Source organism: Triticum aestivum, chromosome 5D (assembly GCF_018294505.1).
Source record: "Triticum aestivum cultivar Chinese Spring chromosome 5D, IWGSC CS RefSeq v2.1, whole genome shotgun sequence".
Lineage (NCBI taxonomy): Eukaryota > Viridiplantae > Streptophyta > Magnoliopsida > Poales > Poaceae > Triticum > Triticum aestivum.
This window is the reverse complement of record NC_057808.1, coordinates 732,813-804,901: the sequence shown is the minus strand read 5'-3', so window position 1 is coordinate 804,901 and position 72,089 is coordinate 732,813. Positions and strand designations below refer to the sequence as shown.

The following is a 72,089-nucleotide window of genomic DNA, read 5'->3' as shown; positions in this document are numbered from 1 at the left end:
TTTCTTGAGTCATAGGAAACACCGTACTATTAAAGGGGGTCGAGGAAATACTAAGGAAAATTTTCCATGTGATGCTCAACTCAGAATCCTACACCTACCAATCCCTTCGAGTGAAGCCATTGGAAATCTCATATAGTTCAGTCATATTCTTCAGTGACAGAGACGAAGTTCTTCGGGTCTCTGAGGAATTTGTTCTGACTGAGGAGTTAGGAATTCGCCAGTGCGGATTGCCTACACAGTGAGGAACATGATAGCCCTAAGGAATTTGATACTCAAATTTCCGACCGTTGCTGTGCTACGCGCCAGCTGTCCCAAAATATCTACCCACCTAACGGTCATATCATTGAAGGGCATTTATGTCTTATCATGTCGGGCTGCTCCCTAGGCTATAAATAGCCGCCCCCTACAAGCACTAGCTGGTTGGCTGCTCCGAGAGAAACTGACACTTGTCATTTGAGAGCATCCCATCCTCCGAGGACTTTGAGCGAAAATCATCAAGTGAGGAAAACCCAAACCCAAACACCTAAAACCCAAAGTGATTGAGCATCACTGAAGAGATTGATCCTGCGTGAATCCGACGCTTGTTACCTTTGAAGACTATGCTTCTTCCAGGCGGTTAGGCGTCATGGTCTAGAGCATCCTAGAGGAATTGTGGATCGCCGAGTGACCGAGTTTGTAAAGGTTCGGAAGTCACCTGAAGACTTACCACGAGTGATTGGGCGAGGTCTGTGTGATCTTAGCTCAAGGAGAATATGGTGAGGACTGTGTGTCCGGGACTATGTGTCCTCAGGTTTAAATACCTAGCCGCTCCAACCAGATGTACAACTGAGACAACAGTTGGAACTGGTCTACCAAATCATTGTCTTCACCAAGCTTACTGGTTATATTTCCTCAACTCTTTCATTTCCTCATAACTGTGTTGTGCACTTGTTCATATCTGTGTTTGAAGACTTTGACTGAAGACTTTATCAATTTCCTCAGTTCAATTTCTTCAGTCTGTTTGTCTTCATCCTGTGTTATCCTGTGCTTACGCTTTCTGTACTTCGTGCTTGTCTTCATTTCATCATGATGACCATGCTTGTGTTCTGTTATGTTTACTTTTGATACTTATTCCGCTGCAAGTAGTTCTTCACTAAGGAATTTCCTCACCCGCAAATTCCTCAGTGAAGAATTCATAAAAATTGCCTATTCACCCCCACTCTAGTCGATATAACGCACTTTCAGACATCTGGGTCGATGTGCAGATGCCTCCAGTTCTACCTCTATGTAAGTTTCTCAACCATATTTATTAAGTAATTTATATTGTTTATTATAGTTGACAACTAGTTAACATCATATATGCATCTACATCTATATATGCATCTTTCACCAAGCATTTGCATTCATAACTGCTGAAAACTGTTAAAACTTGCAATCTTGTCTTGATGGTGCCACCAAATCTAGAGCTCATATACATTTGTTCCAATCGAGTAATTTGGAGCTTGCCATGTCCCATGCCATTTGCATAAATGTTAAAATTGCTCTACTTGTAGTTGTGTGCCACCCAAAGTAGCAACATGTTTCTATTCACAGCTTATTTCTATTGACAACTTATTTCCATTCAAGCAAACATGTACGGGACTTGGTGGACATAACCTAATACTGTCCCGGGGCTGAACTAAACTGCGAGGAGATAAGTCATTATGTTTCATGGCTTGAGGATCTTGATACTATCAAGAAAGGTTGTTTTCCCGGACTTCGAAATATTAGTACTCGATACATGCGACCACTAGTGTGCGTATTGAACTACGGCCACATCTATTTAGGAAAGATGGTAAGATTTTTACTATTTGTCCTCAGTGCATCTTTTGCATACATAATTTTTGAAGCTAAACTTCATTACTAAGTATGTTACTATGATGTTCTTCAATAGGGACTCCCGATGAATGTTGTGCCTCATTGGATCGAGCCTAAAGGTCGCATGACAATGATGAGTTTACGACCAAGACATCCTACATTGCACATGAGTGCAATCATGATTTCTCAAAGAGAGCAAGTCTTAATAGTCAAAGACTGAAGCAAAATTGTGAAGGATCGCAGCTGAGAAGTACTAGGGGCACCAATCAGAAGCGCAACCCACAATTAGGAGACAGGTTCATCTGCATTCTCCAATATGATGAAGCAGGAGTGCTACACATGTTTTATGCTATTTTACCTTAGCTAGTGATGATGATGTGCTACACTATGATTATGATGATTAGATAGTGTTGGTGGTAATGGCTATGATGATTATCAGGTACTATTGGTGGTAATGACTATGACTGATGATTAGATAGTGTTGGTGGTAATGACTATGATGATTATTAGCTAGTGTTGGCGTGGTGATGACTATGATGCAAGAGTTTTTTTATTAATATGATGATGATGTTGATCATGATGATTGTTTGGTGGTGATGACTAGTGGTAATGAATATGGTGTTTAAACAGACTAGTTCATGATGAGTTGTTATTATATAAAAGATATATCTGTTTAAACATGTATAGGGCCAAAATGTGGAAAAAAACATAAATTGTAGCAGTGACGAGGGCTAAAAGATTGCCAGCATCGCTACTAGTATCTGAAGATACCAGTAGTGTTGGGTTAAACAAGCACTACTGCTAACAAATAGTTGTAGCGTCGTAGCAGTAGCGCGGGCACCAACGCTACTGGTAGCTAAAAAGGGAAGGAGGCAGCAGGTTTGATCGGCTTCAGTTAGCAGCAGTAGCGAAGGAATCGCTTGATCAGGTTCAGTTGACAGCCAGATCGATCGATCGCTCGGGTTCAGTAACGTGTAGCCTGCAGTGCAATCGCTCGGGTTCAGTAGGCGAAAGACTCGCTCGGGTTCAGTTAGAGCCCAACGCCTCGCACCCATGCGCGTGCGTGTATGAGAGAAACACGCATCGCTCGGCCCCCGACCACCCACCGTAACCGGGAACTCCCCGATATTTTCCTCGCCCTCGCTTCTACCACGGTTTTTTCCATCATGGACGGCCCAAAGAATGTCATGCAGATGCGTCTCCGGCCCGCCCAGGACGAAAAGCCCATTTTTTGTCATGATTTTTTTGTCATAGAAGTAGGATCCCACCACATGTATGATATACCGGGTTTTGTCACAATTATCATCATAGAAGTGTCATAAGCATGACAGAAACAAATTTCGTTCGGCCCAAAATGTCACGGATGTGTCTTTTTTTTTGTAGTGTTGGTGCCTCCCCGATGATGCGTGAGTAGTTCATTGTAGACCTACGGGTTCGTAGTTAGTAGCTAGATGGCTTCCTCTCTCTCGTTTGATTCTCAATACAATGGTCTCTTGGAGATCATCTGATGTAGCTCTTTTTGCGGTGTGTTTGTTGGGATCCGATGAACTTTGAGTTCGTGATCAGATCTATGTTTTTATCCATGAAAGTTATTTGAGTCTTTTGATCTCTTATATGCATGATTACATATAGCCTCGTATTTCTTCGTTGAATCTTTGGTTTAGTTAGGCTGACTAGATCGATTTTTCTTGCCATGGGAAGAGGTGCTTTGTGATGGGTTTGATCGTACGGTGCTCAATCCTAGTGACAGAAGGGGGTATGACACGTATGTATCGTTGCTATTAAGGATAACAAGATGGGGTCTATTCCTACATGAATAGATCTTGTCTACATCATTTCATCGTTCCTATTGCATTATTCCATTTTTCCATGAACTTAATACACTAGATGCATGCTGGATAGCGGTCGATGTGTGGAGTAATAGTAGTAGATGCAGGTAGGAGTCGGTCTACTAATCTTGGATGTGATGCCTATATAATGATCATTGCTTGGATATCATCATAATTATTTGAAGTTCTATCAATTGCCCAACAGTAATTTGTTTACCCATCATATGCTAATTTTCTCGAGAGAAGCCACTAGTGAAATCTACGGCCCCCGGGTCTCTCCTTTATCATATTTGCCTTCGAGATCTATTTTTATTCGCTTTAATTTTCAGATCTGTTAATCCAAAAACCCAAAAATACCTTGCTGCAATTTATTGTTATTTATTTTATCTCGCGTTCCAGCGAGATCTATTTATCCAATCTACTACAATTTTATCTATCTTTTTACCCGGGAGGGATTGACAACCCCTCTTTTACGTCGGGTTGCAAGTATTTATTTTTTGTGTGCAGGTAACGTTTACGTAGTGTTGCGTGGTTCTCCTACTGGTTCGATAACCTTGGTCTCATCACTTAGGAAAATACCTACCGTAGATGTGCTGCATCATCCCTTCCTCTTTGTGGAAATACCGACGTAGTTCAAGCAGCATCAATGGTCTTCGTCTTATCTTGCCTGAGCTGGTGCGCAGGCCACTCATCTCGGATGTTGTCCAGAAAGGCGGCGATCGCCTCGGCGTCGGGGCAGTCTATGATTTGGTTATTTTTAGTTAAGAACTTGTTCCAGAATTTCCTTGCCAACTCACCAGGTTGCTGAATGATATAACTGAGTCGTCGGCATCTGGAGGTCGGACATAAGTGCCTTGGAAGTTTGCCTAAAGGCATCCTCGAGTGCTTCCCAGCTCCCGATTGAATGAGGAGGCAAGCTGTTTAGCCAATGCCTCGCCGGCCCCTTTAGTTTGAGCGGCAAAATATTTGATAAAATGGAGATCGTCTCCATTGGCCATATGGACATGGAGAAGGAAATCTTCGATCCACACAGTAGGATTTGTCGTGCCATCGTATGACTTGATGATGATGGGTTTAAACCCATTAGCGAACTGATGTTCTATTACCCTGTCTGTAAAACAGATCGGGTGAGCGGGGCCTCGGAACCGAGCAGTGACGTGTCAGGCATTGGGAGATATTCGTGTATAAGCTTGGCCCCAAGCTTGACCATTCCTGTCCATCCAGGCGTCATAGTCATCGAGCCTGGCTGGCCCACACCCTCTTGACCCGTAGATGGACCGAGGGGGCGCCCGGTTCGCCTCTATCTGGTGCCATGCGTCATAAGGCTTGAAGTAATCAACATGATCCTTGCCATAACGACATTGTTTGGGTATGAAAAATTTACCTCGCTGGCCTGTCGCGCCCTCCAAGGAGTCGATCAGGTTGGTCAGCCCGTCCGCGTGTTAAAGGCACGTCGTCGCTTACTTCTTCATTGAACTCGGGCAGCAAATGCCTACGCGGGTAAGATTTAGGTGCGCTGTGGTGCCGTTCTTCGAGGTATTGCTCGGCCGAGAGTATTTCGGTCCACTTGTCATTAAGTGCGTTGCTACCTCTTGAGCATGCGTCGGTTTTCCCTTGAAGAGAAAGGGTGATGCAGCAAAGTAGTGTAAGTATTTCCCTCAGTTTTTGAGAACCAAGGTATCAATCCAGTACGAGACAACGCACAAGTCACCTAGTACTTGCACAAACAATCAAGAACCTTGCAACCAACGCGATAAAGGGGTTGTCAATCGCTTCATGGTCACTCGCAAAAGTGAGATCTAATAAAGATAATAAAGTAAATATTTTTGGTATTTTTGTTGTATAGATTGGAAAGTAAAGATTGCAAAATAAAAAGAAGGGCGACAGAAATTGGCAAGTTGACGGGAAACTAATATGATGTAAAATAGACCCGGGGGCATAGGTTTCACTAGTGGCTTCTCTAAAGATAGCATGTATTATGGTGGGCGAACAAATTACTACCGAGCAATTGATAGAAAAGCGCATAGTTATGAGAATATCTAAGGCAATGATCATGAATACAGGCAACACGTCCGTCTCAAGTAGACCGAAACGATTCTGCATCTACTACTATTACTCCACACATCGACCGCTATCCAGCATGCATCTAGAGTATTAAGTTCATAAGAACAGAGTAACGCATTAAGCAAGATGACATGATGTAGAGGGATAAACTCAACCAATATGATATAAACCCCATCTTTTTATCCTCGATGGCAACAATACAATACGTGCCTTGCTGCCCCTACTATCACTGGGAAAGGACACCGCAAGATTGAACCCAAAGCTAAGCACTTCTCCCATTGCAAGAAAGATCAATCTAGTGGGCCAAACTAAACCGATAATTCGAAGAGACTTGAAAAGCTATCAAATCATGCATATAAGAATTCAGAGAAGAACCAAATAATATTCATAGATAATCTTGTTCATAAATCCAAAATTCATCGGATCTCGGCAAACACACTGCAAAAGAGTATTACATCGAATAGATCTCCAAGAACATCGAGGAGAACTTTGTATTGAGAATCAAAGAGAGAGAAGAAGCCATCTAGCTAATAACTATGGACCCGAAGGTCCGTGGTAAACTACTCATGCTTCATCGGAGAGGCAATGGTGTTGATGTAGATGCCCTCTGTGATCGATTCCCCCCTCCGGCAGATGGCCGGAAAAGGCCCCAAGATGGGATCTCACGGGTACAGAAGGTTGCGGCGGTGGAGAAGTAGTTTCGTGGCTCTCTTTGATTGATCTAGGATATAAGAGTGTATATAGGCGAAAGAAGTATTTTGGTGGAGCTACGAGGGGCCCACGAGGGTGGGGGCGCACCCTCCTGCCTCGTGGCCGCCTCGCGGAGTTCTAGACTTCCACTCCAAGTTTTCTGGATTGCTTTCGTTCCAAGAAAGATCATCGCGAAGGTTTCATTCCGTTTGGACTCCGTTTGGTATTTCTTTTCTGTGAAACTCTAAAACAAGCAAAAAAACAGAAACTGGCACTGGGCCTCCGGTTAATAGGTTAGTCCCAAAAATAATATAAAAGAGCATATTAAAGCCCATTAAACATCCAAAACAGATAATATAATAGCATGGAACAATCAAAAATTATAGATACGTTGGAGACGTATCAAGCATCCCCAAGCTTAATTCCTGCTCGTCCTCGAGTAGGTAAATGATAAAAAAAGAATTTTTGATGTGGAATGCTACCTAACATCATTATCAATGTAATTTTCTTTATTGTGGCATGAATGTTCAGATCCGAAAGATTTAAGACAAAAGTTTAATATTGACATAAAAATTATAATACTTCAAGCATACTAACAAAGTAATCACGTCTTCTCAAAATAACATGGCCAAAGAAAGTTCATCCCTACAAAATCATATAGTTCGGCTATGCTCCATCTTCGTTACACAAAATGTTCAAATCATGCACAACCCCGATGACAAGCCAAGCAATTGTTTCATACTTTAGTATTCTCCAAGTTTTGCAACTTTCAGGCAATACATGAGCGTGAGCCATGGACATAGCACTATAGGTGGAATAGAATGGTGGTTGTGGAGAAGACAAACAAGAGGAAGATGGTCTCACATCAACCAGGCGTATTAATGGGCTATGTAGATGCCCATCAATAGATATCAATGTGAGTGAGTAGGGATTGCCATGCAACGGATGCACTAGAGCTATAAATGTATGAAAGCTCAACAAAAGAAACTAAGTGGGTGTGCATCCAACTTGCTTGCTCATGAAGACCTAGGGCATTTTGAGGAAGCCCATTGTTGGAATATACAAGCCAAGTTCTATAACGAAAATTCCCACTAGTATATGAAAGTGACAAAATAAGAGTCTCTCTATCATGAAGATCATGGTGCTACTTTGAAGCACAAGTGTGGAAAAAGGATAGTAGCATTGTCCCTTCTCTCTTTTTCTCTCATTTTTTTTGTTTGGCTTCTTTGGCCTCTTTTTTTATTGGCTTCTTTGGCTTTATTTCCTCACACGGGACAATGCTCTAATAATGATGATCATCACACTTCTATTTATTTACAACTCAAGGATTACAACTCGATACTTAGAACAAAATATGACTCTATATGGGTGCCTCCGGCGGTGTACCAGGATGTGCAATGAATCAAGAGTGACATGTATGAAAAATTATGAATGGTGGCTTTGCCACAAATACGATGTCAATTACATAATCATTGTGACACCCAAGTTTTTATTTGGATTTTTCAAAAGATTTTTATTTGACTTGAGGGGAGTGATTTAAATTTTTCTTCAAGAGAACTCTCCCCCTCAAATAATTTTCTCTATGGCAAAAGTTTTATTTGGATTCACCCAAGGTCTGTCTTTAGTCTTGGAAGTTCTTGCTTTTCATTTGGACTCAAGACAAAATGTTTTTCATTTGGGAAAATAACCTTTGAAAATCTTTCTGAAAATGCACTATGGCTTTTGGAAAATCCTTTGCCACTTTCAACAATTCCTTCTTGCCATGGCCTTAGTGCAAATCCTCTCTCCTAACCTTTCCCTCACCTTTGGATCATGATTTGCATCAAATCCAGCAAGTTGAACCTCCCCATGTGATTTTTTTCCATTTAAATCCTATTCAAACAAATTCTGCCTTCTTTTCTAGCACTTGGAGATTTACAAAGGAACTCCACTTTCTGTCTTGATTTTTGCCACCAAACCTTTTTCCCCTCCTAGTCCTTTGAAACCTCAACCTAGAACCATGAAGATCCACTGGTCTTCAGTTCAAAATTTTCAAACTACACTTGCTGCAAGTTTGGAACAGATTTGTCAAATTTGGTGAAATTCATTCAAAACCTTCTCCAAAAATTCCAAGTAAAATCTGGCAGCCTCTTGGTGCATTGAGTGGTCACCTCACCAAGTTACAGCCCCAGAAAAATTTATCTCATAGCCAAAACCTTCTGTCGAACACCTGCAGTGCACTGTCTATGTCAAGTTCAGAAAGTTCAGAGATTCAGTCAGTGGCCTGCTGTCGTTTTCTTCAGAGAAGGACGTCGATCTCGCCAGTACCACTGCGTCGCCTTGCTCCTCGTCCCCTCACCCTTGTTCCTGCACCGCACGGACGCCTGGCGCCTTGCAGGCGTCGGCGACGAGCAGCAGAAGGTGCGCCGCCCCGTGACCGACGCCGGCGGCGGCTTTGCGAACGCCAGCGGGAGACACGGCGCCGACGACGCCACCCAGCGCCGCACAAACCACCGGAGCTCGCCGCGTGGTATTTCAATCCCCCGAACGCGCTGCCGCTCTCGTCGTGAACCGCAGGGCGCAGAGCGCGCTCTCTGCCGCCGTTGAGTCTGTGCAGTCACCTCACCGTGGACCGACGCCATTACGCCAAGACCGACCCCGTTTAGCTGTGAAACGACTCCAGTAACCTCCACTGATGCTGCCTGGCCGCTCAAACCACCTGCCAATCCACTGCTCCGCCGTAATCGCTCGCCGGAGATTCTCCGTTCACGGCCACCCCGTCGATCTGCCTATAAAAAGAGGCCCCGAGCTTCAACTCGAGCACCCACCATCCCTGCACTCCCCCAAGAGCACGCCTAGCCACTGGAAGAGCCCCGAGGAGGTCTCCTTCCTCGACTCCGGCCGCCGCGACCCGCCACGGGATCCAGTCAGATTCGCCTCCGTGTGTGCTCCTCCGCCTCCATTCTCTTGCCAGTAGCTTCACCTTGCATCCCTCGTTCTGACCCGCGCCTCAACTTGTAGCTTGCAGCCCTCCACCGGAGTTCCCCATCCTCACCCGAGCCGCCGTCCGCCGAAGATAGTGTCGCCGTCGACGTGGTGCTCCCCGTTGGATGAGCCCACCACCCACCGACGTGGAAGAAGATGCTGAAGCTCTTGGTACCCTCCGTTTCTCCTAGCTCGCCGTGGTTCGACGCCGGCGTCCACCGCAGTCTTCGGGCATCGGCGAGCTTTTTAAACCTGACAGGTGGACCCCGCCTGTCAGCCTCTATTCTATTCTCCTTCGAACCGTTTTCTGTTGGCGCCTTCGGGCAAATACGTTTTCTCCTTTGCGCTTGCGCATTCCCAACCGAAGCGTTTCCTATTTTCTCAGTTAAAACCCTGGAACTTTTCTGTTTCATTACAGAAAGGTCCCTGGACAGAAGCCTTTATAACTTTTTAATAAAAAGGTATTTTTGGGTGATTCTTTTTCTGACAATCTTCAAATTTTGTCTAGTTTTTTATGGGATTTATATGAAAAATATTTGGCAAAGTTTCCGTGCATGTGTTGGTTTTCACGTTAGTATCCGTTTCGTGATTGCCGTAGGTTCCGGAAGAGGTGACGGAGCCGCGAACTTCGCCGAGCTAGACTCCGACTTCTCCGAACCAGGCAAGCATGTTTTGAACATTTGATATGACAGGTGTTTTGCATGTTTGCGTGAAAGTTCGTGCGTGGCACATGAGTGTCGGTAAATACCTCGTTGCTTGTAAGGCAACTACCCGGTTGTTCCAAAGTCGTGATGATCTCTGATGAGAGATGGCCTAATCATGTGGTGACATGAAGGGCAGCAAGGTGGTACTGTTGTAGCATACCAGCCTTGCATCATCCGGCTTTCTCCGACGTTAACGTGGTTGGAGCCACGTTATCGTTCTTTTTTTCCGCATGTTCCAAAGTTGCGATGATCTCTGATGAGAGATGGCCTAATCATGTGGTGACATGAAGGGCAGCAAGGTGGTACTGTTGTAGCATGCCAGCCTTGCGTCATCCGACTTTCTCCGACGTTAACGTGGTTGGAGCCGCGTTACCGTTCCTTCCCCCTTCCGTGCTACCACATGTCTCATTGCCAGGATGCGGTTTAGTAAGTTGGTAACCTCTCTCCGTGTACACACCAAACAGAGAGGCCAGGATGATGGTACCTTGGCCCAGGATTAAAGCCAGTCATCCAGTCAGGGGGCATGGGTTTTTCCGGTTGGGACCGAGAGGGGGGCCACCCCCTTAAAGCGCGCGTATAGAAATTTGATCCCATGCTACGCGAGGTTGTAGCCTCCCCGTCTCAAGGTTTTTCTTGAACGATGCCGAGGGTGATCCCTGGCTTCGGATGGTTGAATTGGGTGTGTACTGGTTAGACGTGTTTCTTCCAAAACACCATAGATGGAACTAGTCCCCGTGACTACTGAAATCCGTTGGCTGTGGTTAAGTACAAACTCTGCAGAGTCAATTCCTTCCAAATCATCGTATCCATGATCAAGTAATGAAAACATTATTATCCATATCTATCCGCGTGGAAAACTCGTTCCCGGTGAACAAGCTCAAGTGGTAATCCAGATTTATTGTTATTCCTGTGGATGGACTAACTTTATATTTGTTTCATACTCGTGGTAAATTATGTTCCCAAACTGTTGTATTATTGAGCTGTGATATAAGCCCTTTATGTGACGTCGCGCAGACGTCCGACTGTGGCATGTTTTTGTTTCTTACATTAAATATAAGCCCTTTATGCGATGTCGCTCAGACGTCCGACTGTGGCATGCACCGTCCTTATTTTCTGTTATAAGCCCTTTATGTGGTGTCGCCTCGACGCCCGACTGTGGCATTATTATTCCGCATTTTCCGCTCGAGGAGTCTTTCAGACACTCGTTTGGCACCAGTATTATTATCCCGCATTTTCCGCTCGAGGAGTCTTTCAGACACTCGTTTGGCACCAGTATTATTATCCCGCATTTTCCGCTCGAGGAGTCTTTCAGACACTCGTTTGGCACCAGTATTATTATCCCGCATTTTCCGCTCGAGGAGTCTTTCAGACACTCGCTTGGCACCAGTATTACTATTCTGCAGTTTCCGCTCGAGGCGTCATTCAGACCCTCGCTTGGCACCCAGCATTTACTACCTCTATGTCTGATCGTACTGGTTAACTTATTCATGTACTTCATGTTCGCATTTGTTATATCTTATGTCCGAACTGTCTTGCGAGTACTTTCATAGTACTCACCTGGCTTGTTGATTTGGCCAGATGTTGACGAAGGCGATCTCTTGGATGAAGAGTTTGATAGCGCGTCCGATGCCTAGAGGAGTCCCAGTCAGTCCTGCGCGATCCCGGATTTTGGTCACTTGTTTTGTTTACGCTTCCGCCACCCGCAATAAGTCTTCTCGAGCCTCACTCCGACGCTCGAAGAGCTGTAGTCTTCTGGAATCATATCACTCGCTTCGCGGTGATATTTCCACCACCGTTATTATCGTGAGTTAGTAGTTTGCCACCCTATCCGTCGTATTGTTTTATCGGCGTGCATGTAATAAATTGTTGGGCAGTCTCTGCTCAACCTTGTATTATATTCAGTACTCCTGGCATTTTTCTTCTGTGACCAAGATATTGTCTACCAGTGAGAAGGAATTCTTCCTCGCTGGTCCGTAAAAGGGATTGGTCTCTCAATAATTATTTTATTGAAAAACCGGTCATGACAAGCTTGGTATCAGAGCCAGGCTGACTGTAGGAAGCCGCTAGGTGCGATCGCTAATCGGTTATTAGCGTCTTTTGTGCTTTTTCAGCATTTTGCAATTGTAGCAAATTTCTGTTGGTCATCATAAAATTTATGACATGACTACTCAGAGTTTTTGCCTACTTTTGTAGATGGCTGGCAGCAGCTGTGAGAATCGAGTGTTCACCAACGTGCCCGAGGGGTTTGTCAAGCTCCTCGTCTCCATCACCAAGCTCGCGATCGGGCCAGCAGCTCGCCCGGAGTTCACACTCTATCAGCACAAGCTCAGTGACGACGTGTCTATGCACCAAGCCGTGGTGCAATTCAAGGGAGGACGTTCTGCTGCTCGCCACTTCCGTTTTGTGGGAAGGGCCATGCCTACGGAGAGGCATGCCATGCATATGGCTGCCCGCGAGGCGATAGCTCGCCTTCGAGACATCCTTCCTACGATGAAGACTCGTCGCTACCGCTACCTCCCATGCCATGTGCCCTACACCAGCCACTATGTGTTCGCCTGCCATCGGGGAGAACGAGATGAAGCCATCGAGATGGTTGTGGAGTATCTCAAGGCTCTAGAGGAGTCTTTCGACAACCTCGTAGATGATCTTGTGGCTGCCCGCATGGACTTAGTCCGGGGCGGTCCTGCCAGCAGGAAGGAGCTTCTCCACACGGCGCCGCCTCTGACATTCGTCTCGTCTTCAGCCTCGTATGCACCGGCCGTTTTGCCCACTGCTCGCCGTCTGCCCACCACTGAGGAGTTCGACCGAGTCATCACTCCTACTCCAGTCAGAGCCGCACCGCCTGCCTCACGCGCTCTACCACCAGTCGCCCCCGCACCATCACCGTAGCGCAGCGTTACGCGCCAGGAGCCAGCTAGAGAGGAGGTGGAGGTTGACTCTCCTGGACCGCTGAGCCTTGCCATCGGCAAGGGGAAGGAGATCTTCACCATCTCCGACTGAGAGCACCGAGTAGCCGCGTGTTATGTCTGCCTGTATGATGTGCTGTTTTATCTGTACGCTAGTTTGTATTGGTGTGTTTGCTGCCTTCCGGAGTAGTACGCTAGTTTTAAATAACATGTCAGGATTGTGTACGCGCATCCTTAGTGCTGTATCATGTGTTTGCTTTTCGCATGTAAGTTTTATGTTAAGCACTTCTTCTCCATGAAAAATCATTTGTGTTTCTTTGAAAACCTTGAACCGTTTTAATTGTTGCCTTTGCAAGATTTTTCTTGGGCTACATAGTTTCTCATGGGTTTTGCAAATAATACCCCAGACTGGAAAAATGTCTCGCCCATGGACTCGCTCCATGCCCAATAAGCCAGAAGAGGTTTACGGGACACAGACCAGCAACAATTTCACTCAGGGTCAGTCCAGCCAACAAGACAGCGAAGCAGCACTGTCTCAAGTATGCCGTCTCTTCGAGCAAAGTCAGCAACAACACCAAGAGATGATGAACCATGTCATCAACATGGGAAACCACCGTGAACACTATCAACCACATTCCAAGTTATCTGATTTACAGAAGACTCGCCCCTCAACTTTTGCTCACACCGATAGGCCACTGGAAGCCGATGATTGGCTTCGTGAGATTGAAAGGAAACTGATTATTGCTCAGTGCTCAGATCATGAGAAGGTGCTTTATGCACCACACTACCTTACTGGAGCAGCCGCAGCATGGTGGGAAAACTTCCTACACATGCATCCCAGGGAACACAACATCACCCGGGAAGAGTTCAAGGAAGGCTTCCGTGGGGCACACATCCCCAGGAGCATCCTAAAGATCAAGAAGAGAGAGTTTGATGACCTGAAGCAAAGAGGCATGTCAGTGACAGAGTACAATGGTCAGTTCACCCAGCTGTCTCGTTATGCCTACGACGAGCACATGACAGAAAGCAAGAAGATGGAAAAATTCCTGGACGGCCTGGCACCAGCGCTAAGATGCCAACTGATTGTACACACCTTTCCGGATTTTAAGACGCTGGTGGACAAGGCCATCACCTTGGAAAATGAGCGTCGTAGTCTGGAAGATATCCGTAAGCGGAAAAGGGACAAGACGACCCTTGCCCGCAGCAACCGAGGCAAGACTGAGGTCCCAAGGACAAACGCAAGGAGATCCACGACTACCGAGCCAAGGCCCGTCGGACAGTTTCATGCCAGGGACAAGGAGTTCACATACCGTCCAGGGGTCACCTGCTATGCTTGTGGTCAGCAAGGGCATTATGCTAAACAGTGTCCGAAGCCAAGAGACTCGGCACCCAAGCCGAACAATGGTGGAAACAATCCCGCCCCCAAGCGCAACAACTTCAACCCCAGCAACAACCACAGGAAGGGTCACCTGAACCATGTGACCAGGGAAGAAGCGCAGAATGCCCCAGACATCGTGCTCGGTACGTTCCCTGTCAATACAGTACCTGCCATGGTTTTGTTTGATTCTGGAACTTCCCACTCGTTCGTTTCGAAGAGTTTTGTTTCGCAACATGGTTTTCCGATACTTCCCTTGGAAAAATCTATGATCATCAAGTCCCCCGGAAATAAGCAAATCGCTCAGGGTTACTGCCAAGGAGTGGTCATTGAGTTCGAAGGACTACAATTCCACGCGAATCTCATCGTGTTGGAAAGTAAAGGACTGGATGTCATTTTAGGGATGGACTGGTTGACCACCAACAAAGGATTCATCGACTGTTTCAATCGGACAGTGATTCTCACACACCATCACGTCAAGACAATAAGAGTCTCCGCTCAAGAAAGGCCACGATCACAGAAACCAAAACTGAACAAAATGGACATTGTAGAACTGAGAAAAGTTCCAGTGGTATGCGAGTTCCCTGATGTGTTCCCGGAAGAACTACCAGGTATGCCACCAGACCGAGAGATAGAATTCAGCATTGAACTAGCACCTGGCACTGCTCCCATCTATAAGAAGCCATATAGAATGGCACCCTCGAAATTGGTGGAGTTGAAGAAGCAGATAAAGGAATTATTGGACAAAGGGTTTATACGAGCCAGCTCCTCACCATGGGGTTCGCCTGTGTTGTTCGCCAAGAAGAAGGATGGGACACTGAGATTGTGTATAGACTATCGAGCCCTCAATATGCTCACCATCAAAAACAAATATCCGATGCCACGGATAAATGATTTGTTTGACCAGCTCGCACAAGCTAAGGTATTTTTAAAGATTGATTTGAGATCGGGGTACCATCAACTGAAGGTACGGACAGAGGATATCCCCAAGACAGCATTCACTTCCAGATATGGGTTATACGAGTTCACAGTGATGCCTTTTGGACTAACGAACGCCCCCGCATATTTCGTCCACCTCATGAACAAAGTGTTCATGAAACTCATGGACAAATTTGTGGTGATATTCATTGACGATATTCTGGTTTACTCAAGGACACCAGAAGAGCATGCTGAGCACCTCAGAATTGTTTTGGGCGAATTGAGGAAGCATCAGTTGTACGCCAAGTTTAGCAAATGCGAATTTTGGCTAAGACAAGTTGGTTTCTTAGGCCATATACTGAACCAAGAAGGCGTGGCCGTAGATCCAGAAAAGGTCAAGGCCATACTGGACTGGAAGCTGCCCGCCAACGTCACAGATGTGCGGAGTTTCCTAGGAATGGCCGGATATTACAGGAGATTTATTGAAGGATTCTCCACTGTGGCGAAACCTATGACCCAACTACTCAAGAAGGACAAGAAATTCGTATGGACGGAAGCATGTGAGCAGAGCTTCCAAGAACTCAAGAAGAGGCTGACAACCGCACCAGTCTTAACTGTGCCAGACATACACAAGAGTTTTGAAGTGTATTGTGACGCGTCCCGAAAAGGTCTCGGATGTGTACTAATGCAGGATGGCAAAGTTGTCGCATATGCCTCCAGGCAACTGTGAAAACATGAGGAAAATTACCCAACACATGACTTGGAGCTAGCAGCAGTCATACATGCACTCAAGGAGTGGAGGCACTTTCTGTTGGGAAATCGCTGTGAAATATATACGGACCATAAGAGCCTCAAATATATCTTCACACAGCCAGAGCTGAATTTATGCCAACAACGCTGGTTGGAACTGGTCAAAGACTATGACATTGGCATTCACTACCACCCAGGGAAAGCAAATGTAGTGGCCGATGCCCTTAGTCGAAACCCCAGCCCGGACAATGACGGTCCGCAAAACTTAAGGCCTGAGTTTCAGCGAGAGTTCGCTAGGCTCAACATGATGTTAGTCTCCGAGGGCACCGTATCAAATCTGGAGATACAACCCACCCTGGTGGAACGAATTAAGAAGGCTCAACAGGGACATCCCAGCATCGAAGGCATAAAGAAGAAAATGAATCTTAGTAAGACTTCAGAGTTCGTCACCGACAGTGAAGGAATCTTGTGGTACCGAAACAGACTTTGCGTACCTAACATTGAGGAACTCAAGCAACAGATCTTGACGGAAAGCCACACCGCTCCATACTCGATCCATCCTGGAGGAACCAAAATGTACAAGGACATCCAGGAAAGATTTTGGTGGCACGGTATGAAAAGAGATATAGCCACATTTATTGCTTGTTGTGATTCATGTCAGCGCATCAAGGCCGAGCATCAAAAGCCAGCAGGGCTACTCCAACCAAACAGAATACCAGAGTGGAAATGGGATGAAATAGGAATGGATTTCATCGTTGGACTACCCCGATCACAACGCGGAAATGACGCCATATGGGTCATCACAGACCGACTAACCAAGGTTGCTCATTTCATTCCCGTGAAGACTACCTACTCCACACAAAGACTGGCAAAACTTTATCTCTCCCGTATAGTTTGCTTGCACGGAGTCCCAAAAACTATAATATCATACCGAGGCACCCAATTCGTCTCCAAATTTTGGGATCACCTACAACAAGCTCTGGGCACACAACTAGCTTTCAGTATAGCATACCACCCTCAGACAGATGGACAAACGGAACGTGTAAACCAAATCCTAGAGGATATGCTAAGAGCCTGTGTGCTCACCTATGGATCCAGTTGGGAAGAGAGTTTGCCGTATGCCGAATTTGCGTACAACAACAGTTACCAAGCCAGCTTGCAAATGGCACCCTTTGAAGCATTGTACGGACGGAGGTGTCGTACCCCACTGAATTGGTCAGAAACAGGGGACAGCTGTATCTTCGGCCCAGACATGCTTGAAGAGGCCGAGGAAAAAGTTAAACAAATCAGGGACAGACTCAACACGGCGCAGAGCCGACAAAAGAGCTACTATGATCAGAAGCATCGTGAGGTCAGCTTTGAACCCAGTGATTCCGTATACCTCCGAGTATCTCCTATGAGGGGTCTGCAACGGTTCAAAAGGGGAAGCTAGCCCCAAGATTTATTGGACCATTTTGTGTGAAGGCACGAAGAGGCACGGTAGCCTACCAACTAGACCTACCCAAGGAGCTGTCAGACGTCCATGACGTATTCCATGTCTCGCAGTTGAGGAAATGCGTGAGTAACCCGGAGAAACATGTACCTCATGAGACCATTGATATGCAACCAGATCTCACCTACAGAGAAAGGCCAGTAAAGATCTTAGAAGAGTCTGAACGGAGGACCCGTCAGAAAGCGACGAAATTTTTCAGGGTTCAGTGGAGCAACCACACTGAGGATGAAGCCACATGGGAAAGGGAAGATTTCCTCCGGGCAGAGTATCCATATCTATTTGAGGATCAGCAGAAATCTCGAGGACGAGATTTTTCCTAAGGGGGTAGGTGTTGTGGCACCCAAGTTTTTATTTGGATTTTTCAAAAGATTTTTATTTGACTTGAGGGGAGTGATTTAAATTTTTCTTCAAGAGAACTCTCCCCCTCAAATAATTTTCTCTATGGCAAAAGTTTTATTTGGATTCACCCAAGGTCTGTCTTTAGTCTTGGAAGTTCTTGCTTTTCATTTGGACTCAAGACAAAATGTCTTTCAATTGGGAAAATAACCTTTGAAAATCTTTCTGAAAATGCACTATGGCTTTTGGAAAATCCTTTGCCACTTTCAACAATTCCTTCTTGCCATGGCCTTAGTGCAAATCCTCTCTCCTAACCTTTCCCTCACCTTTGGATCATGATTTGCATCAAATCCAGCAAGTTGAACCTCCCCATGTGATTTTTTCCATTTAAATCCTATTCAAACAAATTCTGCCTTCTTTTCTAGCACTTGGAGATTTACAAAGGAACTCCACTTTCTGTCTTGATTTTTGCCACCAAACCTTTTTCCCCTCCTAGTCCTTTGAACCCTCAACCTAGAACCATGAAGATCCACTGGTCTTCAGTTCAAAATTTTCAAACTACACTTGCTGCAAGTTTGGACCAGATTTGTCAAATTTGGTGAAATTCATTCAAAACCTTCTCCAAAAATTCCAAGTAAAATCTGGCAGCCTCTTGGTGCATTGAGTGGTCACCTCACCAAGTTACAGCCCCAGAAAAATTTATCTCATAGCCAAAACCTTCTGTCGAACACCTGCAGTGCACTGTCTATGTCAAGTTTAGAAAGTTCAGAGATTCAGTCAGTGGCCTGCTGTCGTTTTCTTCAGAGAAGGATGTCGATCTCGCCAGTACCACTGCGTCGCCTTGCTCCTCGTCCCCTCCCCCTTGTTCCTGCACCGCACGGACGCCTGGCGCCTTGCGGGCGTCGGCGACGAGCAGCAGAAGGTGCGCCGCCCCGTGACCGACGCCAGCAGGAGACACGGCGCCGATGACGCCACCCAGCGCCGCCCAAACCACCGGGGAGCTCGCCGCGTGGTCTTCCACTCCCCCGAACGCGCTGCCGCTCTCGTCGTGAACCGCAGGGCGCGGAGCGCGCTCTCTGCCGCCGTTGAGCCCGTGCGGTCACCACACCGTGGACCGACGCCATTACGCCAAGACCGACCCCGTTTAGCTGTGAAACGACTCCAGTAACCTCCACTGATGCTGCCTGGCCGCTCAAACCACCTGCCAATCCACAGCTCCGCCGTAATCGCTCGCCGGAGATTCTCCGTTCACGGCCACCCCGTCGATCTGCCTATAAATAGAGGCCCCGAGCTTCAACTCGAGCACCCACCATCCCTGCACTCCCCCTAGAGCACGCCTAGCCACTGGAAGAGCCCCGAGGAGGTCTCCTTCCTCGACTCCGGCCGCCGCGACCCTCCACGGGATCCAGCCCGATTCGCCTCCGTGTGTGCTCCTCCGTCTCCATTCTCTTGCTAGTAGCTTCACCTTGCATCCCTCGTTCTGACCCGCGCCTCAATTTGTAGCTTGCAGCCCTCCACCGGAGTTCCCCATCCTCACCCGAGCCGCCGTCCGCCGGAGATAGTGTCGCCGTCGACGTGGGGCTCCCCGTTGGACGAGTCCACCACCCACCGACGTGGAAGAAGACGCTGAAGCTCTTGGTACCCTCCGTTTCTCCTAGCTCGCCGTGGTTCGACGCCGGCGTCCACCGCAGTCTTCGGGCGTCGGCGAGCTTTTTAAACCTGACAGGTGGACCCCGCCTGTCAGCCTCTATTCTATTCTCCTTCGAACCGTTTTCTGTTGGCGCCTTCGGGCAAATACGTTTTCTCCTTTGCGCTTGCGCATTCCCAACCGAAGCGTTTTCTGTTTAGTCAGTTAAAACCCTGGAACTTTTCTGTTTCATTATAGAAAGGTCCCTAGACAGAAACCTTTATAACTTTTTAATAAAAAGGTATTTTTTGGGTGATTCTTTTTCTGACAATCTTCAAATTTTGTCTAGTTTTTTATGGGATTTATTTGAAAAATATTTGGCAAAGTTTCTGTGCATGTGTTGGTTTTCACGTTAGTATCCGTTTCGTGATTGCCGTAGGTTCCGGGAGAGGTGACGGAGCCGCGAACTTCGCCGAGCTAGACTCCGACTTCTCCGAACCAGGCAAGCATGTTTTGAACATTTGATATGACAGGTGTTTTGCATGTTTGCGTGAAAGTTTGTGCGTGGCACATGAGTGTCGGTAAATACCTCGTTGCTTGTAAGGCAACTACCCGGTCGTTCCAAAGTCGTGATGATCTCTAATGAGAGATGGCCTAATCATGTGGTGACATGAAGGGCAGCAAGGTGGTACTGTTGTAGCATACCAGCCTTGCGTCATCCGGCTTTCTCCGACGTTAACGTGGTTGGAGCCACGTTATCGTTCTTTTTTTCCGCATGTTCCAAAGTTGCGATGATCTCTGATGAGAGATGGCCTAATCATGTGGTGACATGAAGGGCAGCAAGGTGGTACTGTTGTAGCATGCCAGCCTTGCGTCATCCGACTTTCTCCGACGTTAACGTGGTTGGAGCCGCGTTACCGTTCCTTTCCCCTTCCGTGCTACCACATGTCTCATTGACAGGATGCGGTTTAGTAAGTTGGTAACCTCTTTCCGTGTACACACCAAACAGAGAGGCCGGGATGATGGTACCTTGGCCCAGGATTAAAGCCAGTCATCCGGTCAGGGGGCATGGGTGTTTCCGGTTGGGACCGAGAGGGGGGGCACCCCCTTAAAGCGCGCGTATAGAAATTTGATCCCATGCTACGCGAGGTTGTAGCCTCCCCGTCTCAAGGTTTTTCTTGAACGATGCCGAGGGTGATCCCTGGCTTCGGATGGTTGAATTGGGTGTGTACTGGTTAGACGTGTTTCTTCCAAAACACCGTAGACGGAACTAGTCCCCGTTACTACTGAAATCCATTGGCTGTGGTTAAGTACAAACTCTGCAGAGTCAATTCCTTCCAAATCATCGTATCCATGATCAAGTAATGAAAACATTATTATCCATATCTATCCGCGTGGAAAACTCGTTCCCGGTGAACAAGCTCAAGTGGTAATCCAGATTTATTGTTATTCCTGTGGATGGACTAACTTTATATTTGTTTCATGCTCGTGGTAAATTATGTTCCCAAACTGTTGTATTATTGAGCTGTGATATAAGCCCTTTATGTGACGTCGCGCAGACGTCCGACTGTGATGTGTTTTTGTTTCTTACATTAAATATAAGCCCTTTATGCGATGTCGCTCAGACGTCCGACTGTGGCATGCACCGTCCTTATTTTCTGTTATAAGCCCTTTATGTGGTGTCGCCTCGACGCCCGACTGTGGCATTATTATTCCGCATTTTCCGCTCGAGGAGTCTTTCAGACACTCGTTTGGCACCAGTATTATTATCCCGCATTTTCCGCTCGAGGAGTCTTTTAGACACTCGTTTGGCACCAGTATTATTATCCCGCATTTTCCGCTCGAGGAGTCTTTCAGACACTCGTTTGGCACCAGTATTATTATCCCGCATTTTCCGCTCGAGGAGTCTTTCAGACACTCGCTTGGCACCAGTATTACTATTCTGCAGTTTCCGCTCGAGGCGTCATTCAGACCCTCGCTTGGCACCCAACATTTACTACCTCTATGTCTGATCGTACTGGTTAACTTATTCATGTACTTCATGTTCGCATTTGTTATATCTTATGTCCGAACTGTCTTGCGAGTACTTTCATAGTACTCACCTGGCTTGTTGATTTGGCCAGATGTTGACGAAGGCGATCTCTTGGATGAAGAGTTTGATAGCGCGTCCGATGCCTAGAGGAGTCCCAGTCAGTCCTGCGCGATCCCGGATTTTGGTCACTTGTTTTGTTTACGCTTCCGCCACCCGCAATAAGTCTTCTCGAGCCTCACTCCGACGCTCGAAGAGCTGTAGTCTTCTGGAATCATATCACTCGCTTCGCGGTGATATTTCCACCACCGTTATTATCGTGAGTTAGTAGTTTTCCACCCTATCCGCCGTATTGTTTTATCGGCGTGCATGTAATAAATTGTTGGGCAGTCTCTGCTCAACCTTGTATTATATTCAGTACTCCTGGCATTTTTCTTCTGTGACCAAGATATTGTCTACCAGTGAGAAGGAATTCTTCCTCGCTGGTCTGTAAAAGGGATTGGTCTCTCAATAATTATTTTATTGAAAAACCGGTCGTGACAATCATGCAAGGCAATATGACAATGATGAAGCGTGTCATAATAAACGGAACGGTGGAAAGTTGCATGGCAATATATCTCGGAATGACTATGGAAATGCCATAATAGGTAGGTATGGTGGCTGTTTTGAGGAAGGTAAATGGTGGGTTTATGGTACCGGCGAAAGTTGCGCAGTACTAGAGAGGCTAGCAATGATGGAAGGGTGAGAGTGCGTATAATCCATGGACTCAACATTAGTGATAAAGAACTCACATACTTATTGCAAAAATCTACAAGTCATCAAAACCAAGCACTACGCGCATGCTCCTAGGGGGATAGATTGGTAGGAAAAGACCATCGCTCATCCCCGACCGCCACCCATAAGGAAGACAATCAAAGAAACACCTCATGCTTCAAATTTGTTACACAACGGTTACCATATGTGCATGCTACGGGACTTGCAAACCTCAACACAAGTATTTCTCAAATTCACAATTACTCAACTAGAATGACTCTAATATCACCATCTTCATATCTCAAAACAATCATCAAGCATCAAACTTCTCATAGTATTCAATGCACTTTATATGAAAGTTTTTATTATACCCATCTTGGATGCCCATCATATTAGGACTAATTTTATAGCCCAAGAAAATTACCATGCTGTTCTAAAAGAATCTCAAAATAATATAAGTGAAGCATGAGAGATAAATAATTTCTATAAAATAAAACCACCACCGTGCTCTAAAAAGATATAAGTGAAGCACTAGAGCAAAATTATCTAGCTCAAAAGATATAAGTGAAGCACATAGAGTATTCTAATAAATTCCGATTCATGCGTGTCTCTCCCAAAAGGTGTGTACAGCAAGGATGATTGTGGTAAACTAAACATCAAAGACTCAAATCATACAAGACGCTCCAAGAAAAACACATATCATGTGGTGAATAAAAATATAAGTAAAGTTACCAATAGACGAAGATGAAAGAGGGGATGCCTTCCGTGGCATCCCCAAGCTTAGGGTTTTGGTTGTCCTTGAATTTTACCTTGGGGTGCCTTGGGCATCCCCAAGCTTAGGCTCTTTCCAATCCTTATTCCAAAATCCATCAAATCTTTACCAAAAACTTGAAAACTTCACAACACAAAACTTCAACAGAAAATCTCAATTGCTCCGTTAGTATAAGAAAATAAACCACCACTTTAATGTACTGTAATAAACTCATTATTTATTTATATTGGTGTTAAACCTACTGTATTCCAACTTCTTAATGGTTCATACCCCCCGATACTACTCATAGATTCATCAAAATAAGCAAACAACACACGAAAAACAGAATGTGTCAAAAACAGAACAGTCTGTAGCAATCTGTAACCTTCGAATACTTCTTTAACTCCAAAAATTCTTAAATAAATTGGTGGACCTGAGGAATTTGTATATTAATCATCTTAAAAAAGAATCAACCTAAAAGCACTCTCCAGTAAATAATGACAGCTAATCTCGTGAGCGCAAAAGTTTCTGTTTTTTACAGCAAGATCGCAAAGACTTCACCCAAGTCTTCCCAAAGGTTCTACTTGGCACAAATACTAATTAAAACATAAAACTGTTGGAAATATGCCCTAGAGGCAATAATAAAGTGGTTATTATTATATTTCCTTGTTCATGATAATTGTCTATTGTTCATGCTATAATTGTGTTATCCGGAAATCGTAATACATGTGTGAATACATAGACCACAACATGTCCCTAGTGAGCCTCTAGTTGACTAGCTCATTGATCAATAGATGGTTACGGTTTCCTGACCATGGACATTGGATGTCATTGATAACAGGATCACATCATTAGTAGAATGATGTGATGGACAAGACCCAATCCTAAACATAGCACAAGATCGTGTAGTTCGTCTGCTAAAGCTTTTCTAATGTCAAGTATCTTTTCCTTAGACCATGAGATTGTGCAACTCCCGGATACTGTAGGAATGCTTTGGGTGTGCCAAACGTCACAACGTAACTGGGTGGCTATAAAGGTGCACTACGGGTATCTCCAAAAGTGTCTGTTGGGTTGGCACGAATCGAGACTGGGATTTGTCACTCCGTGTGACGGAGAGGTATCTCTGGGCCCACTCGGTAGGAAGTCATCATAATGAGCTCAATGTTATCAAGGAGTTGATCACGGGATGATGTGTTACGAATGAGTAAAGAGACTTTCCGGTAACGAGATTGAACAAGGTATAGGAATGCCGATGATCAAATCTCGGGCAAGTATCATACCGGTAGACAAAGGGAATTGTGTGCGGGATTGATTGAATCCCCGACATCGTGGTTCATCCGATGAGATCATCATGGAACATGTGGGAACCAACATGGGTATCCAGATCCCGTTGTTGGTTATTGGCCGGAGAGATGTCTCGGTCATGTCTACATGCCTCCCGAACCCGTAGGGTCTACACACTTAAGGTTCGATGACGCTAGGGTTATAGGGAAAGTTTGTACCTGGTTACCAAATGTTGTTCGGAGTCCCGGATAAGATCCCGGACGTCATGAGGAGTTCCGGAATGGTTCGAAGGTGAAGATTTATATATGGGAAGTCATCATACGGTCACCGGAAGTGTTCGGGGGTTTGCCGGTATTGTACCGGGACCACCGAAGGGGTTCCGGGGGTCCACCGGGAGGGTCCACCTGCCCCGGAGGGCCCTATGGGCTGTATGTGGAAGGGAACCAGCCGCTAAGTGGGCTAGGCACCATCCCCCCTAGGGCCCATGCGCCTAGGGTTGGGGGGGAACCCTAGAGGGCGCCCCCCTTGGCCGCCGCCCCCCCTCTAGGTCTCATCTAGAGGGGTCGCCCCCTTCTCCCTTCACCCTATAAATAGAGGGGTGAAGGGAGGGCAGCCGCACCACATCCAAGGCGCAGCCCTCCCCCTCTCCAACACCTCCTCCTCCTTCCGCGGTGCTTGGCGAAGCCCTGCCGGAGTACCACGCTGCTCCAACACCACCACGCCGTCGTGCTGCTGCTGGAGTTGTCTTCCCCAACCTCTCCCTCTCTCCTTGCTGGATCAAGGCGTGGGAGATGTCACCGGGCTGCACGTGTGTTGAACGCGGAGGCGCCGTTGTTCGGCGCTTAGATCGGAATCAACCACGATCTGAATCGCAAGGAGTACGACTCCTTCATCCGCGTTCTTGTAACGCTTCCGCATCGCGATCTTCAAGGGTATGAAGATGCACTCCCCTCTCTCTCGTTGCTAGTCTCTCCATAGATTGATCTTGGTGATGCATAGAATTTTTTTTAATTTCTGCAACGATCCCCAATAGTGTTATCAGAGCCAGGTTTATGCGTAGTTTCTATGCACGAGTAGAACACAAGTTGTTGTGGGCATCGATTTTGTCAATTTACTTACCATTACTAGTCTTATCTTGATTCGGTGGCATCGTGGGATGAAGCGGCCCGGACCGACCTTACACATACGCTTACGTGAGACAGGTTCCACCGACTGACATGCACTAGTTGCATAAGGTGGCTAGCGGGTGTCTGTCTCTCCCACTTTAGTCGGATTCAAATTCGATGAAAAGGGTCCTTATGAAGGGTAAATAGAAATTGGCATATCACGTTGTGGTTTTGGCCTAGGTAAGAAACGTTCTTGCTAGAAACCTATAGCAGCCACGTAAAAACTTGCAACAACAATTAGAGGACGTCTAACTTGTTCTTGCAGCATATGCTGTGTGATGTGATATGGCCAAAAGGATGTGATGAATGATATATGTGATGTATGAGGTTGATCATGTTCTTGTAATAGGAATCACGACTTGCATGTTGATGAGTATGACAACCGGCAGGAGCCATAGGAATTGTCTTAATTTATTGTATGACCTGCGTGTCAATGAAAATGCCATGTAATTACTTTACTTTATTGCTAACCGTTAGCCATAGTAGTAGAAGTAATAGTTGGCGAGACAACTTCATGAAGACACGATGATGGAGATCATGGTGTCATGCCGGTGACGATGATGATCATGGCGCCCCGAAGATGGAGATCAAAAGGAGCAAAATGATATTGGCCATATCATGTCACTATTTGATTGCATGTGATGCTTATCATGTTTTTACATCTTATTTGCTTAGAACGACGGTAGCTTAAATAAGATGATCCCTCGTTAAAATTTTAAGAAAGTGTTCCCCCTAACTGTGCACCATTGCGAAGGTTCGTTGTTTCGAAGCACCACGTGATGATCGGGTGTGATAGATTCTAACATTCGAATACAACGGGTGTAAGCCAGATTTACAGATGCAAAACTTTTAGGTTGACTTGATGAGCCTAGCATGTACAGACATGGCCTCGGAACACGGAAGACCGAAAGGTCGAACATGAGTCATATAGAAGATACGATCAACATGGAGATGTTCACCGTTGATGACTAGTCCGTCTCACGTGATGATCGGACACGGCCTAGTCGATTCGGATCATGTATCACTTAGATGACTAGAGGGATGTCTATATGAGTGGGAGTTCATTAAATAATTTGATTAGATGAACTTAATTATCATGAACATAGTCTAAATATCTTTACAATATGTCTTGTAGATCAAATGGCCCACGCTAATGTTGCCCTCAACTTCAACGTGTTCCTAGAGAAAACCAAGCTGAAAGACGATGGTAGCAACTATACGGACTGGGTCCCTAACTTGAGGATCATCCTCATAGCTGCCAAGAAAGCATATGTCCTTGAAGCACCGCTAGGTGACGCACCTGTTTTCCCAGCAACTCAAGACGTTATGAATGCCTGGCAGTCGCGTAGTGATGATTACTCCCTGGTTCAGTGCGGCATGCTTTACAGCTTAGAACCGGGGCTCCAAAAGCGTTTTGAGCAACACGGAGCATATGAGATGCTCCAAGAGCTGAAAATGGTTTTCCAAGCTCATGCCCGAGTCGAGAGATATGAAGTCTCCGACAAGTTCTACAGTTGTAAGATGGAGGAGAATAGTTCCGTCAGCGAGCACATACTCAAAATGTCTGGGTTGCACAACCGCTTGTCTCAGCGGGAGTTAACCTCCCGGATGACGTTGACAGAATCCTTCAGTCGCTTCCACCTAGCTATAAGAGCTTTGTGATGAACTTCAATATGCAAGGGATGGAAAAAACCATTCCTGAGGTATATTCAATGCTGAAATCAGCGGAGGTGGAGATCAAAAAGGAACACCAAGTGTTGATGGTGAATAAAACCACTAAGTTCAAGAAAGGCAAGGGTAAAAAGAACTTCAAGAAGGACGGCAAGGGAGTTGCCGCGCCCGGTAAGCAAGCTGCCGGGAAGAAGCCAAAGAATGGACCCAAGCCTGAGACTGAGTGCTTTTATTGTAAGGGAAACGGTCACTGGAAGCGGAACTGCCCCAAGTACTTAGCGGATAAGAAGGCCGGCAATACCAAAGGTATATATGATATACATGTTATTGATGTGTACCTTACCAGCACTAGTAGTAGCTCCTGGGTATTTGATACCGGTGCGGTTGCTCGTATTTGTAACTCAAAACAGGAGCTGCGGAATAAGCGGAGACTGGAGAAGGACGAGGTGACGATGCGCGTCGGGAATGGTTCCAAGGTCGATGTGATTGCCGTCGGCATGCTACCTCTACATTTACCTACAGGATTAGTTTTAAACCTCAATAATTGTTATTTAGTGCCAGCTTTGAGCATGAACATTGTATTTGGATCTCGTTTAATGTGAGATGGCTACTCATTTAAATCTGAGAATAATGGTTGTTCTATTTATATGAGAGATATGTTTTATGGTCATGCCCCGCTGGTGAATGGTTTATTCTTATTGAATCTCGAACGTGATGTTACACATATTCATAGTGTGAATGCCAAAAGATGTAAGGTTGATAATGATAGTCCCACATACTTGTGGCACTGCCGCCTTGGTCACATTGGTGTCAAACGCATGAAGAAACTCCAAGCAGATGGACTTTTGGAGTCTCTTGATTATGAATCATTTGACACGTGCGAACCATGCCTCATGGGCAAAATGACCAAGACTCCGTTCTCCGGAACAATGGAGCGAGCAACCAACTTATTGGAAATCATACATACTGATGTGTGCGATGCAATGAGCGTTGAGGCTCGCGGTGGTTATCGTTATGTTCTCACCCTCACTGATGACTTAAGTAGATATGGGTATGTCTACTTAATGAAACACAAGTCTAAGACCTTTGAAAAGTTCAAGGAATTTCAGAGTGAGGTTGAGAATCAACGTGACAGGAAAATAAAGTTCTTACGATCAGATCGTGGAGGGGAATATTTGAGTCACGAATTTGGCACACACTTAAGGAAATGTGGAATTGTTTCACAACTCACGCCGCCGGGAACACATCAGCGTAATGGTGTGTCCGAACGTCGTAATCGTACTCTGTTGGACATGGTGCAATCTATGATGTCTCTTACCGACCTACCGCTGTCATTTTGGGGTTATGCTTTAGAGACTGCCGCATTCACTTTAAATAGGGCTCCGTCAAAATCCGTTGAGATGACACCGTATGAATTATGGTTTGGGAAGAAACCTAAGCTGTCATTTCTGAAAGTTTGGGGATGCGATGCTTATGTCAAGAAACTTCAACCTGAAAAGCTCGAACCCAAATCGGAGAAATGCGTCTTCATAGGATACCCTAAGGAAACTATAGGGTATACCTTCTACCTCAGATCCGAAGGCAAGGTCTTTGTTGCCAAGAATGGATCCTTTCTGGAGAAAGAGTTTCTCTCGAAAGAAGTAAGTGGGAGCAAAGTAGAACTTGATGAGGTATTGCCTCTTGAACCAGAGAGTAGCGCAGCTCAGGAAGATGTTTCTGTGGTGCCTGCACCGACTAGAGAGGAAGTTAATGATGATGATCATGAAACTTCGGATCAAGTTGCTACTGAACTTCGTAGGTCCACAAGGACACGTTCCGCACCAGAGTGGTACGGCAACCCTGTCCTGGAAATCATGTTGTTAGACAATGGTGAACCTTCGAACTATGAAGAAGCGATGGCGGGCCCGGATTCCGACAAATGGCTTGAAGCCATGAAATCCGAGATAGGATCCATGTATGAAAGCGAAGTATGGACTTTGACTGACTTGCCCGATGATCGGTGAGCCATAGAAATAAATGGATCTTTAAGAAGAAGACAGACGCGGATGGTAATGTGACCATCTATAAGGCTCGACTTGTCGCTAAGGGTTACCGACAAGTTTAAGGGGTTGACTACGATGAGACCTTCTCACCCGTAGCGAAGCTGAAGTCCGTAAGAATCATGTTAGCAATTGCCGCATTCTACGATTATGAGATATGGCAAATGGACATCAAAACGGCATTCCTTAATGGTTTCCTTAAGGAAGAATTGTATATGATGCAGCCGGAAGGTTTTTTCGATCCTCAGAATGCTGACAAGGTATGCAAGCTCCAGCGCTCAATCTATGGGCTAATGCAAGCATCTCGGAGTTGGAACATTCGCTTTGATGAGATGATCAAAGCGTTTGGGTTTACACAGACTTATGGAGAAGCCTGTGTTTACAAGAAAGTGAGTGGGAGCTCTGTAGCATTTCTCATATTATATGTGGATGACATACTATTGATGGGAAATGATATAGAATTCTTGGAAAGCATAAAGGCCTACTTGAATAAGTGTTTTTCAATGAAGGACCTTGGAGAAGCTGCTTACATATTAGGCATCAAGATCTATAGAGATAGATCGAGACGCCTCATTGGTCTTTCACAAAGCACATACCTTGACAAGATATTGAAGAAGTTCAATATGGATCAGTCCAAGAAGGGGTTCTTGCCTATATTGCAAGGTGTGAGATTGAGCACGGCTCAATGCCCGACCACGGCAGAAGATAGAGAAAAGATGAGTGTCATCCCCTATGCCTCGGCCATAGGGTCTATTATGTATGCCATGCTGTGTACCAGACCTGATGTGAACCTTGTCGTAAGTTTGGTAGGAAGGTACCAAAGTAATCCCGGCATGGAACACTGGACAACGATCAAGAATATCCTGAAGTACCTGAAAAGGACTAAGGATATGTTTCTCGTTTATGGAGGTGACGAAGAGCTCGTCGTAAAGGGTACGTCGATGCTAGCTTCGACACAGATCTGGATGACTCCATGTCGCAAACCGGATACGTGTATATTTTGAATGGTGGGGCAGTCAACTGGTGCAGTTGCAAGCAAAGCGTCGTGGCGGGATCTACATGTGAAGCGGAGTACATGGCAGCCTCGGAGGCAGCACATGAAGCAATCTGGATGAAGGAGTTCATTACCGACCTAGGAGTTATTCCCAATGCATCGGGCCCGATGACTCTCTTCTGTGACAACACTGGTGCTATTGCCCTTGCCAAGGAGCCTAGGTTTCACAAGAAGACCAGGCATATCAAGCGTCGCTTCTACTCCATTCGTGAAAATGTTCAAGATGGAGACATAGAGATTTGTAAACTGCATACGGACCTGAATGTCGCAGATCTGTTGACTAAACCTCTTCCATGAGCAAAACATGATCAACACCAGAACTCTATGGGTGTTCGATTCATCACAATGTAACTAGATTATTGACTCTAGTGCAAGTGGGAGACTGTTGGAAATATGACCTAGAGGCAATACTAAAGTGGTTATTATTATATTTCCTTGTTCATGATAATTGTCTATTGTTCATGCTATAATTGTGTTATCCGGAAATCGTAACACATGTGTGAATACATAGACCACAACATGTCCCTAGTGAGCCTCTAGTTGACTAGCTCGTTGATCAATAGATGGTTACGGTTTCCTGGCCATGGACATTGGATGTCATTGATAATGGGATCACATCATTAGGAGAATGATGTGATGGACAAGACCCAATCCTAAGCATAGCACAAGATCGTGTAGTTTGTCTGCTAAAGCTTTTCTAATGTCAAGTATCTTTTCCTTAGACCATGAGATTGTGCAACTCCCGGATACTGTAGGAATGCTTTGGGTGTGCCAAACGTCACAACGTAACTGGGTGGCTATAAAGGTGCACTACGGGTATCTCCGAAAGTGTCTGTTGGGTTGGCACGAATCGAGATTGGGATTTGTCACTCCGTGTGACGGAGAGGTATCTCTGGGCCCACTCGGTAGGACATCATCATAATGAGATCAATGTGATCAAGGAGTTGATCACGGGATGATGTGTTACGGACGAGTAAAGAGACTTGCCGGTAACGAGAATGAACAAGGTATAGGAATACCGACGATCGAATCTCGGGCAAGTATCATACCGGTAGACAAAGGGAATTGTGTACGGGATTGATTTAATCCCCGACATCGTGGTTCATCCGATGAGATCATCGTGGAACATGTGGGAGCCAACATGGGTATCCAGATCCCGCTGTTGGTTATTGGCCGGAGAGATGTCTTGGTCATGTCTACATGCCTCCCGAACCCGTAGGGTCTACACACTTAAGGTTCGATGACGCTAGGGTTATAGGGAAAGTTTGTACGTGGTTACTGAATGTTGTTCGGAGTCCCGGGTAAGATCCCGGACGTCACGAGGAGTTCCGGAATGGTCCGGAGGTGAAGATTTATATATGGGAAGTCATCATACGGTCATCGGAAGTGTTCGGGGGTTTGCCGGTATTGTACCGGGACCACCAAAGGGGTTCCGGGGGTCCATCGGGAGGGTCCACCTGCCCAGGAGGGCCCTATGGGCTGTATGTGGAAGGGAACCAGCCCCTAAGTGGGCTGGGCGCCATCCCCCCTAGGGCCCATGCGCCTAGGGTTGGGGGGGGGACCCTAAAGGGGGCGCCCCCCTTGGCTTGGGGGGCAAGCCCCCTCCCCTTGGCCGCCGCCCCCTCTAGATGTCATCTAGAGGGGTCGGCCCCCTTCCCCCTTCGCCCTATAAATAGAGGGGTGAAGGGAGGGCAGCCGCACCACATCCAAGGCGCAGCCCTCCCCCTCTCCAACACCTCCTCCTCCTTCCGCGGTGCTTGGTGAAGCCCTGCCGGAGTACCACGCTGCTCCAACACCACTACGCCGTCGTGCTGCTGCTGGAGTTGTCTTCCCCAACCTCTCCCTCTCTCCTTGCTGGATCAAGGCGTGGGAGACGTCACCGGGCTGCACGTGTGTTGAACGCGGAGGCGCCGTTGTTCGGTGCTTAGATCGGAATCAACCGCGATCTGAATTGCTACGAGTACGACTCCTTCATCCGCGTTCTTGTAACGCTTCCGCATCGCGATCTTCAAGGGTATGAAGATGCACTCCCCTCTCTCTCGTTGCTAGTCTCTCCATAGATTGATCTTGGTGATGCGTAGATTTTTTTTTAATTTCTGCAACGATCCCCAACAAAAACCACATCTAAACAGAAGCTAGATGAATTATTTATTACAAACGGGAGCAAAAAGCAAAGAACAAAAATAAAATTGGGTTGCCTCCCAACAAGCTCTTTTCTTTAAAGCCATTAAGCTAGGCATTGATAATTTCAATGATGCTCACATAAAAGAGAAGAATTGAAGCACAAAGAGAGCATCATATAGCATGTAAAAACACATCTAAGTCTAACATACTTCCTATGCATAGGCATCTTATAGGCAAACAAATTACGAAGACAAGCAAAAACTATCATATGCAAGGAAGAAGAAAGAAACAATAGCAATCTCAACGTAACGAGAGGTAATTTAGTAACATGAAAATTTGTACAACCATATTTTCCTCTCTCATAATAATTACATGTGGGATCATATTGAAATTCAACAATATAGCTATCACATAACATATTCTCAACACGATCCGCATGCATGCGAAGTTGACACTCTTCCAAAATAGTGGGATCAACATTAACTAAAGTCATGACCTCTCCAAACCCACTTTTATCAAAAATTGCATAAGATTTAACATTCTCCAAATACGTGGGATCCAAAGTTGACACTCTTCCAGACCCACTTTCAATATTATTGCAAACATTATTATCAATCTCATATTCATCATGGGGCTTAAATAAATTTTCAAGATCCTACGAAGAATCACCCCAATTATGATCATTGCAACAAGTAGTGGACATAGCAAAACTAGCATCCCCAAGCTTAGGGTTTTGCATATTATTACATTAATAGAATTTATAATAACATCATTGCAATCATGCTTTTCATTCAAAGATCTACTGTGAATCACTTCATAAAGTACATCATCACAATTTTTAGATTCACGGATTTCAAGCAAAACCTCATAAAGATAATCTCGTGCACACAACTCACTAGCAATTGGTTCATCATAATTGGATCTCTTAAAAAGATTAGCAAGCGGATGAGGATCCATAAACTTTTAGCAAGCGAAGAAGCAAGCAAAAGGAAGGCACATGGTAACACAAGATTGAACGGAAGAAGGGCGAAAGAAAAGGCAAAGGTTTTCGAAAATCGTTTTAGAAGTGGGGGAGAGGAAAACGAGAGGCGAATGGAAAATAATGTAATGCGAGGGAGAAGAGTTTATGATGGGTACTTGGTATGTTTTGACTTGACGTAGATCTCCCCAGCAACGGCGCCGGAAATCCTTCTTGCTACCTCTTGAGCATGTGTTGGTTTTCCCTTGAAGAGGAAAGGGTGATGCAGCAAAGTAGCGTAAGTATTTCCCTCAGTTTTTGAGAACCAAGGTATCAATCCAGTAGGAGACAACGCACAAGTCACCTAGTACCTGCACAAACAATCAAGAACCTTGCAACCAACGCGATAAAGGGGTTGTTAATCCCTTCACGGTCACTCGCAAAAGTGAGATCTAATAAAGATAATAAAGTAAATATTTTTGGTATTTTTGTTGTATAGATTGGAAAGTAAAGATTACAAAATAAAAAGAACGGCGACAGAAATTGGCAAGTTGACGAGAAACTAATATGATGTAAAATAGACCCGGGGGCCATAGGTTTCACTAGTGGCTTCTCTCAAGATAGCATGTATTGCGGTGGGTAAACAAATTACTGCCGAGCAATTGATAGAAAAGCGCATAGTTATGAGAATATCTAAGGCAATGATCATGAATATAGGCATCACGTCCGTGTCATGTAGACCGAAACGATTATGCATCTACTACTATTACTCCACACATCGACCGTTATCCAGCATGCATCTAGAGTATTAAGTTCATAAGAACAGAGTAACGCATTAAGAAAGATGACATGATGTAGAGGGATAAACTCAAGCAATATGATATAAACCCCATCTTTTTATCCTCGATGGAAACAATACAATATGTGCCTTGCTGCCCCTACTGTCACTGGGAAAGGACACCGCAAGATTGAACCCAAAGCTAAGCACTTCTCCCATTGCAAGAAAGATCAATCTAGTAGGCCAAACTAAACCGATAATTCGAAGAGACTTGCAAAGATATCAAATCATGCATATGAGAATTTAGAGAAGAACCAAATAATATTCATAGATAATCTTGTTCATAAATCCACAATTCATCGGATCTCGGCAAACACACCGCAAAAGAGTATTACATCGAATAGATCCCCAAGAACATCGAGGAGAACTTTGTATTGAGAATCAAAGAGAGAGAAGAAGCCATCTAGCTAATAACTATGGACCCGAAGGTCTGTGGTAAACTACTCACTCTTCATCGGAGAGGCAATGGTGTTGATGTAGATGCCCTCCGTGATCGATCCCCCCTCGGGCAGATCGCCGGAAAAGGCCCCAAGATGGGATCTCATGGGTACAGAAGGTTGCGACGGTGGAAAAGTGGTTTCGTGGCTCTCTCTGATCGATCTAGGGTATAAGAGTATATACAGACGAAAGAAGTACGTTGGTGGAGCTACGAGGGGCCCACGAGGGTGGGGGCGCGCCTCCCCCCTGGGCGCTCCCTCCTGCCTCGTGGCCGCCTTGCGGAGTTCCAAACTTCCACTCCAAGTTTTCTGGATTGCTTTCGTTCCAAGAAAGATCATCGCGAAGGTTACATTCCGTTTGGACTCCGTTTGGTATTCCTTTTCTGCGAAACTCTAAAACAGGCTACAAAACATAAACTGGCACTGGGCCTCCGGTTAATAGGTTAATCCCAAAAATAATATGAAAGAGCATATTAAATCCCATTAAACATCCAAAACATATAATATAATAGCATGGAACAATAAAAAATTATAGATACGTTGGCGACGTATCATGCGTCATGATTGGCTTGTAGCTGATGTTGCTTTCGTTTGATGCTTCTGGCGGTGGCCTCAAGGCAGCGTCGGAACCGTTCTTGCTCAAAGGGTCCTCGGGACTATAAAGTCCTCGGTACCGATGCTCTCATCCTTCTCGGATTGGGGTAAGTAATTATCGTCAGACCCTTCAAAGAGGTCATCGGGGTCCTCGTCCTCGGGGATTCCTACGGGACTGCGTTGCTGCCTTGTGGAGGCTTGAAAATCCTCTCTCAGATTGCCGGCCTCGTCTGCTGCCGCGTCGTTGTTGGTGGCGGTGGCGTCGTGCCCGCGGGGGTCCCCATTGGTACCTCTCTCGTGCCTTCGCCGACGTCTTGATAGGTTCTTGGGAGTATCTACCATATATACGTCGTAAGTGGATGTTGTAGTCCACTTGCCGGTGTTGGTCAGCGGCGTAGTGGTTTCTATAGGGCCATCGACATCTTCATCCATGTTGGTAGCCTCCTAATAGTCTAACACGTAAGTTAAATCGTCGACCGTGGCGACTAGGTGGGTGGTGGGTGGGACATGAATCCCGATCATCGACTTTAAGTCCGATCTTGTCATAAATTGAGGTCTGACCGTCCAAGATTGATAAGCTCTGGATGCGATCCAACATCTCGTTTAGGTGAGATAATTCCTCAAGGTTCATGGCCTGGCTATAAGCCGGGCCAACTTGAAGTACGATTGGCGAGTCACTTGACGGGCGTTCTCAGCCTTGTGAGGGGCCGGAGTTAATTCTAGATCTGGTACTGGAGTCAGTTCTGAACCCGATGTAGTATCCAAAGTCGGGTTCGGACCAACGTCGAGGCTTGACGCCGAGATGGTACTGGAGTCGGTTCTAAACCCGATGTAGTATCCGAAGTCGGGTCCGGACCAACGTTGAGGCTTGACGCCGAGACAAGGTCGCCCGAGGCTGGGGTGATTGATTCCTTTGCGTAGTCTTATGGTGTCAGGGGGCCTTGTCCAACGTCCTTGAGGGAGATCGGTTCCGGGGTCGAGCCCCCGATGTCCGATAAGCCCTCAATCCGGCCTGGCGTCCAGCCCGAAAGGATGAGCTCACCGCGGGACTCCGCGGTGTATTCCAAGCCTCAGAAAGTCACAACCTGAACCGGGGCATAATTCTCGATGGGAGCCAGATGACCCGCATAGTCGGTGCAAAGGACCATGCTGCCAAATACAGAAAGTTGGCCGGGGACGAAGATGTCCCCGTAGTCGGTGCCGCAGTTAATCAACAGATGAGCCATCGATATTTTCGTTGATCTCACAGCGGAACTCTCAACGAGAGCACCAACGTCGGTGGTAAAACGGGCTGATCTTGGGGTAGGGGTCCCGAGCTGTGGATCTCGGATCGGTGGTAACAGGAACGAAGGAGACGGTATTTACCCAGGTTCGGGCCATCTCGAAGAGGTAATACCTTACGTCCTGCTTTGATTGTATTGATGATGATGTATCGAGTACAAGCTTGATGTACCTCGAGATCGTAAGGAGAGATCTAACCCTAAGGCTAGGTGAATGTAATTGTGATTGGATCCCTTCTACAGGCTAAACCCTCTAGCTTATATACATGCCAGGTGGAGGCATCTAGGGTTACATGGTTGGTATGCAGGGGTGCGCATGGAGGCGGCATGAGATGTCTTGGTGTATATGCCAATTCTTGGGTAGGTGAGGTCTTGATCACGTCCAGGCGTGTAGCTTCCAGAGTCCACCCGAACCCGAGGACTATGGGTCGACTAGATTGGTATCCCCCAGTCCAGGACACCGCCACCAAGTCTCACCCAAAAGAAAAAAACGACAAGTGATGTGTAGGGCCCACTGGCCCGTGCATACGCGGAGAGAAGAGAACGCTGACTCACACAAGGTTGAACTGATCACTCGACCGATCGTAGCAACCATCGGCAACGACAAAGCTGATATCACTCTTGTCCCCAATGGAGCGGGTGCTTCGTCGGCGTTTGTTCCTGTTTCGAGAAGCCGACAAAGGCTCCGCCCATGTAGAAAGAAATGAAACCGGTTTCTCTTTGGATGTCTTTCGCTTGCGGCGGCGCTTCTTGGACACGTGAAATCGACAATGACATATATCAAACGAATTAACCTTTGAGAAAAAAACTCTTAAGAATTGCGTCGAAAAGAAAAGAAAAGAAGGCAATTTCTGCAACAAAAAAGAAAGGAGAAGCATAGGCCCCAAATGTCAAGTCCAAGTCCATGAGTGAGCGAGTGAATGAATGACCACATGGCAGTAACATGCGTGGACTGGGCCTGCAAATGACCATCCTCTCCCTCCTCATACTGTCATCCGCACACACACTGTCATTCATGTGACCTGACCGCCATTAACACACTCCCTCCCGTCCCTCCTCTCTCTGAGTCTGACCGCCCCCTTCCCACAAGCACAGCACAGCCGCATTGGTGGCGTGATTGCGGTTGGGATCGCCGCCGGCCATGGCCGATCCGTACGGCGACGGCCGGGCGCTGAGGAACCATCCGCCGCCGGCGCAGCAGCAGCGGCCCAGGCTGAAGCCGGCGCTGGAGATGGAGGACCTCATCAGTCTGCTCCACGGCTCCGATCCCGTCCGCGTCGAGCTCACCCGCCTCGAGAACGACCTCCACTGTAAGCTCCATTGCCGATCCGATCTGCCCTCCAGATCGGATCTCCCTCCCTCCCTCCTCGCCGCCCGGAGCAAGATTCCGCCTTTCCACCTCAACGGATTGGATTTGGTGCTTGCTTGCTTGCAGACAAGGAGAAGGAGCTCGGCGACGCGCAGGCGGAGATCAAGGCCCTGCGCCTCTCCGAGCGGGCGCGCGAGAAGGCCGTCGAGGATGTCAGTACAATTCCCCTTCTCTCTCCCTCTCTTTTCCATCCAGGCTAGTAGTAGAAAATTGTGCAGATCCGATCCGAGCATCGGCTTCATGTAATTTCCTGAGCAGAGCAATTTCCATGCCTTTTTCGGCGAAAACGACTGCCTTGTTTTTTCGGTTAAAGCTCATGAAAGCTCCATCTGCATCTTGAACCTTCAGAAAAATATGCACTTGTATCAGCTGTCACTGCCACTAAATTAAAACGACCTGCTCACTAGTTCTGGATAGCTGTTTGTTAGTTTACAAGTAGAAGCCCTCATCTTAGCACAATTGTTAGTTTGCAACTAGGAGAAGCTCCAAATGCCTTCCTTTTCACGCACTCGTCGAAATTTTTGACCTCTCCTGTAATGCTAGGAGAATTGCTTGCTTGTTTGCAAAGAGTGACATATCATTACACTTCGAATACCTTCCTTTTCCGCGCATTTTTCAAATTTTGGGGACAATCCTGACTTTGCCTTACGCATCAATGTAAGCTTACCGAAGAACTGGCAAAGGTGGATGGGAAGCTCAAGCTCACAGAGTCTCTCCTGGAAAGCAAGGTAATGGATTATCAGCCCTTCCTTCTTTTTCCTCTTCTTCTTTTTTCTTCTTCCAAGCTCATAGTTTTTATCTTGAGAAGAGAGCAGCTGTTGATGATACACGGCATTTTGCAGAACCTTGAAGCCAAGAAGATCAACGACGAGAAGAAAGCAGCGCTTGCTGCCCAGTTTGCAGCCGAGGCTACGCTGCGGAGGGTTCATGCAGCGCAGAAGGACGATGACATGCCTCCCATCGAGGCCATCCTTGCGCCGCTGGAGGCCGAGCTGAAACTAGCCCGTCAAGAGGTACTTTTCATCTTGCCATATGGTTGTCTTGTCTTGTTTTCTCTTGCAGTCTCATCAGTGTGTTCCATGGATGAAACCTTTGCTTTTAGTAAACTGTATTCAGTTCTTGTTCTCACAAGATATTGGTAGCTTTTATGCAGCACCTCCCGTAATCTTACTTATTTTCTACCGTTTTCTTGGTAGTAGGTAAATACCGCAACCTTCTGGTTTCCAGATGTGGATTTACGTGTTGCTACTTCACAAATTTGCAAAGCAGCGCATTCTATCACTGATGTTTATGTGCAGTTGTCGATTCTACCATCAGTCCTGTTCTCTGTCGATTGAATGCCCTCCTGCTGAAACACTAATGCATCGATTTTGTTGAGCAGATTGCAAAATTACAAGATGACAACAGGGCATTGGACCGTCTTACAAAATCCAAGGAAGCTGCTCTGCTGGAAGCAGAGAGGACAGTTCAGATAGCATTAGCGAAAGCTTCCTTGGTGGATGATTTACAAAACAAAAACCAAGAATTGATGAAACAGATCGAGATATGTCAGGTATAAGACGGTGAAAGCATGCATTTACAAACAATTTACTAGCTGTGGCATGCGATCAGCAATGGTATATGAGACTTCCTTCTTTGGTGTTCTATAGGAAGAGAACAAAATCTTGGACAGAATGCACCGCCAGAAGGTTGCTGAGGTCGAAAAGCTTACTCAGACTGTCAGAGAGCTAGAAGAAGCTGTTCTTGCTGGTGGTGCCGCCGCAAATGCTGTGAGGGACTATCAGCGGAAAGTTCAGGAGATGAATGTAATGCATGATGGCTTGACTTGAACTCCTATTTATGCATTTCATGATATTTAGTGTATCGATATTTCTTACATGTGAATTCGCAAAAAAAATTAAAAAAAATAAAAAAAAAATCTTACATGTGTGTTGTTCTCAGGAGGAAATGAAAACTCTGGATCGTGAGCTTGCTCGTGCAAAGGTTTCAGCAAATAGGGTCGCGGTAGTGGTGGCAAATGAGTGGAAAGATGGCAATGATAAAGTAATGCCTGTTAAGCAATGGCTCGAAGAACGGAGGCTTCTCCAAGTAAGTAATGAAGGTTTCATTGTTCTAGTCCTACTCGGCTTTTTCTGGATGGATGTCTAGAAGCTCCTCAAAGGAACTGTGGCCTTTTTGCATTTTCTTCTTCTTTGACTGGACTAAACCATGGCACATTTTATTAACTTGTGGACGGTTATCCTTTTACAGGGAGAAATGCAGCAACTCCGTGATAAACTTGCTATAGCAGAGAGGGCTGCAAGATCAGAAGCTCAACTAAAGGTATCCATTTTCTTCTTGATGTTTCTCATGAGATCCTTTACTTCTGCCTTCCTATCAGTCAGCTTTTTTCGCTCTCTTCATTGTTATATGTATCGAATATCTCAGGACAAGTTCCAGCTACGGCTTAAAGTACTCGAGGAAGGATTGAGAATGTCAACATCTCGAACCAATGCAAGTGCTGCGCGCCGTCAGTCTATTGGTGGTGCTGAGAGTGCATCTAAGACCAATGGCTTTCTATCAAAGCGGCCATCATTCCAGATGAGAACATCGGTATCTACCACCACGACTACTCTTGTGAACCATGCAAAGGGGGCATCCAAGTCTTTTGATGGAGGGTGTAGATCACTTGACCGTTATAAGGGCCATGTAAATGGGGTTGGCATGAACGTATCTACCGACTCCAGTGAGGATAAGGAGTCAAACAACTCAGATGAGAAGCCTAGTGAATTTACATCTGTTGAGTCGGAGGACACGGTGTCAGGTATGCTGTATGATATGCTGCAAAAGGAGGTCGTTGCTCTAAGGAAGGCTTGTCATGAAAAGGACCAAAGCTTGAAAGACAAGGACGATGCAGTTGAGGTAACTCTAGCCTGGTGCTAGGATCACACTGTTAGGCTGCCCTCTTTTTTTTTCGCATTCCTGTTAATGAGTGGTTTGATGTGCAGATGTTGGCTAAGAAAGTCGACACTTTAACAAAGGCGATGGAGTCAGAGGCAAAGAAGATGAGACGGGATGTAGCTGCCATGGAAAAGGAGGTGGTGGCTATGCGATTAGAGAAAGAGCAGGATACGAAGGCAAGAAGGTTCGGCAGTTCGAGTGCTTCTGCCAACAGTTCACAGATGCCACCTGGAAGGTACATTACACCCCTACCACAGATACCATCATTTTCTCTGTTGAGATTTTGAGATAAACAATCATCGTGCTTGTTTCGAACTCCACTAGGCATCGTATGTGTTAGTTAAAGAATTTTGTGTGTGTATCTCAGGACTCTGCCTCGGAGCGGTTCAGCACGCAACATGTGATGCTGATATGAAGCATTAAAAAGACCTTGGAGCATCCCTCGTGTAGTTAGTTGAATCATGGCGTCCAGGGACCCTCCGCTGACTTGTGTGTAGAGAAAACAAGAAGGCGTTGCATCTTGGTGCCCAGAAGTGTCGAGCCTGACCCTGATCGATCGTGCCTACTACATCTCGTGGTCGCGGAAATCAATCAATCAATCAATCAATCAGCGACACGAGTTTGTCGGGTGAAAGTTAGTGTCGTTGATGAGATTTGGTGGTGTTTTTATTCATTTCCTATTGTGGAATCGAAACACTTGGTTGTATAGGTATGGTGTGGTCTTGCGATCTTTTTTGTTTGTAATCCTACTCCCCAAGAGTTTGTCTGGTGTTTTATGCTAGCCCAAGTTGTTGTGAATAATAACATGGTGATGATGATAGGGCAGTTAAGCTGGTGTGCTTGCTTGTTTTGGGTGTAAAAATGCAGCCTTGAAACCATTTCAGCACTTGTATAGTGCAGTGGTTGGGCAACCTCCCTAAAACTCCTCTCCCCATATTTTCTCCCTTGTATTTTATCTTCTCTTTGTGCATACGTAGCTCCATTTCAACTCCAGTTTTGAATCATGATAATTCAACAACCTCCAGATCGACATGCATGTCACTTACAACGTGCGGTTGTCCATGTATCTCTCATGGCCACACTTTCTTCTCCTAAGCATGCTATTTAACCCGACCAAAATTTTCGCACATAAAATATAACTTGGTTAGCGTATAACACATGATCACACCATAAAAGGCCCACCAAATCTACACGTTATAAATAAATAAAAATAAAACACACTATCGTCTCCCGCGCCCGCCAAACTAAATATTCCATCAGTTTCAAATATAAGGGGTATTATTATTTTAGAAAGTCAAAATTATTTATCTTTGACCAAGTTCAGAGAAAAAATATCGACATCCATAATATTAAACAAAAAAGGTATATAAATTCATTTCGTGATGAATGTAAAAATATTGATTTGATATTATGGTTTTTGACATATTTTTCTATAAATTCAATCAAATTGAAAAGGTTTGCCTTTTCAAAAAGGCAATATACCTACTATGTTTAAACAGAGTGATTATTTGTTAAGAAAGCCAACAACACGAACGACGCAACAAAGCGCGTCCAACCTTTCTAGTTAAGATGATTTTGACATGGTCAACAATTTCTCAAGCTACCCCATTCAATTCTTTTAGTTCACTATGTTCCCTGATTTTGAAGCTCTTTCATTCAGGTATTCAATTTTGTATTTGGTTTACGATTTTAACTGTGCCAATAATTTTTCAAATCAATCACCAGCAACCGGCTTATAACAACATAATAATCCGGTGCACCTTCCCACCACCTGGAAAAAAGAAGCGTCGTCATGTGATATTGTAGCACTAATATAGTATATATGCAGCCATCGACACAAAAATTTCCCCACATAAATATAGCTTGGTTAGCGTATAACACATAATCACACCAGGAAAGGCCCACCAAATCAACGAATTATGGATAAAGATAAAACACACTATCATCTTCCGCACCCGCCAAACTAAATATTCCATCAGTTTCAAATATAAGGGGTATTAGTATTTTAGAAAGTCAAAATTATTTATCTTTGACCAAGTTCAGAGAAAAAATATCGACATCCATAATATTAAACAAAAAAGGTATAGAAATTCATTTCACGATGAATCTAAAAATACTGATTTGATATTATGGTTTTTGACATATTTTTTTATAAATTTAATCAAATTGAAAAGGTTTGCCTTTTCAAAAAGGCAATATACCTTATATGTTTAAACAGAGTGTTTATTTGTTAAGAAAGCCAACAACACGAACGACGCAACAAAGCGCATCCAACCTTTCTAGTTAAGATGATTTTGACCTGGTCAACAATTTCTCAAGCTACCCCATTCAATTCTTTTAGTTCACTATGTTCCCTGATTTTGAAGCTCTTTCATTCAGGTATTCAATTTTGTATTTGGTTTACGATTTTAACTGTGCCAATAATTTTTCAAATCAATCACCAGCAACCGGCTTATAACAACATAATAATCTGGTGCACCTTCCCACCACCTGGAAAAAAGAAGCGTCATCATGTGATATTGTAGCACTAATATAGTATATATGCAGCCATCGACACAAAAATTTCCCCACATAAATATAGCTTGGTTAGTGTATAACACATAACCACACCAGGAAAGGCCCACCAAATCAACGAGTTATGAATAAAGATAAAACACACTATCATCTTCCACACCCGCGAAACTAAATATTCCATCAGTTTCAAATATAAGGGGTATTATTATTTTAGAAAGTCAAAATTATTTATCTTTGACCAAGTTCAGAGAAAAATATATCGACATCCATAATATTAAACAAAAAAGGTATAGAAATTCATTTCGCGATGAATCTAAAAATACTGATTTGATATTATGGTTTTTGACATATTTTTCTATAAATTTAATCAAATTGAAAAAGGTTTGCCTTTTCAAAAAGGCAATATACCTTATATGTTTAAACAGAGTAATTATTTGTTAAGAAAGCCAACAACACGAACGACGCAACAAAGCGCGTCCAACCTTTCTAGTTCAGATGATTTTGACCTGGTCAACAATTTCTCAAGCTACCCCATTCAATTCTTTTAGTTCACTATGGTCCCTGATTTTGAAGCTCTTTCATTCAGTTTTCAATTTTGTATTTGGTTTACGATTTTAACTGTGCCAATAATTTTTCAAATCAATCACCAGCAACCGGCATATAACAACATAATAATCCGGTGGACCTTCCCACCACCTGGAAAAAAGAAGCGTCATCATGTGATATTGTAGCACTAATATAGTATATATGCAGCCATCGACAGAAAAAATTGCCCACATAAATATAGCTTGGTTAGCGTATAACACATAATCACACCAGGAAAGGCCCACCAAATCAACGAGTTATGAATAAAGATAAAACACACTATCATCTTCCGCACCCGCGAAACTAAATATTCCATCAGTTTCAAATATAAGGGGTATTATTATTTTAGAAAGTCAAAATTATTTATCTTTGACCAAGTTCAGAGAAAAATATATCGACATCCATAATATTAAACAAAAAAGGTATAGAAATTCATTTCGCGATGAATCTAAAAATACTGATTTGATATTATGGTTTTTGACATATTTTTCTATAAATTTAATCAAATTGAAAAGGTTTGCCTTTTCAAAAAGGCAATATACCTTATATGTTTAAACAGAGTAATTATTTGTTAAGAAAGCCAACAACACGAACGACGCAACAAAGCGCGTCCAACCTTTCTAGTTCAGATGATTTTGACCTGGTCAACAATTTCTCAAGTTACCCCATTCAATTCTTTTAGTTCACTATGGTCCCTGATTTTGAAGCTCTTTCATTCAGGTATTCAATTTTGTATTTGGTTTACGATTTTAACTGTGCCAATAATTTTTCAAATCAATCACCAGCAACCGGCTTATAACAACATAATAATCCGGTGGACCTTCCCACCACCTGGAAAAAAGAAGCGTCATCATGTGATATTGTAGCACTAATATAGTATAAATGCAGACATCGACAGAAAAATTTCCCCACATAAATATAGCTTGGTTAGCGTATAACACATAATCACACCAGGAAAGGCCCACCAAATCAACGAGTTATGAATAAAGATAAAACACACTATCATCTTCCGCACCCGCGAAACTAAATATTCCATCAGTTTCAAATATAAGGGGTATTATTATTTTAGAAAGTCAAAATTATTTATCTTTGACCAAGTTCAGAGAAAAAATATCGACATCCATAATATTAAACAAAAAAGGTATAGAAATTCATTTCGCGATGAATCTAAAAATACTGATTTGATATTATGGTTTTTGACATATTTTTCTATAAATTTAATCAAATTGAAAAGGTTTGCCTTTTCAAAAAGGCAATATACCTTATATGTTTAAACAGAGTGATTATTTGTTAAGAAAGCCAACAACAGGAACGGCGCAACAAAGCGCGTCCAACCTTTCTAGTTAAGATGATTTTGACCTGGTCAACAATTTCTCAAGCTACCCCATTCAATTCTTTTAGTTCACTATGTTCCCTGATTTTGAAGCTCTTTCATTCAGGTATTCAATTTTGTATTTGGTTTACGATTTTAACTGTGCCAATAATTTTTCAAATCAATCACCAGCAACCGGCTTATAACAACATAATAATCTGGTGCACCTTCCCACCACCTGGAAAAAAGAAGCGTCATCATGTGATATTGTAGCACTAATATAGTATATATGCAGCCATCGACACAAAAATTTCCCCACATAAATATAGCTTGGTTAGCGTATAACACATAATCACACCAGGAAAGGCCCACCAAATCAACGAGTTATGAATAAAGATAAAACACACTATCATCTTCCGCACCCGCCAAACTAAATATTCCATCAGTTTCAAATATAAGGGGTATTAGTATTTTAGAAAGTCAAAATTATTTATCTTTGACCAAGTTCAGAGAAAAAATATCGACATCCACAATATTAAACAAAAAAGGTATAGAGATTCATTTCGCGATGAATCTAAAAATACTGATTTGATATTATGGTTTCTGACATATTTTTCTATAAATTTAATCAAATTGAAAAATTTTGCCTTTTCAAAAAGGCAATATACCTTATATGTTTAAACAGAGTGATTATTTGTTAAGAAAGCCAACAACACGAACGACGCAACAAAGCGCGTCCAACCTTTCTAGTTAAGATGATTTTGACCTGGTCAACAATTTCTCAAGCTACCCCATTCAATTCTTTTAGTTCACTATGTTCCCTGATTTTGAACCTCTTTCATTCAGGTATTCAATTTTGTATTTGGGTTACGATTTTAACTGTGCCAATAATTTATCAAATCAATCACCACCAACTGGCTTATAACAACATAATAATCCGGTGCACCTTCCCACCACCTGGAAAAAAGAAGCGTCATCATGTGATATTGTAGCACTAATATAGTATATATGCAGCCATCGACATAAAAATTTCCCCACATAAATATAGCTTGGTTAGCGTATAACACATAATCACACCAGGAAAGGCCCACCAAATCAACGAGTTATGAATAAAAATAAAACACACTATCATCTTCTGCACCCGCCAAACTAAATATTCCATCAGTTTCAAATATAAGGGGTATTAGTATTTTAGAAAGTCAAAATTATTTATCTTTGACCAAGTTCAGAGAAAAAATATCGACATCCATAATATTAAACAAAAAAGGTATAGAAATTCATTTCGCGATGAATCTAAAAATACTGATTTGATTTGTTTTTGACATATTTTCCTATAAATTTAATCAAATTGAAAAGGTTTGCCTTTTCAAAAAGGCAATATACCTACTATGTTTAAACAGAGTGATTACTTGTTAAGAAAGCCAACAACACGAACGACGCAACAAAGCGCGTCAAACCTTTCTAGTTAAGATGATTTTGACCTGGTCAACAATTTCTCAAGCTACCCCATTCAATTCTTTTAGTTCACTATGTTCCCTGATTTTGAAGCTCTTTCATTCAGGTATTCAATTTTGTATTTGGTTTACGATTTTAACTGTGCCAATAATTTTTCAAATCAATCACCAGCAACCGGCTTATAACAACATAATAATCCGGTGGACCTTCCCACCACCTGGAAAAAAGAAGCGTCATCATGTGATATTGTAGCACTAATATAGTATATATGCAGACATCGACACAAAAATTTCCCCACATAAATATAGCTTGGTTAGCGTATAACACATAATCACACCAGGAAAGGCCCACCAAATCAACGAGTTATGAATAAAGATAAAACACACTATCATCTTCCGCACCCGCGAAACTAAATATTCCATCAGTTTCAAATATAAGGGGTATTAGTATTTTAGAAAGTCAAAATTATTTATCTTTGACCAAGTTCAGAGAAAAAATATCGACATCCATAATATTAAACAAAAAAGGTATAGAAATTCATTTCGCGATGAATCTAAAAATACTGATTTGATATTATGGTTCTTGACATATTTTTCTATAAATTTAATCAAATTGAAAAGGTTTGCCTTTTCAAAAAGGCAATATACCTTATATGTTTAAACAGAGTGATTATTTGTTAAGAAAGCCAACAACAGGAACGGCGCAACAAAGCGCGTCCAACCTTTCTAGTTAAGATGATTTTGACCTGGTCAACAATTTCTCAAGCTACCCCATTCAATTCTTTTAGTTCACTATGTTCCCTGATTTTGAAGCTCTTTCATTCAGATATTCATTTTCGTATTTGGTTTAGGATTTTAACTGTGCAAATAATTTGTCAAAGCAATCACCAGCAACCGGCTTATAACAACATAATAATCCGGTGCACCTTCCCACCACCTGGAAAAAAGAAGCGTCATCATGTGATATTGTAGCACTAATATAGTATATATGCAGCCATCGACACAAAAATTTCCCCACATAAATATAGCTTGGTTAGCGTATAACACATAATCACACCAGGAAAGGCCCACCAAATCAACGAGTTATGAATAAAGATAAAACACTACCATCTTCCGCACCCGCCAAACTAAATATTCCATCAGTTTCAAATATAAGGGGTATTAGTATTTTAGAAAGTCAAAATTATTTATCTTTGACCAAGTTCAGAGAAAAAATATCGACATCCATAATATTAAACAAAAAAGGTATAGAAATTCATTTCGCGATGAATCTAAAAATACTGATTTGATATTATGGTTTTTGACATAATTTTCTATAAATTTAATCAAATTGAAAAGGTTTGCCTTTTCAAAAAGGCAATATACCTTATATGTTTAAACAGAGTGATTACTTGTTAAGAAAGCCAACAACACGAACGACGCAACAAAGCGCGTCCAACCTTTCTAGTTAAGATGATTTTGACCTGGTCAACAAATTCTCAAGCTACCCCATTCAATTCTTTTAGTTCACTATGTTCCCTGATTTTGAAGCTCTTTCATTCAGGTATTCAATTTTGTATTTGGTTTACGATTTTAACTGTGCCAATAATTTTTCAAATCAATTACCAGCAACCGGCTTATAACAACATAATAATCCGGTGCACCTTCCCACCACCTGGAAAAAAGAAGCGTCATCATGTGATATTGTAGCACTAATATAGTATATATGCAGACATCGACATAAAAATTTCCCCACATAAATATAGCTTGGTTAGCGTATAACACATAATCACACCAGGAAAGGCCCACCAAGTCAACGAGTTATGAATAAAGATAAAACACACTATCATCTTCCGCACCCGCCAAACTAAATATTTCATCAGTTTCAAATATAAGGGGTATTAGTTTTTTAGAAAGTAAAAATTATTTATCTTTGACCAAGTTCAGAGAAAAAATATCGACATCCATAATATTAAACAAAAAAGGTATATAAATTCATTTCGTGGTGAATCTAAAAATACTGATTTGATATTATGGTTTTTGACATATTTTTGTATAAATTAATCAAATAGAAAAGGTTTGCCTTTTCAAAAAGGCAATATACCTTATATATTTAACAGAGTGATTATTTGTTGAGAAACCGAACAACACGAACGACGTAACAATGCGCGTCCAACCTTTCTAGTTCAGATGATTTTTAAAAGAAAAGTACTGATGGTCCTCCATGATGCATGGCCATGTCAGAAGTAGATCAGTAGAATTTTATCAGGAATGACCCCGTGCATGCATTCCTCATAGCATTTACTTGAACCATCGAAAATAAAGCTTTCTAGCTAATCCCTTGGCACCAATTTGTGGTTGGATAAAAATAAGGAGGAATGGCCACCGTGCACCCAGATCGACATGCATGTCACTACAACGTGGGGTTGTCCATGTATCTCTCATGGCCACACTTTTTTCTCCTAAGCATGCTATTTAACCGGACAATGGCCAGAACTCCATCCAGAAACCATCATCTCCTCATCAACAACCTCCTTCTCAACCCGTCATACGTACCTTGTGGAAGTAGTCTCAAGAAAGAATGGCGCTGAATACTAGGAATGCAATCGTTGCCATTCTCCTCCTCGTCGTGATGGTCGCGGCGGTCTCAACACCAGCGGTAACTGCCCAAGAGGACTGCTGGGACAAATGTTTCAAGGACTGCAAGGCAAAAATGGCAATGGAAGTTTGCAACCAAAAGTGCATTGACTTTTGCATTTATCAAGCTGGAGCCAGAGAATATGTTAAGATGGCTGGCGATAAACTCAAGGAGACCAAAACTGCCTCTCCAGAACAGGCCACTATACTCAAGAATCAAGCTACCACCTACTTAGAACGTGCCAAAGTCCTCAGCGATAAAGCCGTGACCCCGTGAGTGTGAGTGCGCACTCTTTTGTCTATCGGTGTCGCTGCTGTTATGGTGTCTATGGATGTTTTACTTATTTATTATTAAATTGTCGCGGTTGCATCCCATATTTTTTGGTTTCTTTCATTTTTGTCTCTTTGTTAACAGACCGTCTTTTGTATTATGACGACATGCTTGTTCCAGTGACTCCCTTTCTCTGTTTTTATTGTCGAGATTACTCATGTGTAATGGTTTTCCATTGATTTGGATACATAATAATAAAGATTCTTGCTTCCTTTTTAATGCCATATTCTCCTATTTTATCTGCATGCAACAAGGATTGGAAACTTGAGGATGTGTGAAAACAATCCGTCTACATTCAACAACAATTTAGGCACGCATATTCTAGAAAAGTATCCGTGCAAGTTGTTGCACATTTTTTCAGAAAATGTTGTTCATATATATCTAAAAAATATAACCCAGGCATTCACATGTTTTCTTAAAAACATCATGTAAGTTGCCTGTGTGTTGTAAAAGAAGAAATGGAAAACACCAGGAAACCACATAAATTAAATAGTTTTTCCTAGGAAATACTCGCAGGCGAAAACATGGTGGCTGAGAAAAGACAGGGCATCTATAATCCCCACTGCCACGGGGGCAATCGCGCTTAGTCTTATTATTATTTTCAAGACCGATTGTTTCGACCGGCTCAAGACCGATGCACCGCGGTCTGGATAAACAGAATATTTCCAGTCCGGTTGGGGAAAAAACAACTGTACCGCTAAAATTACACAAGAGGGTTATGCAAAGAAGTGGTAGCCCAGTGCGAAAATTTCTTGTTACATTTTTTTCTCTTTTGAGAACCCGTTACCAAATAGGAAAACTTGGCACCTCACATTCCGTCTTGGAATATTTTCGTTTCTGCTAAAGGAAGAGAGAACCTGGCACCACACATCCTGCCAGGGAATATCTTCACCTTTGCAGTTTCATCAGGGAGTATTTTCAGTTTTGGCATTTGAACCTGAGGTGATTTAGGTGGAACAAATTGCCTCTGCCCACAACATTATTATTTTCTAGTTCATTACACATTCAGTTATGCTCTATCTATACCGGCCCATTGTCTTGGATTTTCAGAATGTGTTAATCGGTTGCTCCATTCTGCAATACATCTGAACAAGAGACACAGGTTTTTCTTTTCTTTCGAACTGGGGCTCATCCAGCTTCCATTTGATACTGTTAATGGAAACAACACCATACAAGCTTGATAGAGCTCTATATGGACTGAAACAGGCTCCCAGGACATGGTACTCACGACTAAGTCAGAAACTGCAAACACTTGTTTTCGTTCCTTCAAAATTTGACACATCCTTGTTCATTTACAATAAGTCAAATACCACTATATTTGTTCTTATTTACGTTGATGATATCATTGTCGCAAGTTCATCTGATGAAGCTGTGACAGGTTTGTTAAAGGATCTGAGTGCTGAGTTTGCCCTTAAGGATCCGGGAGAACTACATTTCTTTCTAGAAGTTGAAGTTAAAAAACATGGAGACAGTCTTCATCTCTCTCAGGAAAAGTACGTCACTGATCTGGTAAGGAGAGTTGGATTGCAAGGATATAAGCATGCACCAACACCACTATCTAGTACAAAAAAATTGTCACTTGCTGAGGGAGAACCCTTGAGTGAGGAAGATAGTACCAGATATAGAAGTTTAGTGGGAGCACTTCAGTACATAACTTTAACAAGGCCTGATATTTATTTTGTTGTCAATAAAGTATGTCAGTTTCTTCATGCTCCCACCAAAATTCATTGGACTGCTGCAAAACGCATAGTGAGATATGTGAAAGATACTATGAATCTTAGTCTTACCTTCAACAAATCCTCTTCCACTCTTGTTAGTGCTTTTTCTGATTCTAACTGGGCAGGATGTCCAGATGACAGATGCTCCACTGGTGGTTTTGCAATATTCTTTGGGCCAAACTTGATATCCTAGTGTGCAAAGAAAGAAGCCATGGTGTCAAGGTCAAGTATAGAAGTTGAGTATAAAGCACTAGCTAATGCCACAACATAGATTATATGGGTTTAGTTCATGTTGAAAGAGCTTGGTGTGAAGCACACTCAAATTCCATGTCTATGGTGTGATAATCTCGGTGCTCCTTATCTATTTGCTAATCCAGTCTTTCATGCCAGGACAAAACACATTGAGATAGACTTCCACTTTGTTTGAGAAAGGGTAGCTAATAAGCAATTGGAGATCCGTTTTGTGCATTCACGAGATCAGGTTGCAGATGGATTCACAAAGTCATTATGTAACATCCCAAATTTTCAATTTGGTATGTTATACATAGATCGTCATTGCATATCATATTTTATTGCATTTTGACAAATCCTCGATAAATCCTAAGCAACTCAAGGACCCTCGGAGAGAGTTGGGGATTTTCTCAAGTTTTCATATTTGATTTTCCATCAAATAATAAAACGAGGATTTTGGTTTTAATTATTTTCTCTCCGGAAAAATATTTCATTTTAAAAATAAACGAGAGGAGAAAATATGACTTCTCCAAACCAATTGAAATACTGGAGAAAAAGTGTTAAAATCATTTATTGGAATTTATTACGATTTTATTTGCAATTTTAATTGCATTAAAAATATTGCATGTTTTCAAAAATTATTTTTGTGTCAAAATAAAAAATGTTCACCCTATTCTAGATTTTCTAACTAGACGGGGAAAATTTATTTTATCTTTTTTGGACTTTTATTTATTTTTCTACGAATTTTTTCCGTGGAACGTATTTATAAAAAAAAATGCGCGCCGCCCGATCGGGCCGAGGCCCAGCCGAGCGCCGGCCCGCCCGCGCCGTCTCCTTGCCCAATACGCCGCCGCCGCCGCTTTCCCGGCTCGGACTCCGCCGGAGCCGTGCCTTGCCCCCTCCCCCACGCCTCCAGCACCCCCCTCATATATAGCCGCCGCCCCCCTCCTTCTCACCCCGCCGCCGCCCGCACCTGCCCCGCCCCGAGCCGCCGGAGCCGGAGCCCCGACGCCCGAAGGCCGCCGCCGCCGCTCGCCGTTCGCCGCCCCCCGCCCTCCCCCGAGCACCCCCGCACCCCGCCGCCCTCGCCGCCCCTCGCCGGAGCCGGCCAAGCCCCGCCGGAGCCCGCCCCGACGAGGTATACCTCGCCGCCGTTCGGTTGCCGGTTTTGTTTTAAAAAAACCGTTCGTTTAAAAAAACCCTAGATCGTTTTTTTTTCGGTTTTGTTATTTTGTGAGCGTTCACCGACTCGTTCGTTTTAACGAACGCGTTCGTCGGTTTTTCTCTATTAACGAACGTCCGTTCTTTAACCGTTCGTCCGTTTTTCTTTTTCGTCGGATTTTTCCGCGATTATCTTAGATTTTGATTTCTGATCGAATCTTCGTTTCTGTTTAACTTTTCGCTCGTTTATCGCAATCAGGCGATTCAAGCGCCTACAGTTTCGTCTCTAAATTCTCTTTCCGTTTAACCTACTCAAACAAGTTTTTGTTACTGTAAAATTTGACCTAGATCCAGATTAGTAAACGAAGCTTGTTTCTTTCGCAGTTTGACTTTCGTTGCTTCGTTCGAATTGATTCTTTTTGCAAACCGGAGTTCGTAAGTTGAACTTTCTGGTTGGATCTTTCATTCGAGTTTTTACCTATGCATTAGATGAGTACTGATTGTATGCTTGTTTGTTTGCGATAGAGTACCCGGAGTGTGCCGCTTGTTACTTCGAATCGCTAGGTTTCGCGGATCATCAGCAAGGCAAGTAACACTTTGATCATACTTTCCATACCCAGTTTTATTGCATTAGATCTATTCCTCAAACAATTGCATGATTAGGATCTAATTAAATTGTGGGACTTTGGGAAGTAGTTGAGGTAGTACCTATTACCTGTTCTTTTATCAAACCCTTGGGAGTTACTTCTACGTTGCTATTATATTGCCATGCTATGCTCGTAGACGTGGATTGGGTTTGAGTGAATTTTCCATGACAGATGTGAGATTGTTAATTAATGGTTCAACTTAAGGTGGCAACTAAAACTCACATCTGGGTGGATTGAGGCACCTGGAGAACCCAGTGTTGTCTGTTTGTATAAGGACCGCCACCCAGGCTCAAAGGGATCATAAGATTATTCATGCTGGAAACTTCCGTGTGCAGCCACAAGCTATTATGGGCTCTAGCATAGTTGAGTAAGTTGTGGGAAACCTTTCCATGATGGGCTAGCAGATGTAGGGGATTGTAGGTGTACCGGCCTATCTATCGGTTAAGGGGACCTCTTCGGAAAGACTGTGTCTTGGTCATCCATTTCTCAAACATCATGCAGTGCGAGAATCAAGCGGAGGCGATCGAGTCTTGTGGGGAAAAGTGCGCAAACCTCTGCAGAGTGTACAAACTAATCATGGTTAGCCGTGTCCCCGGTTATGGACAACTTGAGTATCTAGTACCTGGATTATCATTTGAATCTCATCACCATGTTACTTTTAATTAATTTTGTTGGGTTAATGATGATTCTTAATTGGGATTGAGATGCTGTCAACCATCTCAATGTTTCACAACTGCCATGATAGTTAAATAAAATTTATTCCTTTGAAGTAGGGAAAAATTGGCTTTTCGCAAAAACTTAACCATAGAGCTTTCCACCAGCCATATATGCATGTAGTATAGCATTATTATTGTTCATTATTCTCTATGTGTTACATTGCCAGCATATTCTATGTGCTGACCCGTTTTCGGGCTGCAACGTTTCATGTTGCAGACTTTTCAGATGACGAGTAAGGTGCCTTAGGTCGTGGTCTTATACTCAGTGATGCCGCTGGAGTTCATGGACTCACTTATCTTCCAAGTCTTCCGCTGTTATCGTTTTTAGATGGCCTTAAGCCATATTTATCATACTTATTCTCTTTGATGTGTGTGTCAGCATTACCGATCCAGGGATAACACTGGTGCACAGCAGCACAGACCATTTGAGGTCTGGTCGCTACAAAGGTGGTATCAGAGCACACGCTGACTGTAGGACACGACCACTAAGCTTAAGCCCTAGAAAGCTTCTCTCTTCTCATTTCTGACCCCTCTCCTTTTTCTACTCTTTTAGGAATGGCGGATGCAAGGAGCAAGTTCATGCAACCCGATGAAGACACGCCTTTTGGTCGACACTTGAAGGAAGTCACTAAGTATTTGAACATAGGAATACCAAGCATCACCGGAACCTACAACGCCACATTACCCGAAGAGGGGAGCTGGAAGATTCAAGTTCACATTCCAGGAAGGACGTTTGTGCCAGTTACTGAACCCATAAGATTGGTTTTCAAGGCACCAACCTGGAGTTTAGGGAAGAGCATGGCCGCTCACATCGCTATGGGACGCATTGGAGAAGTCTACCACCAGGAGCTTAAGGATACAATTTATCAGATTTGTGGACGCCGAGACACGCAATGGGAGATGATCAGAACCAAGAAGGATGGATCAATCGCAGCTTCCATCTAGGAGCAAAACCAACATATTCGTCGCCAGGAGAACCAGATGTGCACGGACAAGGAAGAACTGAGGAAGGCATTAACCAAGATCAAGGAGCTGGAGGAAGAACTCAAGGCTACACGCGAGGATTATATGGAGGAAATCATCGCACTAGTAGAGAAGAATGACGACCTGGAGAAGAAGATTGGAGTATTCATGGGAAATCCAGTGCCAAAGGCAAAGGATGACGAATGCACTTGTCCGGATAACTACATCATCATCGACGACACCGACTCGGAACCAAGTGAAGATGACTGGGTTGACGAAGCTAGAGCAGACATCATGGAGTCTTCAACGGATCAGAATTTCTAGTAGACCACCATATCAGTAGTAGTTTTCCCCCATTTAATAGTATAGTTCAAGCACTTTGTAACGCTAGTTAGATCGATTGTTATGCCTTGTTTGAATTGATTGAGTGATATTGATTGTATTTGTCTCATGAGCATATGGGTAGTGTTTTCTCTCTAGACCTCATTCTATTCTTAACTTTCATCTTTTCTAACCCATCAGATGCCTCCGAGACGCGACACCGGATTTGTTTTCCCACCAGAGATCACCCAGTTGATTCAGCAACAGAATGCCCTGATGCAAGTGTTAGTGCAGAACCAAGGCAACAACAACAACAACAACCCACCGCCACCACCACCTGTTGATCACTTAGCCCGTTTCTTAAGGCTAAACCCGCCGGTGTTTTCCAGTAGCACCGAGCCGATTGCTGCAGATGATTGGCTCCGCAAAGTTGGAAGGGAGTTGACCACTGCAGGATGCACAGATGCGGAAAGAGTGCGTTTTGCCGCACATCAGCTTGATGGACCCGCAGCATCATGGTGGGAGAATTATACAGCCACGCGCCCTATTGACACTGTCACATGGGACCAGTTTCAGCAAGCTTTCCGTACAGCACATGTTTCAGCAGGAGCTATGGCTATGAAGAAGCGTGAGTTTCGCAACCTACGCCAAGGAGGATGCACCGTAGGCCAGTATGTGGAGGATTTCAGTAAGTTAGCACGTTATGCACCAGACGACGTTGCTACAGATGCTGCCAAGCAGGAGAAATTTTTGGAAGGGCTGAATGATGAACTAAGTATGCAGTTGATGGTAGCAACCTTCAACAACTACCAGGAGCTGGTAGATAGAGATCTCATGATTGAAGGGAAGCAACAGCAGATTGAAAACCGTAAGAGGAAGTATGGACAAGGGAAGTACAATTCTGGAGCTCAGCAGAAGCCTCGTTTTGCCCCGAAGCCGGGAGGATAGTTTCAGCATACCCATGGAGGAGGTAGTTCGCACAACCATAATGGCTCTAAGAATGGTAATGGGAATGGAGGAAGCAACGGACAGAACCGCACCAACCCATCTACCCCAGCCAAGAGGGATCTAAGTCATGTTACTTGTTTCAAGTGCCAGAAGACTGGACACTATGCAACTGATTGTCCTGAAGCCCAAAATGGAAATGGCAATGGAAGCTCTTGGAAGAAGCCGAACCCGTTCAACAAAGGACATGTGAACCACGTGAGCGTGGAGGAGGTTGAAGCTCAGCCTGATGCAGTAATAGGTAAATTTTTGGTTAAGTCATTTGCTGCAACCGTTCTTTTCGATACTGGTGCATCGCATTCATACATATCAAGGGGATTTGTGAATAAGTTTAAGCTGTCCACCCAAGTTCTCAAAACCCCTATGTTAGTAACCTCGCCAGGAGCAGAGTATATGGCCAGCCAAGGATGTTTTCAGATGCCGTTGGCCGTTGGAAGGCATGTTTTCCCCTCAGACCTCATAGTTTTGGAGTCGCAAGGTTTGGATGTGATTTTGGGAATGGATTGGCTATCGTTGTATGGAGGAAACATCGATTGTGCCAGCAAGACGATTTTTCTTACCACCCCGGAAGGAAAAAGGATCAAGTATGTATCCCGGCATATGCCGAAGAGGACCCAAGTGAATTCATTATCAGGAGTTGTACAGGAGGAAGTACCAGTGGTGAAGGATTATCCGGATGTATTTCCAGAAGAGTTGCCAGGCATGCCACCAGATAGAGACATTGAGTTCTTGATTGAACTTTTGCCAGGCATAGGGCCAATATCTAAGAGACCGTACAGGATGCCCGCAAAAGATTTGGAGGAAATTAAGAAGCAGATCAAGGAGTTACTGGATAAAGGCTATATTCGCCCAAGTTCGTCACCTTGGGGATCACCAGTACTTCTAGTGGAGAAGAAAGATGGATCGCTAAGGATGGTTGTTGATTATCGTGGATTGAATGAAGTGACCATCAAAAACAAGTACCCACTGCCAATGATCAATGATTTGTTTGACCGCCTACAAGGAGCTAAAGTATTTTCTAAGATCGATCTACGATCAGGATACCATCAGTTAAAGATTCGAGAGCAGGATATACCTAAGACGACTTTTACCACCAGATATGGATTGTATGAGTATACCGTTATGTCATTTGGTCTGACTAACGCACCTGCCTATTTTATGAACCTGATGAACAAAGTATTTATGGAGTTTTTGGATAAGTTCGTCGTGGTGTTCATTGACGACATTCTAGTCTTTTCCAAGAATGAGGAAGAGGATGAGGAGCATTTGCGATTGGTACTTGAGAAGCTCAGAGAACATCAGTTATATGCCAAGTTCAGCAAATGTGAATTTTGGCTGAAGGAAGTTGGATTCCTTGGACAGGTTATTTCGGGAGAAGGAATAGCAGTAGACCCTGCCAAGGTTGACACAGTGACAAGTTGGGAATCACCCACGACAGTTGGAGAAATCCGGAGTTTTCTTGGACTTGCAGGATACTACCAGAGATTCATCGAGAATTTCTCGAAGATTGCTAAGCCCATGACGGAGCTATTGAAAAAGGACACCAAATTCAATTGGACTGAGGAATGTGAAGCTAGTTTCCAAGAGTTGAAGGAACGATTGGTTACATCACCAGTGTTGATTCTACCAGATCAACGCAAGGATTATGAAGTTTATTGCGATGCTTCTCGTCGAGGACTTGGAGCAGTGCTTATGCAGGAAGGAAGAGTTGTGTCATATGCTTCACGACAACTTAAACCCCATGAGAAGAATTATGCTATGCATGATTTGGAGTTAGCAGCCGTGGTGCATGCATTGAAGACATGGAGACATTTTCTCATCGGAAACCATTGTGAGGTGTATACAGATCACAAGAGTTTGAAGTATATTTTCACGCAAAAGGAGTTAAATCTCAGACAGAGGAGATGGTTGGAGCTCATTAAGGATTATGATATGAGATTGCATTATCACCCAGGAAAGGCTAACGTTGTAGCAGACGCGTTGAGCCGCAAGAGTCATGTCAACACCCTCATGACAGGAGAGTTACCTCAGGAGTTAGCCGAGGACCTTCGCGAGCTATGTTTGGAGATAGTCCCAAGAGGCTATTTAGCGACATTGGAGATTCAGTCTACCTTGATGGAAAGGATCAGAGAAGCTCAGAAGACAGACAAGTAGATTGAAGAGATAAAGGAGAAGATGAACAAAGGAAAAGCCAAGGGATTTCGTGAGGATGAGCATGATACCTTATGGTTTGAGGACCGCGTATATGTGCCAAATGATCCGGAGATCAGGAAGTTGATTTTGCAAGAAGCCCATGATTCACCGTACTCAATTCACCCAGGGAATACCAAGATGTATTTGGATCTAAAAAATACTTTCTGGTGGACCGGAATGAAGAAGGATATTGCAGAATATGTAGCAGTTTGTGATGTATGTCAGAGAGTGAAGGCAGAGCATCAGAAGCCAGCAGGATTGCTACAACCATTACCGATACCCGAATGGAAGTGGGATAAAATAGGCATGGATTTTATCACAGGATTACCCAGGACTCGTTCAGGCTATGACTCAATATGGGTTGTAGTCGACCGTTTGATGAAAGTGGCTCATTTTATTCCAGTGAAGACCACTTACACCAGTGCTAAGTTGGCAAAGATATACATGACCAGGATCGTATGTTTGCATGGAGTTCCGAGGACCATTGTATCAGACAGAGGAACCCAATTTACCTCGAAGTTTTGGAAGCAGTTACATGAAACATTGGGAACCAGGCTAGAGTTTAGTACAGCTTTTCACCCACAGACGGATGGACAGACCGAGAGAGTCAACCAGATTTTGGAGGACATGTTGAGAGCTTGTGCACTAGATTATGGATCTAGTTGGGACGACAATCTGCCTTATGCGGAGTTTTCTTATAACAACAGTTATCAGACCAGTTTGAAGATGGCCCCTTTCGAAGCCTTGTACGGAAGGAGGTGTAGAACACCGTTGTTATGGGACGAAGTTGGAGACCGTCAGTTGTTTGGACCAGATTTGATTAACGAGTCTGAACAGAAAGTAAGGTTGATTCGCGATAGGCTCAAGGTAGCCCAGTCCAGGCAGAAGAGTTATGCTGATTCTAAACGAAAGGAGACAGTTCACGAAGTCGGAGACAAAGTGTATCTTCGAGTATCACCACTTCAAGGAGTGAAGCGCTTTGGAGTTAAGGGAAAGTTAGCGCCCCGTTTTATCGGACCATACAGAGTTGTGGAACGTATGGGAGAGGTTGCCTACAAGCTGGAATTGCCCGAAGGATTGTCTGGAGTTCATGATGTATTTCACGTTTCCCAGTTGAAGAAGTGACACGCAGAGATGGCTGAGATACCACTGAGAGATACTGTGCCACTGGAAGCAATTCAACTGGAAAGTGATTTGACCTATGAGGAGAAACCAGTTAAGATTCTTGAGTATGCCAGCCGAGTTACCCGCAGTAAGGTTATCAAGTTTTGCAAAGTCTACTGGAGTCACCACACGGAAGATGAAGCCACCTGGGAGCGAGAGGAAGATCTACGGAAGGACCACTCCCAGCTGTTTTCTAGCCAACCCGAATCTCGAGGGCGAGATTCATCTTAAGGGGGGTAGGTTTGTAACATCCCAAATTTTCAATTTGGTATGTTATACATAGATCATCATTGCATATCATATTTTATTGCATTTTGAAAAATCCTCGATAAATCCTAAGCAACTCAAGGACCCTCGGAGAGAGTTGGGGATTTTCTCAAGTTTTCATATTTGATTTTCCATCAAATAATAAAACGAGGATTTTGGTTTTAATTATTTTCTCTCCGGAAAAATATTTCATTTTAAAAATAAACGAGAGAAGAAAATATGACTTCTCCAAAACAATTGAAATACTGGAGAAAAAGTGTTAAAATCATTTATTGGAATTTATTTGGATTTTATTTGCAATTTTAATTGCATTAAAAATATTGCATGTTTTCAAAAATTATTTTTGTGTCAAAAAAAATGTTCACCCTATTCTAGATTTTCTAACTAGACGGGGAACAATTATTTTATCTTTTTTGGACTTTTATTTATTTTTCTACGAATTTTTTTCCGTGGAACGTATTAAAAAAAAAATTCCGCGCCGCCCGACCGGGCCAAGGCCCAGCCGCGCGCCGGCCCGCCCGCGCCGTCTCCTTCGCCAGTACGCCGCCGCCGCCGCGTGCCCGGCTTGGACTCCGCCGGAGCCGTGCCTTGCCCCCTCCCCCACGCCTCCAGCACCCCCCCTCATATATAGCCGCCGCCACCCCCCTCCTTCTCACCCCGCCGCCGCCTGCACCTGCCCCGCCCCGAGCCGCCGGAGCCGGAGCCCCGACGCCTGAAGGCCGCCGCCGCCGCTCGCCGTTCGCCGCCCCTCGCCCTCCCCCGAGCACCCCCGCACCCCGCCGCCCTCGCCGCCCCTCGCCGGAGCCGGCCAAGCCCCGCCGGAGCCCGCCCCGACGAGGTATACCTCACCGCCGTTCGGTTGCCGGTTTTGTTTAAAAAAAACCATTCGTTTAAAAAAAACCCTAGATCGGTTTTTTTTCGGTTTTGTTATTTTGTGAGCGTTCACCGACTCGTTCGTTTTAACAACGCGTTCGTCGGTTTTTCTCTGTTAACGAACGTCCGTTCTTTAACCGTTCGTCCGTTTTTCTTTTTCGTCGGATTTTTCCGCGATTATCTCAGATTTTGATTTCTGATCGAATATTCGTTTCTGTTTAACTTTTCGCTCGTTTATCGGAATCAGGCGATTCAAGTGCCTAGAGTTTCGTCTCGAAATTCTTTTTCCGTTTAACCTACTCAAACAAGTTTTTGCTACTGTAAAATTTGACCTAGATCCAGATTAGTAAATGAAGCTTGTTTCTTTCGCAGTTTGACTTTCGTTGCTTCGTTCGAATTGATTCTTTTTGCAAACCGGAGTTCTTAAGTTGAACTTTCTGGTTGGATCTTTCATTCGAGTTTTTACCTATGCATTAGATGAGTACTGATTGTATGCTTGTTTGTTTGTTTGTTTGTTTGTTTGCGATAGAGTACCCGGAGTGTGCTGCTTGTTACTTCGAATCGCTAGGTTTCGCGGATCATCAGCAAGGCAAGTAACACTTTGATCATACTTTCCATACCCAGTTTTATTGCATTAGATCTATTACTCAAACAATTGCATGATTAGGATCTAATTAAATTGTGGGACTTTGGGAAGTAGTTGAGGTAGTACCTATTACCTGTTCTTTTATCAAACCCTTGGGAGTTACTTCTACGTTGCTATTATATTGCCATGCTATGCTCGTAGACGTGGATTGGGTTTGAGTGAATTTTCCATGACAGATGTGAGATTGTTAATTAATGGTTCAACTTAAGGTGGCACCTAAAACTCACATCTGGGTGGACTGAGGCACCTGGAGAACCCAGTGTTGTCTGTTTGTATAAGGACCGCCACCCAGGCTCAAAGGGATCATAAGATTATTCATGCTGGAAACTTCCGTGTGCAGCCACAAGCTATTATGGGCTCTAGCATAGTTGAGTAAGTTGTGGGAAACCTTTCCATGATGGGCTAGCAGATGTAGGGGATTGTAGGTGTACCGGCCTATCTATCGGTTAAGGGGACCTCTTCGGAAAGACTGTGTCTCGGTCATCCGTTTCTCAAACATCATGCAGTGCGAGAATCAAGCGGAGGCGATCGAGTCTTGTGGGGAAAAGTGCGCAAACCTCTGCAGAGTGTACAAACTAATCATGGTTAGCCGTGTCCCCGGTTATGGACAACTTGAGTATCTAGTACCTGGATTATCATTCGAATCTCATCACCATGTTACTTTTAATTAATTTTGTTGGGTTAATGATGATTCTTAATTGGGATTGAAATGCTGTCAACCATCTCAATGTTTCACAACTACCATGATAGTTAAATAAAATTTATTCCTTTGAAGTAGGGAAAAATTGGCTTTTTGCAAAAACTTAACCGTAGAGCTTTCCACCAGCCATATATGCATGTAGTATAGCATTATTATTGTTCATTATTCTCTATGTGTTACATTGCCAGCATATTCTATGTGCTGACCCGTTTTCGGGCTGCAACGTTTCATGTTGCAGACTTTTCAGACGACGAGTAAGGTGCCTTAGGTCATGGTCTTATACTCAGTGATGCCGCTGGAGTTGATGGACTCACTTATCTTCCAAGTCTTCCGCTGTTATCGTTTTTAGATGGCCTTAAGCCATATTTATCATACTTATTCTCTTTGGAGATATTCGATGTAATAAGTGTGTGATTGCTACTCTGTTATAAATCCTCCATTTGTACTGTGCGTGTCAGCATTACTGATCTAGGGATGACACTGCTGCACAGCAGCACAGACCATTTGAGGTCTGGTCGCTACACATTACCTACAAGGAGTCTTGAGGAATTCAAGCGTAATCTCAACTTAACCAAGTTGTGATTAAGGGAGAGTGTCAAATGACACATATTGCATCGTGTGATAGCCGGCTCCACTCCTTGTAACCGAATACTACAGATAGGGATAGAGATAGGTAGTTTATAGTCTCTGTTATCTCTTGTAACTAGATATCTCTTCCTTCCTTCCCAAGTCTGTAATACCAACAACTTGTATGATGTCCAAGGAGTGGAGCCCCTGGTTATATAACATGCAAGCGTCGCCCAGAGCTAGGGTACGACGTTTCCCACAGGGCTCATCCAGGTTCCATTTGATGCTGTTAATGGAAACAACATCATAAACGCACAAAATGCAACAAAATGCTAAATCAGAAGCCTCCACACACGGGCTACTAAAAGGTGATTTTGACACCTTTCTGGGAGGGCTAGCAAGGTGGGTACAAGCGAGTACGTAGTTAGCATTTTGGGCCGTGTGGATGTGGAGTTCTTGCATGTAACCATCTTGTAAGAATACTGTGGATGGGGTCGTTTCCCTCCTTATTTAATACATGATACACACACTCGTGCGATGTCTAGAAAAAATCCTCCACTAATGCCAAGAAAAACCCACTGAAACGCGCGCTATCGTGTCGACAAACATCCTTATGAGGCGAAAAAAACCTGGTGAGACTCTGACGGAGTAGCAAAGGTGCCCAAACATCAACGTCTATACCTGACGCAATAGGCAAACAAATGAATGAAATGATGCAGTCGTTTGAACCTCAAAACACAGTCATTTCAGAATCTCAAGACTGATGCCTTCGACCAGCTCAAGACCAGCGCAAGGAGTTGGATCAAGAAAGTGCCCTTTAGTTTGTGGTCGGCATACACCACCCTGTGCAGGATCACAGAAGGAAATCTGTTGGGGCAAAACCTTGCCCTAGCTCTTCCTCGAGCCTACCTCTCCCTCTCTGTCACCTCAGTCTAGCATACACTGATCAGAGGAAGAAGAAAGCGAAGAGTTCTTTTAAGAACTCGTGAGGGAATATTTTCCGGGCACCTCACTTTCGTCCGGGAATATTTTCGGTTCTGCTAAAGGAAGAGAGAACCTGGCACCACACATCCCGTCAGGGAATATCTTCACCTTTGAAGTTTCATCAGGGAGTATTTTCAGTTTTGACATTTGAACCTCAAGTGATTTTGGGGGAACAAATTGCCTATGCCCACGACATGACGATTTTCTAGTTCATTACACATTCGGTTATGCACTATCTACATACATTGTCTTGGATTTTCAAAATATGTTAATCCGTTGCTCCATTCTGCAATACATCTGAACAAGAGAAACATGTTTTTCTTTTCTTTCGAACTGGGGCTCGTCCAACTTCCATTTGATACTGTTAATGGAAACAACACCATACACGCACAAAACGCAACAAATGAGAAATCAGAAGCCTCCAATAATGCTAGGAAAAACCCACTAAAACGTGCGTTATCTTGGAGACGAACATCCTTATGAGGCAAAAAAAACCTGGCGAGACACTAACGGAGTAGAAAAGGTGCCCAAACTTCAACGTCTACACCTGACGCAATAGGCACACAAATGAATGAAACGACGCCGTTGTTTGAACCTCAAAACGCGGTGCAGTCGTTTCAGAATCTCAAGACCGATACCCGCAAAAAAAAGAATCTCAAGAGCGATGCCTTGGACCAGCTCAAGGCGGCTTCACACGAGCAACCAGGCCTTGTGTAATCGAAAGAGAAGAAACAGAGCTGTGTATTTATTAATTAGCGAAGTTTGTGTCCTGAGACATAGTTAGTAATCATTAGGACTAGAAGAATACATGCGCCTTGCCGTGCCGTTTTTTATGTTTTTCATTTTTCTTCTAGTGTGATCAGAGTCCTCGTATTCTTGTGGTGCCCTTGTTAGGGCATCTTCAATGGAGAGGCGCCTATTTAGGCGCTTAGTAATAGGAAAATATAATTACTGAAGTTGAGTTGATGCAGGCGTCTGTTGGGCCAACGCACGAGCGCCTAACTGAGCGCTAATAGAATTTATTTTTCTCAGAAAGAATATCCTTATCGCTGGTTAAAGGGGGTCATACGAACAGAAACGAAACAAGCGCCCGGCGACCGAACTAGCATCGATGCCAGCCCCAATCCCTGGATCGAATAGGATTAGCCCAAAACTGCCCGGAATAGAACCCAGACGTCTAGCCTAAGCGCCCCCGTTGTAGATGCCCTTAGCGGACTAGCCGCAGGAGGTTTCAACTTCTTCGATCCATCTATAATAAGGCCAATGGGAGACTTTGCGGACACAGGAAACAATAATGTAAGTGTTTTCTTTGTTAGAGTTATATTAAGTGATGTCTTTTGGCCTTTTGCATTCTAGTCTCTTGGCATCCTCTTGTAGCCTTTTGGCATCCGCACGTATGTGTATATATGTTGGCTCATTTGTTTTTGGAGGTTTTTCTGTGTGCGTTTAGGGTTTGTGTTTTTCTATAAAGACGAGATGGCGGCGGCTTCCTGAAGTTGGAATAAGATTCTTCGCGCCTAGTCCCCGTTCTGGTGGCACGTCTAGCATCATCGGAGGGCATGTGGAGATGTGTCTCCGACGGATATCACCGGATTCGGTCGGTGTTTGTCTTTGGTGGATCCATGATACGCCCATTTTGCATCATGCTTTTATATCGATATTTATTGTATTATGGGCTGTTATTACCGTTATGTTACAATACTTATGGCTACTCTCTCTTATTTTACAAGGTTTATCATGAAGAGGGAGAATGCCGGCAGCCGGGATTCTGGGCTGGAAGAGGAGCAAATATTGGAAGCCTATTCTGCACAGCTCCAAAAGTCCTGAAACTCCACGAAAGTCATTTTTGAAATTATTAATAATTATTGAGCGAAGAAAATACCAGAGGGGGCCCACACCCTGGCCAGGAGGGTGGGGGCGCCCCCCCCTACTGGGCGTGCCCCCTGTCTCCTGGGCCCCCTGGTGGCCCTCCGGTGCCCATCTTCTGCTATATGAATGCTTTTACCCTGGAAAAAAAATCATAAGCAAGCTTACGGGACGAAACTCCGGCGCCACGAGGCGGAACCTTGGCGGAACCAATCTAGAGCTCCGGCAGAGCTGTTCTGCCGGGGAAACTTCCCTCCGGGAGGGGGAAATCATCACCATCGTCATCACCAACGATCCTCTCATCAGGAGGGGGTCAATCTACATCAACATCTTCACCAGCACCATCTCCTCTCAAACCCTTGTTCATCTCTTGTATCCAATCTTGTATCCAAAACCACAAATTGGTACCTGTGGGTTGCTAGTAGTGTTGATTACTCCTTGTAGTTGATGCTAATTGGTTTACTTGGTGGAAGATCATATGTTCAGATCCTTAATGCATATTAATACTCATCTGATCAGGAACATGAATATGCTTTGTGAGTAGTTACGTTTGTTCCTGAGGACATGGGTGAAGTCTTGCTATTAGTAGTCATGTGAATTTGGTATTCGTTCGATATTTTGATGAGATGTATGTTGTCTCTCCTCTAGTGGTGTTATGTGAATGTCGACTACATGACACTTCACCATTATTTGGGCCTAGAGGAAGGCATTGGGAAGTAATAAGAAGATGATGGGTTGCTAGAGTAACAGAAGTTTAAACCCTAGTTTATGCGTTGCTTCGTAAGGGGCTGATTTGGATCCACTAGTTTCATGCTATGGTTAGGTTTACCTTAATACTTCTTTTGTAGTTGCGGATGCTTGCAATAGGGGTTAATCATAAGTGGGATGCTTGTCCCAGTAAGGGAAGTACCCAAGCACCGGTCCACCCACATATCAAATTATCAAAGTACCGAACGTGAATCATATGAGTGTGATGAAAACTAGCTTGACGATAATTCCCATGTGTCCTCGGGAGCGCTTTTCTCATTATAAGAAATTGTCCAGGCTTGTCCTTTGCTACAAAAAGGATTGGGCCACCTTGCTGGATTTTATTTACTTTCATTGCTTGTTACCCGTTACAAATTATCTTATCACCAAACTATCTGCTACCTACAATTTCAGTGCTTGCAGAGAATACCTTACTGAAAACCGCTTGTCATTTCCTTCTGCTCCTCGTTGGGTTTGACACTCTTACTTATCGAAAGGACTATGATAGATCCCCTATACTTGTGGGTCATCAAGACTCTTTTCCGGCGCCATTGCCGGGGAGTGAAGCGCCTTTGGTGAGTGGAACTTGGTAAGGAAACATTTCGATAGTGTGCTGAAATTTGCTATCACTTGTTACTATGGAAACTAATCCTTTGAGGGCTTGTTCGGGACATCTTCGCCCCGACCAGTAGAGCAAAGAATTGCTCCTGAACCTACTGAACCTACTGAAAATGTTTACTTTGAGATTCCTTCGGGTATGATAGAAAAACTGCTAGCTAATCCTTTTGCAGGAGATGGAACATTGCATCCCGACTTACACCTTATCTTTGTGGATGAAGTTTGTGGATTATTTAAGATTGCAGGTATTCCCGATGATGTTGTTTAGAGGAAGGTCTTTCCTTTATCTTTGAAGGGAGACGCATTGACCTGGTATAGGCTATGTGATGATACGGGATCTTGGAACTAGAAACGATTGAAGTTGGAATTTCACCAGAAGTTCTATCCTATGCATCTTGTTCATCGTGATCGTAATTACATATATAATTTCTGGCCTCGCGAAGGAGAAAGCATCGCTCAAGATTGGGGGAGGCTTAAGTCAATGTTATATTCATGCCCCAATCATGAGCTCTCAATAGAAATGATTATTCAAAATTTTTATGCTCGGCTTCCTCTTAATGAGCGCACCATGCTCGATACTTCCTGTGCTGGTTCTTATATGTTGAAGACTACTGAATTCAAGTGGGATTTATTGGAAAGAATTAAATGCAACTCTGAAGATTGGGGTTCCGATGATGGTAAGGAGTCAGGTATGACACCTAAGTTTGATTGTGTTATATCTTTTATGGATACCGATGCTTTTCGTGGATTTAGCGCTAAATATGGACTTGACTCTGAGATAGTAGCGTCTTTTTGTGAATCTTTTGCTTCTCACGTTGATCTCCCTAAGGAGAAGTGGTTTAAATATAATCCTCCCACTGAAGTAAAAGTAGTTGCACCTATTACAGTTGAAGAAAAGACCATCACTCATAATGATCCTATTGTTCCTACTACTTACATTGAGAACCACCTTTTCCTGTTAGAATAAAGGATCATGCTAAAGCTTCAACTGTGGTTCGTAAGAATAATACTAGAACATATACACCTCCTGAGCAAATTAAAGTTCAACCTAGTATTGCTATGGTTAAAGATCTCTTGGATGATAATATAGATGGGCATGTTATTTACTTCTGTGGTTAAGCTGCTAATATTGCTAAGCCCGATGCTAAGATACATAAACCCGTTGTAGGCATGCCTGTTATTTCTGTTAAAATAGGAGATCATTGTTATCATGGTTTATGTGATATGGGTGCTAGTGCTAGTGCAATACCTCATTCCCTATATGAAGAAATTATGCATGATATTGCACCTGCTAAGTTAGAAGGTATTGATGTTACTATTAAGCTTGCCAATAGAGATACTATTTCACCAGTTGGGATTGTTAGAGATGTTGAAGTCTTGTGTGGGAAAGTTAAATATCCTGCTGATTTTCTTGTTCTTGGTTCCCCACAAGATGACTTTTGTCCCATTATATTTGGTAGACCCTTCTTGAACACTGTTAATGCTAAGATTGATTGCAAAAAGGATGTTGTTACAATTGGCTTGGGGGATGTGAAACATGAGTTTAATTTTGCTAAGTTTCATAGACAACCCCATGATAAAGATTTGCCTAGTAAGGATGAAATTATTGGTCTTGCTTCTATTGTCGTACCTCCTACTGATCCGTTAGAACAATATTTGCTAGACCATGAAAATGATATGTTTATGAATGAAAGAAGGGAAATAGATGAAGTATTCCTTCAACAGGGTCCTATTCTGAAACACAACTTACCTGTTGAAATCCTAGGGGATCCCCCTCCACCCAAGGGTGATCCCGTGTTTGAGCTCAAACCTTTACCTGATAATCTTAAATATGCTTATCTTGATGAAAAGAAGATATATCCTGTTATTATTAGTGCTAACCTTTCAGAGCAAGAAGAGGAAAGATTATTGAAAACTCTGAAGAAGCACCATGCTGCTATTGGATATACTCTGGATGATCTAAAGGGCATTAGTCCCACTCTATGCCAGCACAAAATAAAATTGGAGAAAGATGCTAAACCAGTTAGAGATCCTCAACGATGGTTAAATCCTAAGATGAAAGAAGTGGTAAGAAAGGAGATACTAAAGCTCTTAGAGGCAGGTATAATTTATCCCATTGCTGATAGTGAATGGGTAAGTCCTGTCCATTGCGTTCCTAAGAAGGGAGGTATTACTGTTCTTCCTAATGATAAAGATGAATTGATTCCGCAAAGAATTATTACAGGTTATAGGATGGTAATTGATTTCCGTAAATTAAATAAAGCTACTAAGAAAGATCATTACCCTTTACCTTTCATTGATCAAATGCTAGAAAGACTATCCAAACATACACATTTCTGCTTTCTAGATGGTTATTCTGGTTTCTCTCAAATACCTGTGTCAGCGGAGGATCAATCCAAAACTACTTTTACTTGCCCTTTTGGTACTTTTGCTTATAGACGTATGCCTTTTGGTTTATGTAATGCACCTGCTACCTTTCAAAGATGTATGATGGCTATATTCTCTGACTTTTGTGAAAAGATTTGTGAGGTATTCATGGACGATTTCTCCATTTATGGATCCTCTTTTGATGATTGCTTGAGCAACCTTGATCGAGTTTTGCAGAGGTGTGAAGGCACTAGTCTCGTCTTGAATTGGGAAAAGTGCCACTTTATGGTTAATGAAGGCATTGTCTTGGGGCATAAAATTTCTGAAAGAGGTATTGAAGTTGATAAAGCTAAAGTTGATGCTATTGAAAAGATGCCATGTCCCAAGGACATAAAAGGTATAAGAAGTTTCCTTTGTCATGCCGGTTTTTATAGGAGGTTCATTAAGGACTTTTCCAAAATCTCTAGGCCTCTGACAAATTTATTGCAAAAAGATATTCCTTTTGTCTTTGATGATGATTGTGTAGAAGCATTTGAAATACTTAAGAAAGCTTTGATCACTGCACCTATTGTTCAGCCACCTGATTGGAATTTACCCTTTGAAATTATGTGTGATGCTAGTGATTATGCTGTAGGTGCTGTTCTAGGGCAAAGAGTTGATAAGAAATTAAATGTTATCCAGTATGCTAGTAAAACTCTTGATACTGCCCAGAGAAATTATGCTACTACTGAAAAAGAATTCTTAGCAGTTGTATTTGCATGTGATAAGTTCAGACCTTATATTGTTGATTCTAAAGTTACTATTCACACTGATCATGCTGCTATTAAATATCTTATGGAAAAGAAAGATGCTAAGCCTAGACTTATTAGATGGGTTCTCTTGCTCCAAGAATTTGATTTGCATATTATTGATAGAAAGGGAGCTGAGAACCCCGTTGCAGACAACTTGTCTAGGTTAGAGAATGTTCTTGATGACCCACTACCTATTGATGATAGCTTTCCTGATGAACAATTAGCGGTCATTAATGCTTCTCGTACTGCTCCATGGTATGCTGATTATGCTAATTACATTGTTGCTAAATTTATACCACCTAGTTTCACATACCAGCAAAAGAAAAAGTTCTTTTATGATTTAAGACATTACTTCTGGGATGACCCACACCTTTATAAAGAAGGAGTAGATGGTGTTATTAGACGTTGTGTACCTGAGCATGAACAGGAACAGATCCTACGCAAGTGTCACTCCGAACCATATGGAGGACACCACACTGGAGATAGAACTGCACATAAGGTATTGCAATCCGGTTTTTATTGGCCTACTCTCTTCAAAGATGCTCGTAAGTTTGTCTTGTCTTGTGATGAATGTCAAAGAATTGGTAATATTAGTAGATGTCAAGAAATGCCTATGAATTATTCTCTTGTTATTGAACCATTTGATGTTTGGGGCTTTGATTATATGGGACCTTTTCCTGCCTCTAATGGATATACACATATTTTAGTTGCTGTTGATTACGTTACTAAGTGGGTAGAAGCTATTCCAACTAGTAGTGCTGATCATAACACTTCTATTAAGATGCTTAAAGAAGTTATTTTTCCGAGGTTAGGAGTCCCTAGATATCTTATGACTGATGGTGGTTCACATTTTATTCATGGTGCCTTTCGTAAAATGCTTGCTAAGTATGATGTTAATCATAGAATTGCATCTCCTTATCACCCTCAGTCTAGTGGTCAAGTAGAATTGAGCAATAGAGAGCTCAAATTAATTTTGCAAAAGACTGTTAATAGATCTAGAAAGAACTGGTCCAAGAAACTTGATGACGCATTATGGGCCTATAGAACTGCATATAAAAATCCTATGGGTATGTCTCCTTATAAGATGGTTTATGGAAAAGCATGTCACTTACCTCTCAAACTTGAACATAAAGCATATTGGGCTATTAAAGAGCTCAACTATGACTTCAAACTTGCTGGTGAGAAGAGGTTATTTGATATTAGCTCAGTAGATGAATGGAGAACCCAAGCTTATGAGAATGCCAAGCTGTTTAAAGAAAAAGTTAAAAGATGGCATGATAAAAGGATACAAAAGCGAGAATTTAACGTAGGTGATTATGTGTTGCTATTCAACTCTCGTTTAAGATTTTTTGCTGGAAAACTTCTCTCTAAGTGGGAAGGCCCTTACGTTATCGAGGAGGTCGATCGTTCCGGTGCCATAAAAATCAACAACTTCGAAGGCACAAATCCGAAGGTGGTGAACGGTCAAAGAATCAAACATTATATCTCAGGTAATCCTATCAATGTTGAAACTAATATTATCGAGACCATAACCCCGGAGGAATACATAAGGGACACTTTCCAGAACGTTTCAGACTCCGAAAAGGAATAGGTATGTGGTACGGTAAGTAAACCGACTCCAAAACAATTCTAATGGTAATTTTTATCCGTTTTGGAATATTTAAGAATTTTGGAAAGCAAGAAGTAATCCGGGAAGGACACGAGGCCTCCACGAGGGTGGAGGGCGCGCCCACTCTTACTGGGCATGCCCCCCTGTCTCGTGGGCACCTCGTGTGCCTCCCGGACTCCGTTTTCTTGCACGTTACTTCTTTTGTTCGGTAAAAATTCATTATATAATCTCCCGAAGGTTTTGACCACCGTATCACGCAAAAATCCTCTGTTTTTGTTTCAAGCTGTTTCTGTCGCAAAATTAGAGCAATATGTCGTCCCAGGATTCGGAGGGAGAAAGCTATGT

The 72,089-nt window shown here is 43.6% G+C and overlaps 2 protein-coding genes across 2 annotated transcripts; both read left to right on the top strand.

The window, feature by feature from the left end:
• The first annotated feature begins 37,464 nt into the window (after nt 1–37,464).
• Nucleotides 37,465–41,623, top strand: LOC123119004 (microtubule-associated protein 70-1). The gene is made up of 11 exons (XM_044538639.1): nt 37,465–37,779; nt 37,905–37,990; nt 38,501–38,566; nt 38,681–38,851; nt 39,220–39,390; nt 39,488–39,643; nt 39,780–39,926; nt 40,089–40,160; nt 40,266–40,739; nt 40,826–41,013; nt 41,146–41,623. Exons 1-11 carry the CDS (start codon nt 37,611–37,613, stop codon nt 41,180–41,182), a joined length of 1,737 nt encoding a protein of 578 aa, XP_044394574.1. The 5' UTR covers nt 37,465–37,610; the 3' UTR covers nt 41,183–41,623.
• Nucleotides 41,624–49,138: 7,515 nt separating this feature from the next.
• On the top strand, nt 49,139–49,809 carry LOC123124029 (uncharacterized). Its single transcript, XM_044544731.1, has one exon. It carries the CDS (start codon nt 49,204–49,206, stop codon nt 49,534–49,536), a length of 333 nt encoding a protein of 110 aa, XP_044400666.1. The 5' UTR covers nt 49,139–49,203; the 3' UTR covers nt 49,537–49,809.
• The last annotated feature ends 22,280 nt before the right edge of the window (nt 49,810–72,089 follow it).

What these genes read in the sequence shown, in the direction of transcription:
- LOC123124029 (XM_044544731.1), top strand. Translation starts at nt 49,204, where the DNA reads ATGGCGCTGAATACTAGGAATGCAATCGTTGCCATTCTCCTCCTCGTC.
- LOC123119004 (XM_044538639.1), top strand. Translation starts at nt 37,611, where the DNA reads ATGGCCGATCCGTACGGCGACGGCCGGGCGCTGAGGAACCATCCGCCG. An exon ending in TGAAACTAGCCCGTCAAGAG is followed by an intron (nt 38,852 to 39,219) that starts GTACTTTTCATC and finishes TTTGTTGAGCAG; the next exon opens with ATTGCAAAATTACAAGATGA. An exon ending in GATCAGAAGCTCAACTAAAG is followed by an intron (nt 40,161 to 40,265) that starts GTATCCATTTTC and finishes CGAATATCTCAG; the next exon opens with GACAAGTTCCAGCTACGGCT.